This window comes from Scyliorhinus torazame, chromosome 11, assembly GCF_047496885.1.
Source record: "Scyliorhinus torazame isolate Kashiwa2021f chromosome 11, sScyTor2.1, whole genome shotgun sequence".
Taxonomy (NCBI): Eukaryota; Metazoa; Chordata; class Chondrichthyes; order Carcharhiniformes; family Scyliorhinidae; genus Scyliorhinus; species Scyliorhinus torazame.
This window is the reverse complement of record NC_092717.1, coordinates 100,729,912-100,790,859: the sequence shown is the minus strand read 5'-3', so window position 1 is coordinate 100,790,859 and position 60,948 is coordinate 100,729,912. Positions and strand designations below refer to the sequence as shown.

At 45.1% G+C, this 60,948-nt stretch overlaps 1 protein-coding gene across 2 annotated transcripts; it reads left to right on the top strand.

Moving 5' to 3' along the window:
- The first annotated feature begins 367 nt into the window (after positions 1-367).
- On the top strand, positions 368-27,964 carry gdap1 (ganglioside induced differentiation associated protein 1). Of its 2 annotated transcripts, none has more exons than XM_072467534.1 (6): positions 368-558; positions 17,360-17,552; positions 20,616-20,789; positions 23,629-23,723; positions 24,408-24,522; positions 26,520-27,964. In XM_072467534.1, the coding sequence occupies exons 1-6, from the start codon at positions 403-405 to the stop codon at positions 26,861-26,863; spliced, it is 1,077 nt and encodes a 358-aa protein (XP_072323635.1). In that variant the 5' UTR covers positions 368-402; the 3' UTR covers positions 26,864-27,964. The 2 variants fall into 2 exon arrangements, with proteins under 2 accessions (XP_072323635.1, XP_072323636.1); XM_072467535.1 differs by lacking the exon at positions 368-558 and adding an exon at positions 20,204-20,297 and having other exon boundaries at positions 17,525-17,552.
- Positions 27,965-60,948: the final 32,984 nt, after the last annotated feature.

Below are 60,948 nucleotides of genomic sequence, written 5' to 3'. Positions count from 1 at the left end.
CATATCTGCATGGGTTTCCTCCAGGTGCTTTGGTTTCCTCCCACAGTCCAAAGATGTGTAGCTTAGATTGGCCATGATAAACTTGTCCGTTAGTGTCCAGGGGTGTGTAGGTTAGGTAGGATTATGGAGATAAGACCCTCGGTCTTATTCAGAGGGTGGGTGCAGACTCGATGGGCAGAATGACCTCCTTCTGAACTATCGGGATCCATAGTTCTAATATAATCTGACTGCTCCCACCAGTTTGAGCTCGCCGCCTGGCCAGCGCTTTGGGGTGTGGGAGTTGTAGTTTTCGTCGGGGGCTGTACAACCTAGCGTGGCTGAGCCGAGCGACTCCATGGACTACATTACCCAGAATGCCCCGGGTGCACGGCGCACCCAGGTGTTGAGTCGGCGGCAGGCGCGATGGCGGCTGATGGGACTGGGGATGGAAAATGTCGAGAGATGGAGGTGCGAAGGCCGGATCAAGGTGACGGGTCACTACAAGTCACCCCAAAACCCGGGAAGTCTCTCATCAAACTGGTTCTGTACCATTGGTCGCAATCTTTCTGTTCGCAGAAGGTGAGATTATTTTGGATAACGGAGAGTGATTCGGGCTGGGCTTTTAATGTTGGGCATGTTTTTCCTCTTTTGTACCTTCAACTCTACTGTTATGGTGCCTGATGTTTTTCTGGCATGTAATGAGAGGTGACTGACCTATTTCCGAAACTGCATCTTAAGGTGGGTTTAACCTGGGTCAAATGTATTATCACAGGAGGCTCCGGATGATATTGTTCTCTGCACACATTCATGCCGGTGATGACTGGTGATATTTGTACATGTAATGGACGTGAATGGAGACTGGACCACTCTCACTGATAGTGTGCAGAATCAAACCTTTTGGGCTTTACACTATCTTGGATCAGGTCGGGTTGAGGGAGATCATCTAATTAACGTCCTGAATGAGTCTAGAATGGAGATTTACAATCTATTAGTTTGGTCACATTTCAATTTTTACTCACTCAAGGGGCAGATTTTGGTAAGATTAATGAATTTCAATGATAAAGTTTTAAAATATATATTTTTATTCCTTTTCTACACATTATACATAAAACAAAACCCAAAACAAAACGAATAACAAGAAACCTTCCCCTCGACCTACCAACCCAAAGTTAATTTGAAAAATAAACCCCCCTGTCCAATCCCCTCGTCCACCCCTTCCCCCCCTTCTTCCTCTTCCCCCCCCCTTCTTCCTCTTCCCCCCCCCTTCTTCCTCTTCCCCCCCCCTTCTTCCTCTTCCCCCCCCCCTTCTTCCTCTTCCCCCCCCCTTCTTCCTCTTCCCCCCCCCTTCTTCCTCTTCCCCCCCCCCCTTCTTCCTCTTCCCCCCCCCCCCTTCTTCCTCTTCCCCCCCCCCTTCTTCCTCTTCCCCCCCCCCCCTTCTTCCTCTTCCCCCCCCCCCCTTCTTCCTCTTCCCCCCCCCTTCTTCCTCTTCCCCCCCCCCTTCTTCCTCTTCCCCCCCCCCTTCTTCCTCTTCCCCCCCCCCTTCTTCCTCTTCCCCCCCCCCTTCTTCCTCTTCCCCCCCCCCTTCTTCCTCTTCCCCCCCCCCCTTCTTCCTCTTCCCCCCCCCCCTTCTTCCTCTTCCCCCCCCCCTTCTTCCTCTTCCCCCCCCCCTTCTTCCTCTTCCCCCCCCCCCTTCTTCCTCTTCCCCCCCCCCTTCTTCCTCTTCTCCCCCCCCCCCTTCTTCCTCTTCCCCCCCCCCCCTTCTTCCTCTTCCCCCCCCCCCCTTCTTCCTCTTCCCCCCCCCCCCTTCTTCCTCTTCCCCCCCCCCCCTTCTTCCTCTTTCCCCCCCCCCCTTCTTCCTCTTTCCCCCCCCCTTCTTCCTCTTCCCCCCCCCTTCTTCCTCTTCCCCCCCCCCTTCTTCCTCTTCCCCCCCCCTTCTTCCTCTTCCCCCCCCCTTCTTCCTCTTCCCCCCCCCCTTCTTCCTCTTCCCCCCCCCCTTCTTCCTCTTCCCCCCCCCCCTTCTTCCTCTTCCCCCCCCCCCCTTCTTCCTCTTCCCCCCCCCCTTCTTCCTCTTCCCCCCCCCCTTCTTCCTCTTCCCCCCCCCCCTTCTTCCTCTTCCCCCCCCCCCTTCTTCCTCTTCCCCCCCCCCCTTCTTCCTCTTCCCCCCCCCCCTTCTTCCTCTTCCCCCCCCCCCTTCTTCCTCTTCCCCCCCCCTTCTTCCTCTTCCCCCCCCCTTCTTCCTCTTCCCCCCCCCCTTCTTCCTCTTCCCCCCCCCCTTCTTCCTCTTCCCCCCCCCCCTTCTTCCTCTTCCCCCCCCCCTTCTTCCTCTTCCCCCCCCCCCTTCTTCCTCTTCCCCCCCCCCTTCTTCCTCTTCCCCCCCCCCCTTCTTCCTCTTCCCCCCCCCCCTTCTTCCTCTTCCCCCCCCCCTTCTTCCTCTTCCCCCCCCCCTTCTTCCTCTTCCCCCCCCTTCTTCCTCTTCCCCCCCTTCTTCCTCTTCCCCCCCCTTCTTCCTCTTCCCCCCCCTTCTTCCTCTTCCCCCCCCTTCTTCCTCTTCCCCCCCCCTTCTTCCTCTTCCCCCCCCTTCTTCCTCTCCCCCTCCCCCGCCTCTCCTCCCCCCCCTCTCTCCCCCCCCTCTCCCCCCCCACCCTCTCTCCCCCCCCTCTCCTCCCCCCCCTCTCCTCCCCCACCCTCTCTCCTCCCCCACCCTCTCTCCTCCCCCTCTCCTCCCCCCCCTCTCCTCCCCCCCCTCTCCTCCCCCCCCCTCTCCTCCCCCCTCTCTCCTCCCCCCTCTCTCCTCCCCCCCCTCTCCTCCCCCCTCTCTCCTCCCCCCTCTCTCCTCCCCCTCTCTCCTCCCCCCTCTCTCCTCCCCCCCCTCTCTCCTCCCCCCCCTCTCTCCTCCCCCCCCTCTCTCCTCCCCCCCCTCTCTCCTCCCCCCCCTCTCTCCTCCCCCCCCTCTCTCCTCCCCCCCTCTCTCCTCCCCCCCTCTCTCCTCCCCCCTCTCTCCTCCCCCCTCTCTCCTCCCCCCCTCTCTCCTCCCCCCCTCTCTCCTCCCCCCCTCTCTCCTCCCCCCCTCTCTCCTCCCCCCTCTCTCCTCCCCCCCTCTCTCCTCCCCCCCTCTCTCCTCCCCCCCCTCTCTCCTCTCCCCCCCTCTCCTCCCCCCCTCTCCTCCCCCCCTCTCCTCCCCCCTCTCCCCCTTCTCCCCCTCTCTCCCTTCTCCCCCCTCTCCGAAATGCAAAATAAACCAACCCCAATTTTGTGGAACCCCTTATTTGCCTCCTTAGGGCAAATTGCACCATCTCAAAGATGTAAGAACTCCATTAGATCCCCCAGCCATGCCAAGGCACAGGGTGGAAAAGCTGACCTCTACCCCAACAGAATCCGCCTGCGAGTGATCAATGAAGCAAAGGCTCAAACATCTGCCCCAGCTCCTGTCTGCAACTCCAGCAGGTCTGACACCTCGAATATGGCCCCCAGGGGACCTGGCTCCAAATCCACATGCAGGATCCCCGACATGGTGCTGAAAAACGACCCTCAAAATTTCTCCAACTTCGGGCAGGATCAGAACATGTGCCCATGACTATCCAGGCCTCTCCCGACCTTTTGCAAGTACCCTCTACGCCCTCAAACAGATGACTCATCCTTGACTTCGTCAAATGCGCCCTGTGTACCATCCTCAACTGTACCAACCCCAGCCTTGCGCACAAGGTTGAGACATTCACCCTCCGCAGCACCTCACACCACAGTCCCTCTCCAGTGCCATTCCCAACTCCTCCTTCCACTTGGCCGTAACCCCCTCCATAGACAGCTTATCCTCCAAAAATCCTCCCATAAATCGCCGAGGCGACCCCACCCTTCAACCCCATTACCGACAGGACCTCCTCCTACCACGAGGAGACATGCGCTGTCCTTATCCTTTTTTAACAACAGTGAAATAGATGCCTGTCCTATCGTCTCTGGAAGCGTCCCCATAGCTACCACGTCCTCAAACATATCCACCAACAGTGGCACCAACCTATCCAAAAACCTCTTATGATACTCCACTGGGAACCCATCTGGCCCTGGCGTTTTACCCACTTGCATCTTTCCTATCGCTACCTGAACTTCCTCAATCCCTACTTGGCTCTTTCAACCCTGCCCTATCTTCCTGTCCCACTCAAGTCCCTCCAAAAACTCCCTCCTATCTGACTCATTCCCCGGGGCTCCGACCTATGTAACGCAACCCCTTATAAAACTCCTCAAATGCCCTACTCGTCTCTGACGCAGCTACCAGCTCCCTCATCCCATCCCGAACCTGAACAATCTCCCGGGAGGCCGCCTGCCGGTGGAGCTGTCCCGCCAATAAGTAACTGCCCTTCTCCCTGTACTCGTATACCACACCCTTCGCCCGCCCCACCTGGAGTACCACTTTCCCTGTAGATGAAAGGTCAAACTGCATCTGCAGTTCCGTTTTAATGCTCCAGAGTCGGATCTTCCGCATATTTCTCATCCGTTTCCAAAATTTCATCTTACCAACCTCTGAAGCTCCTCTCTTGCCTCCCCACCCACCTGCATCTTAAACGCGATGACCTCGCCCCTTATGATCGCCTGCAGTGTCTCCCATACCACCGACGTTGAGATCTCCCCATTTTTATTGAACTCCACATAATCGGCAAACATCTTTGTCATTCTCACACAAGAACTTGGATCTGCCAGCAACCCCACATCCAAGCTCCACGCCGGCCCCTTCTCCAAGACCACATTCACCAAGTGCAGAGCATGATGTGAAATATCGATCGCCGAGTATTCCGCTTTCCTCACCCCTGACAATAATGGCCTCCCCATAATAAAGAAATAGATCCGCTACTCCATCTCCTTCATAAATGCTGCCAACATTCCCCCCCACAAGCCCGGATCAACGAGCGCGGCTCAGATCGATCCATCTTCGGATGCAACACTGTGTTTAAATCCCACTAAAATTAACTACTCCATGTCCAGGCTCGCGAGGGCCACCAAAATCACACATCATCTCAATTCAAGCATACACGCGAACCAACACCGCCAACCTCCCCTACAAAGCACCTGTTACTATAACGTATCTGCCACCATCTTTTCCATGTGAAACCTAACTATCTTACCAGCAACCCCCGGGCCCTGCTACCAAAGCCCAAGTGAAACACCCGAGTCAGCCAACCCTTCTGAAGCCTAACCTGGTCCTTCACCTTCAAATGGGTCCCCTGCAGCAGCGCCATGTCGGCTCTCAAGCTCTTTAAATACGAAAAGACTCTCGCCTCTTCACTGGCCCACCCAAACCCAGCATGTTCCACATTACCATTCAGACTGAGGGTCTCTCAACCCCCCTCCCATCCGCCGTAACCACCCCGCATGCCATAATTGCCCCCCCCAACTTATTTCAAAGATAAAGTTGAGTACGAAGAAAATAACTAACTTGCTGAGCAAAGATAAACCAATGTCAAACTAACAAATTGATAGTTATAAAAACTAAGTAATAAAAATGACTGTGTGCGTGTGTGCGTGTGTGCGTGTGTGCGTGTGTGCGTGTGTGCGTGTGTGCGTGTGTGCGTGCGTGTGTGCGTGCGTGCGTGCGTGCGTGCGTGCGTGCGTGCGTGCGTGCGCGCGTGCGTGCGTGCGCGCGTGCGTGTCCAAGTTTCGGGGTGCTCAGACACTCTCACCTACTTCGAGAATGGGTGAGGGTATGTACTGGTGTATGGATATGAAGGTGCTCTTGTTGTTTCTCTCTTGCCCCCTCACTCTTCACACATACACTCACCCTCTTTCCCCCTCTTCATTATTCTCTTTCTCAGCCCTGGTGGCGAGTCTCTTCACCCCCCCCAATCTGACCCAAGGGCTTTTTCAACTCCACTTCCCAAGCCTGGCAGCGCACTCCCTGCCGGGCACCAATGCCACGTTTTTCTTTTGAGTCAACATTGCTACCCTTCTGCCACTCCTTATCCATTCTTAGCCATCTCTAGACTCAATTATCCTAATGCCCTCCTCCATTCTCTACGGGCATCACTTGTCCAAAACACATCGACCTATATTCTGTCCTGCACAAAGATCCATTCATCGATTATTGACCTAAACTAGCCCTTATCGCACAACAGATTAAATTTAAACTCATTCTTACCAAATATATTCATAGACTTGTTTCATTCTACCCTCAAAACATGCGCCTGCTCCAAGTCTTATCGTATCATCTTGGGAATTCTTCAGTCTCATTCTGATTTTAAAAAAATATTAAATTCCCTCTCTTAATCTCACCAGTGGTGAATCCTTTGGTGGCACTCTCCTCAAGACTTCTATCTAAGTCCATCAGTCCCTGTTATTCTACTAATCTGTCTCCATGTTTCATATCCTTTTTCCTACCATCTTCCATTTGTGAAGTCGCTTAGGTGTTTCTATTTATGTTAAATGTGAATGCAAAATACTCAGCAGGTCTGGCAGCATCTGTGGTGAGAAACTGAGTTAATGTTTCAAGTCAAGTATGAGTTCTTTAGACCTGAAGAATTTGGCACACTTTTGTGTGAAATGTATGATACATTTTTTACTGAGGCTTGTAGATTTTCTGATTGTGATATCAAGAGTTGGATTTGTCTTTATAAAAGAGTAGGAAAACTTGATGTTTTACCTAGATCGGTGAGATTTGCAGCAGAAACCGTTAACCCCGATTACCCCTGATGGTTCCTGGGACTGTCCAACATCAATTACTCCATTTATTTCCTTTGTATTGAAGATAAGTGGTGGAATCCAAAAAGAGCCAGACTTCCCTTGAGGTCCAGAGATTACCCAGAGGTTGGAGGATGCCTTCTTTAGATGGACAAGCTGACTGAAGTCCATATCCAACTGGGATACTTGTCCTTTTTGGAAACTGCCAGAGGGCAAAAGGTTGTCCCGCTTCTCCAGACTTGAGGCTGTTTAAGTGCAGGTGCTGGGATCCTCCACCCAGAGAGGTGTGTTGCTCCAGGTGGCCCTCCTGTTTCTACATAGTTTGGAAAAGGACAATTTGGAAAGTACAGCCTGAAAGGCTAATTACTGTAAGCATATTCAATCATTTTCAAAAGGGAATTGTATGTTTTCTTGAAAAGGATCATTGCATTTAGATGCAGGCAGTTCTTGTTGGCTGCACAGTTATCAACGATCGGGCTGCTTTTCTCTAATGTGAAGCCTTGCTTTTAGCAGAGAGATGCAGCTACTCCACCTCTTAAGAACATCAGTCATCCATGCATTGTTTTTAGGTTGCCAGTAGACTAACCAAACCATTAGGGATAATTTTGCAATTTCTGTTTTCTTATCGATTATGTTAGCAAAAACGTGGTTATTCATGATTTAACCTTTTTGCTGTTTGGGTACATTTGCTGTTTGGATACAGCTTTTTTCAGGGCAAAAAGTCCTATTTTATTAGCATTAAAGATGTTGTTAAGGTTATAATGAGGCAAAACTTCAGGAATTTGGTCACGTATGCTGTTGCAACATTCCTGCAGAAAATGTGAACTGCCTTATGTAGGCCTGCCCTTGTTTATGTGTCCATTTTTGAAGTGGTTGATTGATGGTGCAGAAATCGAATTGGTTCCAAATGTTTGTGAATTTATTTGTCTTTAAAAACAAGCTGAGGTTAGGGACCAATAACGTTTTGTTTAAAGTAGGCAATGCTTGAGATTTAAGATACTTGTTCAGCAAAGGAAACCACAAGTTTCCAAGGGCTTTAAATAAACAAAAATAAACTTTAGTATACAAGGTTGGGAAAATAAAACCATTTAGAATATCTATTTGGTACTCTTAACATTCAGGATAAATATGAGGTACATCTGAATTAACAAGGTGACTGTGGTCAAACTACACTAAACAATAAATGGCAGATGCAACCTGGATTACCCCTCGATTGCTTAACAAGCTACCCAGACATCCTTAACTGTGAGTCAACCAATCTCTCTGAAATTCCCGCTCTCACTCAGGATTCTATCTTCGAAGATCTCGCATTGAAATTTTTTACAACAGTCACTCCAAATTGGATGGCTTCAACAGTGGTCTACCAGGGTTTCAATATTGCCTCTTGAGATTCTGTTCTCCTGGATTCCTGAATGCTCACTCAAGCACCAACTCACAAGCACAGTTTCAGCTCTTTGGCGGTGCCAAGCAGAACACTCCTGCTTCTAAAGGATGCCTTTGCCCCAATGGCCCGCAGCACAGTTAACAATCTTCAGCTGTCTTCTTGGATCTGCAGGGCATTTCTCGAATCCTGCTCGATTACCAGTCTCAGATGGCATCAACTACGGCCCACCTCGCAGTGTTTCAGTCTCGTCTTCCCAAGATTCTGTTCCCCTGGATTCCCGAGTATACACCTATGCATCAACTGACGAGCACAATTTCAGATCTTCAGTCGGGCTGAGAAGAACACTACTGTTCCAAGGGGTACCTTTGCCCCAGTGGCCCGCAGCATTGAGTCACCAACCTTTGGCTACCTTCTTCACTTAAAATCTGCTCTCTACAGTCTTATGATCCCAGACGATGGTATTACTGGCAAGTCAGATCCAAGACTGGAACCTGGCTTGATAGTACATATTTTTTGTTTTAAATCCTGGAGGGTATTTACTGAACTGATCCACAGGAGTCTGCTGTTGACGTTTTATTACAAAGATAAAACATTTATTGAACAAGAATCATGAACTGTATTACACAAAACAACAAAAAGGTTGGAAAGATTTCAGCAGACAATAAGAAAAAAAAAGATTCAAACTCAAGCTACTCGTTTTAACCCAGCAAATACATTTACAGACCCAATATTCCAGTGAAGAGATACCACTATTTCCACACCAAGGGTAGAGGTTCAATTGCAAAGATGTCTCTTTTTCCAGTAGACTTGTGAACAGTCACTAGACGTCCTTCTACAATTAGTATTTCCCTCGAGAGCCAGTAAACTCTAAATTTGCTGTAACTTTAGAGCAATGCATATGAGTTCATTTAAACTAATTTCTTCAGTCTGGCATTATTTTCAGACCTCTGTCTTCAATCTATGGTACACCCATACCAGCTGAAAGTAAAACTGCTTTTTTTGTGTCTCCCTGTCTCCGTATGAGTCTTCACTGATCCTCTGCTGCCAGGTAACGGTATGAGTTTTTCTACCTTTGTGTTTGTTTTAACTTGCCTAAATTACCAGCCCCTTGGTAACCCATCTCTTTACCTTCAGAGTTGTAAAGCCTCATTAAAATTGCAAGTATACAACTAGGGCCTGGAAACCCGGCTCCACTTAAAAAAAAACCTTTAAAATGAAACAAACCTAGGATTTATCTTTTTTTAACCGAAAAAAACGATATCTTGTTCCTAACATCCACAAATACAAATATACCGTACATAAATCTATATCTAGTTCTGAACAGCAGCTTTTCCTATTTAGAAGGAGCCTATTTCTCTGCTTTCTTTTTCCTTAACTGGGATCTGTTTCTGTCTCAGTCCCTTAACCTGGGAACTTCCTTTTGGGACCCCTGCCTTTCCCCTCTGCCTTGTTTGGGAACTTTCTCTACCCTGATTGGGACACTTGCTGGCTAGGTGCTTCGCACCCATTCACCTGACCAGATTATTTGCTCCCCTCCACTCTTTATGAAAAACTATGTGGGCATTGTCCTGGGCCCAAAGAACATAAAGACACAGAACCAGTCAACTCCTGGCTTGCGCATGCAGGGAAAGTCTGAAGTGTGTTGCGAGTTCTGAGCTTGACATTAAATTACTTTGGGTTTCAGAACACTGGTTTCCCTACAACGATCACTGCTGGAATATGTTTGAGGTGATGTAGGTTGTCCTCCACAGTCCAATAATTCAGCTGGCATTGACCATTGAGTTTCAAGTATGAATAATAACCTCTTGACCAGCTGCCACTGTTGGAATTACCAGTGTCTTCAGAAAAAACAAAGGAGCATGGGAAGATAGGAAATAGGAACAGGGCTAGGACATGAAATGAAAATCGCTTATTGTAACAAGTAGGCTTCAAATGAAGTTACTGTGAAAAGCCCCTAGTCGCCACATTCCGGCACCTGTTCGGGGAGGCTGTTACGGGAATTGAACCGTGCTGCTGGCCTGCCTTGGTCTGCTTTCAAAGCCAGCGATTTAGCCCTGTGCGAACTCGAGCATGCTCTGCCATACAACTAGATCCTGGCTGATGATCTACCTCAAAGCCATTTTCTCCACTATCCCATATTCTTTTGATATCTTTATATTGTGGCCATTTCACAGCTATTCAACTATAGTGTACCTTTCTCTCCCAACTGACCAGACGACTCTTGGAGTTCCAGTTCAAGATCTTAATTTCCCCAATTAACGCAAACACGGAGAGAATGTGCAAACTCCACATGGACAGTGCCCCGGGCCCAACCCCGGGTCCTCAGCACTGTGAGGCAGCAGTGCAAACCACTGCGCCACCATGTGCCCGAGTTCAAGATCTTTATTTAAGCTATAGAAGGGGAGCTAAACTTCCACCACGTGGCTTGCCAGCTCCCAGAGCAAAGAAATATTGTGGCAATTATACCTTCAGCTCATCTTCCAAGTAATTAGCATGTACCAATCAAAAGTGTACATTTATTTAGAAATTCTGTATCCATTCACAATTATTGAGATTACAGCCAATTCTAATTTCTGCACATCTACTTTAATTATAATATCATGAAGCATGCATTTTCTCTCCATATCTACGAACTTCCAGACATGAATAAGATAGAAATATGTTTGATGAATGGTGTATCAAACTCCCTTTCCATTGTTCCTCGTTTTAGCAGACACACAAGTTGCAGCTGCATAATGATCAATTTAATTTTTGTGTGCAAGCTGTGTAACTGAAGCCTTCCTTTAGAAGGCAGCTAGTGCCTATTAAAAAAAAAATTCTGTCTCTGCAGTCTGTGAGAATTCAGCAGTTAGCAGCTTGGGGATTCTGCTTTTTTAACCCTTTCACTTTAATATCTAGAAATCGATCAATCTCTGTCTTGAACGTAATGACTTGAATTTCCACACCCCTCCTGGGGTAGAGAATTCCAAAGATTCACCACACTGAGTGAAGAATTTAAACCTCATCTCATTCCTAAATGGCCTGCCTCCTATTCTCCGACTGTGAACCTTGGCCATGGCCAGAATTGTGAACAATGACCGCAAATGTGTCTACTACCTCGACAGTCACCTTTTTTTAAACACACTGGGATGTAAGGTTCTGGAGATTTAGCAATTTTCAGTCCCATTAATTTTTCCAATATTACTTTTTTTTAACTAATTTCTTTCAGTTCCTCTTTCTCACTGGTCCCTTGGTTCTCTGGTATTCCTGGGAGATCTTTTGTATCTTCCTTCGTGAAGACAGACACAAAGTAATTGTTTAGTTTCTCTGCCATTTCCTTTCCTTTTTCCTCATTATAAATTCTCCTGTCTCCGGGCCCACATTTGTCTTTGTTAATCTTTTCCTTTTTACGGTCCATTTTTATAGTTCTCACTAGTTTACTCTCATATACTACATTCTCTTTCTTTATCTATACCGTGCCTTACATTGCTATTACTGTTTGGTGATCCATAAACAATTCCTACCAATGCTGGGTGTCCTCGTTGTTTCTTTGCCCCACCCAAACTTATTCTACATCTTGATATTCTAATTTAAGATACTCTGTCACTGATGCACTTAATTGAAGTGCCGCCCCACTCCTTTTTGCCTCTCTTTCCTAATTTTCAATATCCTTGACCCTTCCGTTCCCAGCCTTGACCACCCTGCAGCCACGTCTCCGTAATGGCAATGAGGACATGGGTTTACTTCTATTTGTGCTGCCAATTCATCCATCTTATTACAAATGCTGTGTTAATTCAGACAGTGTCTTGAATTCTGTTTTTTAAAATTATTTTTGCAACCCCTAGCCTTATCTGCTGGTTCACTTACGTTTGTATGGTCTGTCCCTTCCTGCCACACTCATTACCAATTCTCTTATTTCTGCCTTGCTCTCTTGCCTTTACTGCTCTCTTTAATTTATTACATCTCGTCTCATCAGATCCTTTGCCCCACTGTTTTATTCAAAGCCCTCTCTACAGATGATACAAGTTGGGTGGGAGTGTGAACTATGAGGAGGATGCACAGTTTCTTCCGCGGGATTTGGACAGGTTTAGCGAGGGCATATGCATGGCAGATGCAGTGTAATGTGAATAAATGTGAGATTATCCACTTTTGTAGCAAAAATAGGAAGGCAGATTATTATTTGCATGGGTGTAAATTGATACTCAGCAAGACCTTGGTGTCCTTGTGCATCAGTCGCTGAAAGTAACCGCTCAGGTACAGCAGGCAGTAAAGAAGGCAAATGGCATGTTGCCCTTCATAGCAAGAGGATTTGAGATAGGAATAGGAATGTTCTACTACAATTGTATAGGGTATTGGTGAGGCCACACCTGGAGTATTGTGTGCAGTTTTGTTGTCCTTATCTGAGGAAGGATGTTCATTCTATGGAGGGAGTGCAGCGAAGGTTTACCAGGCTGATTCCTCGGATGGCGGGAGTTTAGAAGAGTGAGAGGGGATCTCGTACAAACCTATCAAATTCTACCAGGATTCGACAGGGTAGATTCAGAAAGAATGTTCCCAATGGTGCGGGAGTCCAGAACTAGGGTCATGGTTTGAGGATTGAGGCGAGGAGAAATTTCTTCACCCTGAGTGGTGAGTCTGGAATTTACTACCACAAAAAGTAGTTGAGGCGAAAATGTTGTGTAATTTCAAGAAGGAATTAGATATAGCTCTTGGGGTTAAAGGGATATGGAGGGAAGACGGGATCAGGGTTTTGAACTCGATCAGCCATGATCATAATGAATGGCAGAGCAGGCTCAAAGGGATTAATGGCCTCCTGCTTCTATTTTCCATGAGTGTTTCTATGTATATAAAACTCGCCAGAACACTGGTCCCAGCATGATTCTGGTGAAGACTATCCGAATGATACAGCTCCCACTTTCCCTAATACTGTTGCTGGTACTGCATGAATTTAGAATTTACAGTGCAGAAGGAAACCATTCAGCCCATCGAGAAGAGGGTGCTAAGAGATTAACCAGGATGTTGCCTGGTATGGAGGGCATTAGCTATGAGGAGAGGTTGAATAAACTCGGTTTGTTCTCACTGGAAAGACGGAGGTTGAGGGGCGACCTGATAGAGTTCTACAAGATTATGAGGGGCATAGACAGAGTGGATAGTCAGAGGCTTTTTCCCAGGGTAGAGGGTTCAATTACTAGGGGGCATAGGTTTAAGGTGCGAGCGGCAAGGTTTAGAGGAGATGTACGAGGCAGGTTTTTTACACCGAGGGTAGTGGGTGCCTGGAACTCGCTGCCGGAGGAGGAGGTGGAAGCAGGGACGATAGTGACGTTTAAGGGGTATCTTGACAAATACATGAATAGGTTGGGAATAGAGGGATACGGACCCCGGAAGTGCAGAAGATTTTAGTTTAAACGGGCAACATGGTCGGCACAGGCTTGGAGGGCCGAAGGGTCTATTCCTGTGCTGAAATTTTCTTTGTTCTTTGCACCGGCCCTTGGAAAGAGCACCCGAGTTAAGCCCACGCCTCCACCTTATCCTCGTAACCCAGTAACGCTATCTAACCTTTTGGACACTAAGGGGCAGTTTAGTATGACCAATCCACCTAACCTGCACATCTTTGAACTATGGGAGGAAATCCGAGCGGAGCAAGTCCACGCAGACGGGGTGAAAGTGCAAATTCTACACAGTCACCCAAGGCCAGAATTGAACCGGGACCCTGGAGCTCTGAGGCAACAGTGCTAACCACTGTGTCACCGTGCCGCCCATTGAAACCAGTTTCTCTCACTCTGTTCTTGAATCATGCATTTAATGCGACCATGCTCAAATTTGCTCATGGCTCAGGTACCAATTATGATATTGTTACCTGTGAAGTTCTGTTTTTCAATTTAGCCCCAAACTGCTCATACTCTCTCAGCGGAACCTCTTTTCGAGTCCTACCTATGTCATTGGTACCCACGTGTACGACAACAACTGGATCTGCCCCCTCCCACTGCACGTTCTTCTCCATCCCACAACAGATGTCCTGATACTTCATTTGGCATGCAATACAGCCTTCTGGACTCATTCATTTGGCTCCAGAGAACTGTACATCCTCTTAACAATAGATGTCCCTATTGCCACTACATAAATTTGAATTCTACCCCCCCCCCCCCCCATCACACATGAATGGCTTCTGAACCACAGGTAACCACTAACTCCAACATACTGCAGCTGCCACAAATCAGCTGTCCTGCCATCATTGCAGCATTTAATTTTACTGATTAAATTTTAATTAATGCCTCTACTCTTTCCTGTGTTTATATTCTTATTTCAATCAATGTTCTACTTTGCCTGGTTTAAATTCCCTGTTCAGATAAATAGGAAATACCAGCCAATTTAATAAGCTTTACTACTATTAGTAAACCATGCTACTACTACTATTAAATCTTTAGAATTGCTAAAGCTACAATTTGAGTACCCAGTTTGTTTTCCAATTAAGGGGCAATTTAGCATGGAGGAGTCGGGCCCGGAGGGCGACTGTCCGAAGTGCTGTCAGCCGCCCAGTGTCGGGAGCGCAGGGTGCACGAGACGTTCTGTAGCAGGGTGTGGGTCTCACTCGTGCCTAACACTATGTCGCCCCTCACCCCCTCTGGGGAACTCCCAGAATCTGGCACATCATAATTGAAGGTTCTTTTGTTTTTCTACCTCTGTAGATAGTTCAGGCAGTGCCCTATTGAGCCTCCTCTTCACCAACACTCCGACTCCCTCCCTCCCCACCCCCCCCCCCCCCCTTTCCCCTCTCTTCCCCCCCCCCCCCCCCCTTTCCCATCTGTTGGTACAGAGGCGAGGGTATCTGGTCTCTCCAGCGCAAAGTTTAGTGCTTGTACCATTTGTTTCTTGTAGAAACGTGTTGTGAACTGTTTTAATAATCAGAGTATCCACCCCCCCCCCCCTCCCCGTACATTAGTACTAAGGGGAGGAGATCCTGTTCCTCCAACACAAAATGAGTGTTTGTACCGTTTGGCCTTGTATATCTTTTTTACTGTTTTAATAAAAAAATATGGCCAATTTGCCTACCCTGCACATCTTTGGGTTGTGGGGTTGACACCCACACAGGCACAGGGAGAATGTGCAAACTCCACGTGGACAGGGACCCAGAGCCGGATTGAACCCGGGTCCTCGGTGCCGTGAAGCAGCAGTGCTAACCACAACACCACTGTGCTGCCCTGAGAATTGCTAAAGTTCCATGAATTTTGAAAGACAAATGAGAAAAATACTCAAAATCAATGACCTCTTTCTGGTGATGGCACAAGGTTTTTCTCAGAAGTAGTCAGTCCGTTCTGGAGCCATGGATTGGACTGTATAGCTCTTTTAGGTGCGGCTCTCTGTCTCCGGATCCTCCCCCTCCTGGAAATTCACGTGGAAAATAAAAGAATCTAGATTAGACAAGTAAGTCTTGATATTGATATATCAGATTTCATCACTTATTCTAAAATTAAATCTAAATAAATATCATTGCAGAAACAAATTCCGAGACAAAATAGACTTTCAAAATGTGAACCATGTGACAAAATTGAGACTTTTTTTGTAAGTGTCAGCAATATGGTGGAATACTTTGAAACTGCAAATTGTAATTGAAATAAGCATTTAGACTGCCATTATAGGATGAGCTCTACCCAGGGAGTTATATTAATTCCTTAGATCTTTATATCGAAGTGCCTGACACACAGTTTAGTGAAACAAGCTGGTTATGCAACAAATCATTATGGCCCATATCTTCCCAGCGTCACATTTAGGGGGTACCCGTCCTCTAGGAAGTTCCTACAAGTGTTTATTCGTCAATTGTCCAGAAGTGCTAACTTCCTCTGGACAATTGGGCTTGGGAGCCATCCGACTGAAACAATTTAAATCTCTAACTTCGAATGGTTCTGCCAGTTTACCCTGATAGTTATTTTGAAAGAGTTAGAGGGGATAAAAAAAAATCACTTCTAAACCCAGAATAACTATTAAAAACAACTGTCCCAGCTGCACACTACATGCTCCACCCCTGCCACCCCCCAGGATTCCCACCTCTCCCATTCAGGTGTGACCTGGTCAGACCCCCCCCCCCCCCCTTACAATGTAGCCCAGTCCCTATCAAACTGATGCAAAGAAGTGTGCTAAGCATACGACTAAACGGACAACTTAGTTGCGACCTAGATGACAAAGTCACACTCAGCCCTTGTTATCCCTGCAAACACTTCACTAATATTAGGGGATATGCACCAAAATTAAGAGAGCTGTGCAAGAAGACTAGTTGAGCAATAGCTTGAAATAATCTTACTCTCAGAATCAAACCCATTAGTGAGTACCCTAGATTCTTCCATCAAACCACCAGGCATGGCAGCACATACACAAATGCACCATAATCTGTAACTTGCAGCATACTTTTCTCTGTACCATTACCTTCAAGACAGGGTAAATGTTGACCACAGAAGAGTATGCTAGGAATGCAGGACAGTGGAAGCAGCATCGAGCAAAGCAATTCCACCAACAATGGCTCAGAACAAAGCTGGATTTCTGCCACATTTGTTTGTGACTTGTGGTGGACAGATAAACTGCTGAAGGGAGGAGGAGGCTCCATAAACATCCCCGTCCATGATGCTGGAGCCCAGCCAGTGAGTGTAAAAGACAAGGCTGAAGAATCTACAACTATTGACCATCACATTGGATGATTCATTTCAGCCTCCTCCTAAGATCCCTCCATTGTAGATGCTAGTCAACAGCCAATTTGCTTCACTCCACAACTAATTTTGCTTGGATACTGGGAGGCTGTGGAACTTGGTAGGATGGGATACTTGCAATTTTGGACTTTGTGCAAATGAAGCCACGAGCAGTGAAGTTTTGAATGAGTGCAGGTTGGCAGGTAGAAACAGGAATACTGACTGGAAGAGCATGAGAGAGGTAAGCTGACAGCTGGTAAAGGTATGGATCAAGGTTTGGGCCACAGTAGGGAGGTGGGTAGTTTATGGAGGTCTAAGAATGTGGTCTTGCAATAGAATAGAATAGCTTTGAGAAAGAAATCTCAGATTAAACTCAGTTATGATTCTTTTGGACTTAACCTGAGGTGGCAGCTGGAGAGCCTGATGGTCTCTAGGATAATGATTTAGATGGCTGCAGGTTAGGATGACCATTGTTCTTAAATGATTTTCATGCAAGCTTTTGAATACACTTGCTCACATGCATGCTTTAAGACAGACACCTTGTGCACACTTATCGTTTTGGTATGAAAACTAATTAAGAAAGCAAAAATCACGCACATCTATGCAATAAACGATTCAGGTACTTGATATGTGAAAGGATTAACATGTATGGTGTTGATGATATCACTTTTCTGCATTTCAGGTTCGTTTGGTTATTGCAGAAAAGGGTCTAAAATGTGAAGAGTATGATGTTAACCTACCATTGAGTGAGCACAATGAACCTTGGTTTATGCGTTTGAACCCAGCAGGAGAGGTACCTGTGTTAATTCATGGCGACAACATTATCTGTGAATCCACTCAGATCATTGACTACCTGGAGAACACCTTTGAAGATGGTAACATTTAAGGAAATACTTTGTTTCAGTGAAACTATGTGTATATCTTTCTGTGAAGATGTGATTTGGAAGCCTGATATGAATTAAGGTCTAGATTAGGTGATTCATTCAACAAAAATGCCTTCACCTTCATTGTCTAGCAGAATTCCTTTCTCTTTCATCCTCTCACCGTGGTTTGGTCCGAAGTGCGCAGTGACCTTCCATAAGTCGCCATTGTCCATGTTTCAGCTTGAACAGTGAATATCAACAGGTTGTTTAATTGTGGGGTCATCAAAACCAAAACCTAGTCTGCTCACCTGAGGTCCACACAAGCAAATGATAAAAAGATGATGGTGAGCATGAATTGTGCTTGAATTGGTTTGTAGTGGGGGCAAGTTGTGCGTCATCAGTCTCACCCTCGCGTCCATTTCTGTCAGTGGCAAGATGAGTCTATGTGGCTGGAAATAGATCCAGATGCAGTGGGTGACCAGGATGTCTTGTGCTCTACACATCCACATGCACATTCTGGCAGAGGCTTCCCCATCTTAATTGTGTGCAATGAGGATACTTCTGGCAATCTGGCACAATCTTTGTCTTTGAAGGAGCCGTTGAAGACAGAGTCGTGATTGATTTAAGGAAATAAAGTCTTGACCAGCTGAGGCTTTCCAGGTATCTTGTAAATAGGAGTTTTTAAGTGAGGGTGATCAAAGTCTGAAATTTTCTGTCAAGACAACAAATTTTGCTTCTCAATACATTCACAAATATAAATTACAGAATCCATTTTGTGTAAGTAGTTGAGAGAGTCTGAAATGTAAATGTACAGATGTCTTTGTGGATGAGCTGTCTGTTAATGGCTTGACTTAGTTTGCCTCTGAGAATCAGCAGTCACTGTTTCATTTAAATGTAGAGTACAGCACCCCCTGCTGTAATAATTATGAATGGCTATTTTTTTTCCATATGGTTTTTCTCAGTGAGATTGGTATATTGCTGAGTTGAAGGTAGTTTTATGGAATGCATGCCTGCTTGTTGACCCATCCGTAAATAATCAGAGAATTTAGAACTGCATCTTTATTAGGTATCATTTCCTATTACAAAACTAAATCTATGGCCCATAACTTCCTAGATCTCCAGCTTTGCATTTGGGGGGGTACCCAAATGATGTGCTGGGGAATCCCTCTAGGAAGTTCCCACATAAGGGTTTACCTGGCAATTGCTGACTTCCTCTGAACAATCGCGTTGGGCTGGGAACCATCCGACAGAGGCGATTTAAATCTCTAACTTCAGATGGTTCTGCCAGTTTTACCCTAATAGTTTTAAAAATAAATTTAAAGTGCCCAATTTTTTTTTCCAATTCAGGGCCAATTTAGCGTGGCCAATCACCTATCCAGCACATTTTTTTGGGTTGTAGGGGTGAGTCCCACGCAGACACGGGGAGAATGTGCATGGACGGAATCCACATGGACGGTGACTTGGGTCTGGGATCGAACCCGGGTCCTCAGTGCCATGAGGCAGCAGTGCTAACCACTGTGCCACCGTGCCGCCCCTTTTTACCCTAATAGTTGCTCTGAAAGAGTTAGAGGAAACAAATCACTTCTAACTCCAGAGTAACTGGGACAACACCCCACATCCCCCTGACCTTGCTGCAAAAAGGGGGGGCGACTTCCCTCTCTGCACCCCAGTTACTCCATGACGCTGCTGCCGGGGGTGCACTTCACTGTTCCTGTCTCGCCCAGCCTGAGTGAGGAAGATTGGGCGAGACAGGGGCCTCGGAATCCCAGCGAAGGTAATTCTGCCGAGAGTGGCCATCTGACGGAGGTTTCCACTCTGAGGAAGTTACAGGTCTGTATTTGTTGCGTACAGGAATCCGTGACCAATTGCAGTGCTTTTTATGATATGATATAGAAGGTGTGGGTTTTATTTTGAGACTTTTGAAATAGTATTTGTGTACAATTTGTTTTCAAGAAAAGTTGTACATTTTCCAAAAGAAGTAACGTAATACAGAACTGGAAGAAATACTCCCCAAAAAACATTTTAATTCTTGTGTTCTTAGTATTTGCAAAAATAATATTTTGACATGGAATTGAGTGGCTTAGAGTGGGAATTCTTACTTTTGTCCCCCCTTTTTCTCTGGAGCCTGTGGATGCTAAGGCCAATTGTAATGCACCAGTGGCTGCCATCAACTAATTTAAGATGGACTTTACATTGGTTGTGGGACTTTTGAGTGACAGTGCACTTGAACTCTTGAGCTTACTGTGGTATCAGTGCAACTCTGGGCTCTTTACCATCTTACACAGTGTATTTAACCATTGAATTGTCAAGAAAATGTATCTAATAATCTCTTGAACAAAAAATTATATCCATGTAACACGTTTAAATTGGACCATATTTTTCTTGTAAATCTGATGCCTCAATTGAACAGCTTTAGCCTAGTCTTTAGCAGCATTGCTAACTCGCCCTTGTTGCTTTGAAAGAAAGCCTTGCATGTGTATGTGATTTTGTTTCTAATTAAACGTGCTTCAGTATATGCATATTACATGAGAGTTTTCCATACTTGATTTCACATTTGACATTTTAATATTTATTTTCACATTATTTTCATATTAAGTTGAGGATTTATAAATCAGCTTGATTTCCTGAATACGTTTACATATTTTTTGTCTTTTTCTTTACAGTTATTCCTTTGTTACATCAAATCATAATGATTTTGAACTAATGTACAGTATGTAGACCTAGCAGGCTCAACAGCTGGAATGTGTCAGTTTTGAGGTAACATGTTCTGCAATATGCTTGTAATGTGCTGTTTCAATGTTTAAACAATTACTTGATGGAAATTAGAATATATTTGGTATAATACGGAATTTCCTAGACTTAGTTCAAAGAAATTTAGGATTGAAATCAGATTGGGATATTAGATATTTAAAATAAATCGGTTAATGCCTCTTTTAAGTAGTAGACAAAATAATTTTTTTTGTTTGTTTATTTATTGCTTTTATTGAATGTACTGTGTGTTTTATGCCCCATTTTTGCTTTGCTTCGCAACTTGACTGCTTTACTGAGAGTGTCCTTTGTGTATTGTACTTTCAGCAAATATCCCCAAATTGATGCCAAAAGAAGGAAGCCTGTATTATCCACGAGTACAACATTATCGAGAACTACTGGACTCTCTCCCCATGGACGCCTATACTCATGGTTGCATTCTTCACCCAGAGTTAACTTTGGACTCCATGATTCCTGCATATGCAACCACTAGAATTCGCAGTAAGTAGAACCAAGCAACACAATTGAAGGGTGAAAATGTATTTCTCTCTGTTCGTTGTGATACTAATTGGCTGAAAATTCAGTAAACTTTACAGTTTATTGAGCATTTCTATCTATAGTTTGAATCTTGATGGAAACCACCACCTTCCTTGCAATGATTTATTTTGTTGGGTTTTAAACCCAAATGGAGCTCTCTAAAATTATTATGCTTGCATACACCTAAGCTAATCTTCTGTCAGCAAAGAGACCGTCTTGCACATTTTCACCAAACTAAATTTGATACATTATCTTAACATTACAGATGAAGTGTGACTTAGAAAATTTGTGTGTTTTAAAACATGTAGATTAATTTACGTTTTAACATAGGGCCACATGTTTTGCATCCCATACAAAATTGTGAGGGCGTGTTAGTGATGGTATCTTAGCCTCCTATATTGGAGAGAACTGATGTTTGCATTGCTTAGTTGAGGAGGGTAATGCTAATGATAACACTAGAGGCACAACTGTGATAATTATAATTTAACATCACATCGCCCCTGTGGTGCTTATCGTGCCTTTTGGTTATAGGTATGTACCTGAATATATTTTGAGAAGGAAATAAATGATGGCTTTTGAGTGTTCCAGCTCACTTTATTTCCATAGTCCTGCAAATCTATTTGCCCCTCAAATTCCCATCCAATTTCCTTTTGAAATTGTTAATTGAACCTATTTTTGCCATCCTTGTGGGAAGTAAGTTCCAGATCATTACCGCTTGACTCATAAAATAATTTCTCACACCCCTCCTGAGTCTCTTGCTCAAAACCTTCTTCATCTGCCTTATCTAAATCAGTCATAATCTTCTGCATCTCTATCAAATCTCCCATATTCTCCCTATCTCACAGGACTACAATCCCAGTTCTCCAACCTAACTTTGTATCGAAAATCCCTCATCCCTGAAACTATTCTGGTAAATCTCCTCTGCACCCTCAAAGACCTTTGTATCCTTCCTAAAGTCTGGTGACCATAACTAGATGCAATACTATAGTTGTGACCCAAACCAGAACTCAATAAGGGTTCAGCATAAATCTCCTGCCACTAAGAAGCCCAGCATCCCATACGCTTTGCTAATTACTCTGTCAACCTTCAACAATCTTTGCAGGTGAACCCAGGTCCCTATGTACAAGTTATGAGTATTCAGGGTAGAACAGGCTGAAGTCTGGCTGCAAATCATCTCATTCAAATAGTTTGTGAGCACTTTATATCTGCTCAGGTGAAGAAAAGTTATGTGGGTGATATGGTGACCTATGAAGTAGTGTTGCATTATGATCTAATGGAGGTGGGGATATTATTCAATAAATGTTTAGAAAGGTTTTGGTTTCAACAGATTGTAGTAGTTTAGCGCATGTTTTAGTGCCATAATAAGGTCTGGGAAGAAACAGCTTATTTAATAATGCTGTGTACATCATGAATTCTGTCCCCTGCCTTGAGCTCAGTTATTATTTTCTTGGATTTTAATGGTAAATATAATTGTAGCAATTATGTGTAGAATTATTTAATGCAGCGGTATTAAAACTGATTCACTTTTTAAAAATGGTTCAACATGTCTAGATTTAAAAAACTTTGGCTTCGTACTGCAATTTAGGATTAATACGTTGTTGTGAATTACTATCTGAAATGTTGTGACTTACTATCTGAAATTTATGTTATATTGTGAAATGACAAGTAATTTTCCAGCTTTCCAGTTTATTCAGAACATCTAATTTTGCGCTATGGCTTGGATTTTGTGTTGGAAATAACATTGAGCGCTGATAGCCTCAATGTTATTGTGCTGTAAATTGGGCAGCAATCCTTGGAGTACTTCCATATAGTTAAACGCCAATCCAGAAGTTGCTGTCAACTGTTCAGATTTTGGTTGTGAGTGCTACAAAAGCCTTGCACTTTTTATGTTAATATTTTCATTAAAAATGTGCTCAATTTTCATTGTTGGGTAGAAATAGTTTTTTATTCCCTTTTATTAAATTATTGCATTCCAACCATTGTGATTAATGCTGCAGAATAAATCTATTTTTTACCAAAGGGAAACACAAAATGCTATTGTGTGATCTATTCAGTGGGTAGCAATGTTCTTGAAGTTATATTGCTATGCAGAGAATTCTTTTGATAGATTTAACAAGTTAAAGAACCTTAACTGCGCTTTTCCAAAGAAACATCACTATATTTATTACTTCTACCAAAAATTAAAAATAATTTACGGATCTCCACGATCTGCATCATTCTACCATTACAACCAGTTCCAGCCATGTATTCCACACAAACCCTTGATCCTTCAATTCTGACATCTTGAGAATTCTTCCCTCTGGACTTCTTTTGGTAACAGAGTTGTCAGCTGTTTTACCTGTATTTTGGAACTCTGTTCCTGAACACCCTCTGTTTCAGTGAATTGCCTTGGGACATTTTCCATGCTAAAGGTGCTATATAAATGCAAGCTATTAGAACAAAAAGGCTGGTAAATCATAGCAGAATCATTACATCTAATTATGTGATAGCGATTTAAGGTAGGCACAGAAGCAAATTACTTCATGATGGTTACAGTTTTTGGTGTAGTTAAAATACGATGGGCAATTAATCAATAGATTAGCAACAATTACAGGTCTAGCCAACTTTTCTCACATCCCAAGGGAAAAAAAGTGCAGTGTCAGGTTTTCTTGATAGTGTACTATGATGAAAAAATCTGGAAAAATATGAGTATGATTTTGCAAATCCAGATCCTCAACTGTTGAATTTGAATCCCTTTTCCTTTCCCTGCACTCCAACCCCATTTGCCTTTTCAAAATAATGTTCATTTCATTTTTTTTCTCAGGCCAAATTGGAAACACTGAATCTGAATTGAAAAAACTTGCTGAAGAACACCCAGAATTGCGTGAAGCATATTTAACAAAACAGAAACAAATTAAGGTAAGAGCTTATATAATTAACAAAAAATGTTTTATTTGATGTTGGCATTATGCGCTTTCTCTTTAAAATGTACTTTTAAATTATTAGCTTGCTAACAAAGACATTGGCAAAAAGCCAAACTAATTTTGACTGAAAATACAGACCAGCAAATGTACTGTGGAAAATTGTTACCAAAGGGCGCAATACTCTGTCATGAGTAAAACCATAGGTTAAATATCCAAGTAATGAGACCACAAGTAATCCCTTTGTTTGGCCTGTCCCTACAGTTTAGTCTTGTCAAAATCTAGCTTGTAACATTTCCAGTGATCATCTATTTGTGTGAATTGTGTTGCAATTTTACTCCCAGACGATATCCAGAATATGGAACCCCATCCCTATTGGGTCTGCAAATCTTTTGAATTTAATATATATCTATATATTATAACTTTTGCACTACTATTGTACATCAATGGGCTAATATTTGTCTGCAGGCAATGGAAAATGTCCAGAGTACAGGAAACTTGCTGATATGGCACAAATATTCAATTGCTGAAAACACCACATTATCCCCTAGCACACTGAGCACTACCAATGGAGTTTCACTGCTCTCTTAATTTATAAAATCTTCAGAAGCAGAGTATTATTCACCCTAATCTTCTCCTGTATAAACCCAGTTCCCCTTTTCATATTTTTTTAAATCTTTAGTCCAAGATACGGGACCATGATAATGTAAACTACCTGAAAAAAATATTCCGTGAGCTGGAAAATGTTCTGGATCAGGTGGAGACTGAGTTACAGCGAAGGATTGAGGAAACTCCAGGTTTGTAACAAATAGATTACGTTATATTTGGACACCTGCTTTTCATTGGCTTTTTGTTTTCCCCTCATTCCATTCTTTAGCTTGTTTATGGGGCAGGTAATCTCCTATCTTGGAACTTTCATTGTGTTACTTTGGAAAATTTTGCAAGTGTGATTCAGCCTGAGGTATCTTGTCTTCAGATTTTCTCCACCTCCTATTGGGAAACATCACTCCACAATGGCTTGGTTGAGATCAGAAATATGCCATATTTGGCAGGTGCCAATTTCTTAATTGGAGACTTAGTGCCTTACTCAGTTAATCTGTTCAGCAGTATACACTCTTGCGAAACTGTAATATTTTGGCAGCAGAGATTTCGGCCTCCTTGACCCTGTACTGTGGAATTTTATTTTTTCTAAATATTTCTGTTTAACATCTCTCCTCACCTTCAGACACTATATAACTTTACTCGCAGTTCCTGCTTGGTGCCCTCTGGTCTCTTATGAAGTGATTTGGGGTGTTTCCTTATTTGCAAGGCACTTTAAGTTCACGGTGCTCATGAAAATTAGGCATTGGTCCTAATTTGAAATTGATCTTTTAAAAAAAATACTTGGTAAAGTTATACCGTGTAAAAACTACATCTGTTTTCCTCCCCGTATTTCATTGTGCATTGTTTTATTGTGTGGTTCCAGGAAAAACTTGCAGTTTCAAAATAACTTAATTGGAAAATGCAAGCGCTATTTTAGTATATATATATCAAAAAATCTTTGCGAATTTTGTTTGCTGTGGGGCTCAGTTACATGGAGGTTAGGTACATTATCCTTCTCGCATGCGAGTGAACATTTGCAGGTTATTCAACCATGAGAGAAATTACTGTGAAATATCATCCTTGCCTAATATCCAAACTTGCGTACATAGAGGTTGCTGGGTAGTAATCAGGAGTAGCTGAATCTTTCCTTTACTAACACGAGTGCCTGAGGCCAATTACAGTTCATTTAATGCATCCCAATTTAGCTAATTTAACACACATTGTTAAATTGGGAGATCTAAATCACAACAATACATAAGATAAATATACTAAGCCATTGCAGAACGCCATTGTCCACAAATAGGAGTCAGATGCTAGAGTTAATACCCCGGTGGAAGCTTCTGCTTCAAATCAGTAAGGTGAAGATCTCAGAGCCCTGAAGATTTAACGTTTTTGTTAAAGTGCAATTATCATTTTCTATTTTGTCTGATTAAATCTTAAACAAGTGGTTGTAGTAGTTGAGCATTGGATTCTTAACAATGGACTCTCAGTTCTGATTTCAGCCTCAGCTTGTGTTTGAAATTGCCTGGATTAATGCTGGGGTTATTGGGACCTCATGGGAAGGGAATCAGTTTTGTCACTTGGTTAATTAAACTTCAGAATTCATAACAAACATTGTGCAAATTGGTTCCACTGCCAGCACTGAGAAGTTGAATATTTGTTTAATTTGATGTTTTTGTTAGGCATTTGCCAATATTTAGGACAGGCTTGCAGGCTCATTAAACTACTTTGGAATATACCAATCTTACAAGTGAATTTGGACTATGTGTATGCTCTGTCACATTAGAATGTTCCATTTTGAAGGCAGAGAAGAAGAATTTACATTAGTACATCTGCCCAAACACCTGTTGAGTTAACAGTCAACATTACCATTCAGGAAGTGATCCACACTATCCCTCCCAGTTTTTATATATATATATATATATAGGAAGGTAGCATATTTGGCCAGAAATGAGGAAAAAGTGGACAATGAAATAGAATCTAAAGTGGATTATTATTTCCATGTGCTGCAAATCACATTTTGAAAATTTAAGTCTGAAAATTAACTGCAATATTTGCTTTATCTATTTGTACCTTTATCAAAAGGCTATGTTTGAATGATAAAACAATGCTTTTTGTCTTGTGTTAATTTGTAAAACCTTTCAAGTAATACAACTTACAATATACAGTTATTAATGGAAATATTAATCAAGTTTATCTTTTTTTTAAACAGAAGAAGGATTTCAGCCGTGGCTCTGTGGTGAGTTCTTTAGCCTTGCAGATGTAGCTCTCAGTGTAACACTGCACCGGCTGAAGTTTCTTGGACTTGCCAGAAAATATTGGGGGAATGGAAAACGGCCAAATTTAGAGTCTTATTATGATCGTGTGTTACAGCAAAGGACTTTCCGAAAGGTCTTGGGAAATGTGAACAACATTTTACTGTCAGCAGTACTGCCTACTGCTTTTCGAGTTGCTAAAAAGCGTGCTCCATCATTTTTGGGCGCAAGTTTTATTGTAAGCTTGCTGGGAGGAATAGGGTATTTAGCCTTCCTGTTCCTTAAAAAGAGACTATCATAGAACCCGTTGGCATGAACTTAATCAAATTCTTGGTAAAAATAACTTTGAGGAAGAGCTGTGGTAGCTACAATTTCATTGCTATTATCATGGTAAAACATTGATCAATAAAGACATTGTGGTAACTTGCATCCTGTAGTAAAGATAATTACTGTCACTTTTTTATTTTCAGAGAACAAGGTTTAAAAAATGGGAAGTTTAAAGAAATTTGTGCACCATGCAACCCATTTATTATAGAACTACAAAAACTTATCTGTTCACTTTTGTATTTGAAGCCAATGTTAGGTAGTAGACTGCTGTCTCATCCTAATGTTTTTGGGTTACAGCACATTAACAATGCTTTCATGCATTTGAATAAGTCTAGATATGAATCACTTTGGTTCAAAGACCTGTACATACTTAAACTAAAACAGAAAATGCTGGATAAACTCTGCAGGTCTGGCAACATCTGTGGAGAGAAACGGAGTTAACGATTTGGGTCCAAATGACTTTCTACAAAACTATAGAAGTACAGAACTACAGTTCTGTAGAAGAGTCATTTACATCTGAAACATTAACTTTGTTTTTCTGGGGCAGCACGGTGGCACAGTGGGTTAACCCTGTTGCTTCATGGCGCCGAGGTCCCAGGTTCGATCCCGGCTCTGGGTCACTGTCTGTGTGGAGTTTGCACATTCTCCCCGTGTTTGCGTGGGTTTCGCCCCCACAACCCAAAGATGTGAAGGCTAGGTGGATTGGCCACGGTAAATTGCCCCTTAATTGGAAAAAATGAATTGAGTACTCTAAATATTAAAAAAAAGGAAAGCAACTTTGTTTTTCTGCATGTATGCTTCCAGACCCTCTGAGTTTATCCAGCATTTTCTCTTTTCATTTCAAAATTCCAACATCTGCAGTATTTTGCTTTAACTGTAAGTACCCAACTTCAATTAATTTCATTCTTTTCTGCTGAGCCTCTTGTTATATCTCTGAATATGCAAGTTTGATGTCTACATTACACAATCCAGCTAGAGGTGATGTACACTGATCTTTACAGCCTGTGTTAACTTAGAAATACCATTTCTATATCAAATGCTAATGTAGTTAAATAAAAACATTCAGAAAATAAAATGTATAATGTACTTTTTCAAAAAGATATGGTTTTAAAAGCTTTGAATGGCAAATGTTTATCATTTGCCTTCAACGGATAACAGATTTCAATATTTATTTCTTGGATGTATGGAAATATCCTGGTGGAAGAAGATATCAAAGGAAAATTCAGGCAAACTTTTTTTAAAATTTGAAGTACCCAATTCATTTCTTTTCCAATTAAGGGGAAATTTAGTGTGGCCAATCCACCTACCCTGCACATCTTTTGAGTTGTGGGGGTGAGTCCCACGCAGACATGGGGAGACTGTGCAAACTCCACACAGACAGTGTCCTGGGGCTGCGATCAAAGCCGGGCTCTCGGTGCAGGGAGGCAGCAGTGCTAACCACTGTGCCACGCCAAGGCAAGCTCTTTCTATAAATAATTTATATAAATAAGAGCAAAAAAACTGTTGGGAAGCTGTCTTTATTTGTTCATCATCCGTCTATCTTAAGGATAACTCCCATTCATCAAGAAGCAATGTCATACAGAAAGTGTTTCCGTAGCGATTGTTCTGTTCCTAGACGTTATGGGCTGCTCTGCTAACTGATGCTTACCCGTCGGAAGGAAAGCAAATTTATTTTTAAAAAGCTACTTTATTTTTTCATTCAATAAGAGACACTGCTGGGAAATGGCATACTTTTCCATTTTGAGATCCAGTATTAATATCCTGCAGATCCTGGTCAGCTGTGCAGCCAGATGCTCACTGCATTCTCCTCCCTAAACTTGAGAAGAGTGACAACTGTTCCAGTTTGAATTTATCCACTGCTAAAATTTCAGTCACACTTGTTGCCTCAGAATGAAATTTCTAATTTTGTGCCAATTTATGCTGGAATTAGATGCAATCATGCTCATTAACCTGTTCTCATTCAAATGGATCATTACTACAGTCTGCTTTTCCATTAACTTGTCTCTTCTAACAGTGAGATTTAAATATCCTTGATTAACTTTTAAATGATTTGCCAGAAGGTGAGCTAGATGATAGGCCAGTCATGTCAGAAAAAGATTGAACAGAAGCTAGATGCATCTAGATGGAGAGAAATGGAACATCATTATCTGAATCAATGTGTATTAAGCTCCCTCACCACTTATGTATTCGAGTGACATTGGAATATTGGATGGATGCATTCCAGCTCCTGTATTAAGGATATTTTGTGTCTGTTACGTTTTTGTATTTTGAGCTCTGGTTCACTGTGTCTGACTCCCCTCAAAGTATCCAGAACATCTTTATCTGGTTGACATCTCGGCAAATCAACCATGGATAAAGGATTAATTACCATATGTTTACAAGTATATTTCTATTGCTGCAGCATGATTCCCTTGACAAATTTATTGAACATTTAAATAGGAAGAAACAATTTGTACACAAACTTTAATGTCCTTGATGTCAAAATAGGAAAGATACTTTTTCTACCGTAGCTCTCAAAGTAGTAATGACTCTTGAAGCACAGTTGCTATTTGTATGGCGACTTGGTATTATGGAGTTCTCTGATTAGCTTTGTGGTGCTTCCAGCCTCTCACAGGCAGTTGTCTGATAACACAGCCAAGATACAGCTCTGAATTTCTGTGGAAGTATTCCAAAACAAAAATAAAAATGGGTATTTCCTAATTCCATTTAAATGACTGGAGGGTAACGGGGTTCGAAACCACGCTTGTACACAAATGCAACTTTCCACGAATTGGGAATGTCTTGATCTATGCTAAACACTAAGATGTGCCCCATCCAAGAAGAGTTTATAGTTTATAATAATAATCACTTGTCTTCAGTAGGCTTCAATGAAGTTACTGTGAAAAGCCCCTAGTTGATGTTTACTATCTCACAGCAAACTGATAAACATGCCCAGTGCCTTTTGAAATGTAGTACTCTTGATTATGATGCACATTCTCCTCAACTGGCATTGACAACTTGCACAGCAGCATTCAGAAGAACAAAACATTGAAGTCCTTTCATCAATCGTGACAAGTGATGTTAGGGGAAGGATTTCTCTTTTCGAGACTTGGAAGACAAGGTAATAATAATCGCTTATTGTCACAAGTAGGTTTCAATGAAGTTACTGAAAAGCCCCAAGTTGCCACATTCCGGCGCCTGTTTGGGGAGGCCGGAAAGGGAATTGAACCCACTCTGCAGGCCTTGATATACATTACAAACCAGCTGTTTAACCCACTGTGCTAAACCATTATTTGCCCTTCATGTGGGCAGCACGGTAGCAGTGGGCAGCATGGTAGCACAGTGGTTCGCACAGTTGCTTCACAGCTCCAGGGTCCCAGGTTCGATTCTCGGCTTGGGTTACTGTCTGTGCGGAATCTGCACGTTCTCCCCGTGTCTGCGTGGGTTTCCTACCACAGTCCAAAGATGTGCAGGTTAGGTGGATTGGCCATGATAAATTGTCTTCGTGCCAAGAAAAAAGGTTAGGTGGGGTTACAGTGATAGGGCGGAGGTGTGGGCTTAAGTAGGGCGCTCTTTCCAGGGGCTGGTGCAGACTCGATGGGACGAATGTCCTCCTTCTGCAGTGTAAATCTATGTTGGAGTTCAGTACGAAGTCTTACAACACCAGGTTAAAGTCCAACAGGTTTGTTTCGATGTCACTAGCTTTCGGAGCGCTGCTCCTTCCTCAGGTGAATGAAGAGGTCTGTTCCAGAAACACATATATAGACAGATTCAAAGATGCCAAACAATGCTAGGAATGCGAGCATTAGCAGGTGATTAAATCTTTACAGATCCAGAGATGGGGTAACCCCAGGTTAAAGAGGTGTGAATTGTATCAAGCCAGGACAGTTGGTAGGATTTCGCAGGCCAGATGGTGGGGGATGAATGTAATGTGACATGAATCCCAGGTCCCGGTTGAGGCCGCACTCATGTGTGCGGAACTTGGCTATAAGTTTCTGCTCGGCGATTCTGCGTTGTCGCGGGTCCTGAAGGCCGCCTTGGAGAACGCTTACCCGGAGATCAGAGGCTGAATGCCCTTGACTGCTGAAGTGTTCCCCGACTGGAAGGGAACATTCCTGCCTGGTGATTGTCGCGCGATGTCCGTTCATTCGTTGTCGCAGCGTCTGCATGGTCTCACCAATGTACCACGCTTCGGGACATCCTTTCCTGCAGCGTATGAGGTAGACAACGTGGGCCGAGTCGCACGAGTATGTACCGCGTACCTGGTGGGTGGTGTTCTCACGTGTAATAGTGGTATCCATGTCGATGATCTGGCACGTCTTGCAGAGATTGCCATGACGGGGTTGTGTGGTGTCGTGGTCACTGTTCTGAAGACTGGGTAGTTTGCTGCAAACAATGGTTCATTTGAGGTTGCGCAGTTGCTTGAAGGCAAGTAGTGGGGGTGTGGGGATGACCTTGGCAAGATGTTCATCGTCATCAATGACGTGTTGAAGGCTGTGAAGAAGATGACGTAGTTTCTCCGCTCCGGGGAAGTTAAGCCACGGATAACCTCATGATGCTCCACTTCTCCAGCTTCCACCCTAAACACATTAAAGAAGCCATCCCCTATGGACAAGCGCTCCGTATACACAGGATCTGCTCAGACGAGGAGGAGCGTAACAGACATCTACAGACGTTGAAAGATGCCCTTGTACGAACGGGATATGGCACTCGACTCATCGATCGACAGTTTCAACGCGCCACAGCGAAAAACCGGACCGACCTCCTCCGAAGACAAACATGGGACACAACCGACAGAATACCCTTCGTCGTCCAGTACTTCCCAGGAGCGGAGAAACTACGTCATCTTCTTCACAGCCTTCAACACGTCATTGATGACGATGAATATCTTGCCAAGGTCATCCCCACACCCCCACTACTTGCCTTCAAACAACCGCGCAACCTCAAACGAACCATTGTTTGCAGCAAACTACCCCGTCTTCAAAACAGTGACCACGACACCACACAACCCTGTCATGGCAATCTCTGCAAGACGTGCCAGATCATCGACCTGGATACCACTATTACACGTGAGAACACCACCCACCAGGTACGCGGTACATACTCGTGCGACTCGGCCAACGCGGTCTACCTCATACGCTGCAGGAAAGGATGTCCCGAAGCGTGGTACATTGGTGAGACCATGCAGACGCTGTGACAACGAATGAACGGACATCGCGCGACAATCACCAGGCAGGAATGTTCCCTTCCAGTCGGAGAACACTTCAGCAGCCAAGGGCATTCAGCCTCTGATCTCCGGGTAAGCGTTCTCCAAGGCGGCCTTCAGGACCCGCGACAACGCAGAATCGCCGAGCAGAAACTTATAGCCAAGTTCCGCACACATGAGTGCGGCCTCAACCGGGACCTGGGATTCATGTCACATTACATTCATCCCCCACCATCTGGCCTGCGAAATCCTACCAACTGTCCTGGCTTGATACAATTCACACCTCTTTAACCTGGGGTTACCCCATCTCTGGATCTGTAAAGATTTAATCACCTGCTAATGCTCGCATTCCTAGCATTGTTTGGCATCTTTGAATCTGTCTATATATGTGTTTCTGGAACAGACCTCTTCATTCACTTGAGGAAGGAGCAGCGCTCCGAAAGCTAGTGACATCGAAACAAACCTGTTGGACTTTAACCTGGTGTTGTAAGACTTCGTACTGTGCTCACCCCAGTCCAACGCCGGCATCTCCATATGTTGGAGTTGACATTGGAAGAAAGAGTTGGAAAATGATTACAAAGACAATTTCACATTGGAGATGTCTGGTAGCACTTTGTTGCCTTTAGCAACAAAACCCTGCAAATTATGTTCATTGGGTAAGAGGAGAGACATCCTCCTGAACAATATATGAGGGTTACGTGGAAAAAGGAGATGGAGCAGGTCAATGTTGTTTTTGATGTAGATTCAAAACAGTTCAGGTGGGAAAGAAATTCAGCATTCTGAGAAAGTTTTCCCTATTAATGGAGTCTTCTGTATCTGTGTTAATTTTAATCAGCTCCAATGAGGAAAAGGAGTAAGCTATTGAGGCCATCAGTTTTGTTCTGCTTTTCAATGAGATCATGGTTGATCATCTTAACTCCATTCATCTGCCTTGTCATCCTTTTATATTCTTGACTATCAAAATCTCATTGATCTCTGATTTACAGCAAGTGACCACCATTTGTGAAGAAGTATTTTCTAATTCCTGAATGTCCCCATGTCCTACACCTCCCATCATAAGCAGAAAACATTTCTCCACATCTACCCTATCAATTCCTTTCAGAATCTTAGAAACATTAATCAAATTGCCGTTGACCTAGAGTCATATCATTTCTCCTCGTATCTAACTGTTGGAGTTCTTGTAAATCTTTGCTGTACTTCTTTCAAGACAAGTAGATCCTTTAGAAGCTGTGGTGCTCAGAGTATAAAACATTATCCACCTGAGACACCCCTTGCATGAAGTGGGTAGGCTGATTATAAAGGCCACTTCATTGTCTTTTTGCATGCTGTCAGAAACACAGCAACATTTCCACAATATTTTGTGCACTGTTGGAAGGGCATGGTGGTACAGTTGTTGGTACTGCTGCCTCAGTGCCAGGAGTCTGGGTTCAATTACGGCCTTTGGTAACTGTCTAGGTTCCCTCTGGGTGCTCTGGTTTCCTCCCACAGTCCAAAAATGTGCAGGTCAGGTGGAGTGCTCTTTCAGAGGGTCGGTGCAGACTAGATGGCTGAAAAGCCTCCTGCTCAGTAGGGATTCTATGATTCTAGACAGTGAACTTTGCGCACGAGCAGAGGGCCACTTCCAGAGTGAGGCACAGATTGAGTTTTAAACTTGGGAATTTGAAGTAGAGGGGGTATTGAATTGAGAGTGGTCTTGCCCTGCTGAAGCTGAGGCTACAAGGACGAGAGCTGATTTGTAAGTAGTGGGTAAGGTCGGTAAGTCCTTACAACTTTCAGCATTTATAGTTTGAAAATACGTTTTGTGATTTATAATCTGTAAGGGCTCCAATTGGTAGTAACGAGAACAAGGAAACAAGGGCCATAGAGTTTGGGTATAATCTAATATCAAGAATCTTCCAAAGCTTTAATTTAAAAATCATAGCAGGAGAGCTGAAAGCCTTAGTTTGCTCCTCATGCTTCATAGGGGAAGACATCAACATTTCTAGTGTCTGAGACCAGCATGTATTCAGGAAGTGCCTCCAGCTACAGTGCCTAGAAGCCCGAGTTTCAGATCTGGAGCCCGCCGATGGGGCACTTGAGCATCCGCAAGGTGGAGTGTGTCATGGATCGCATGTACAGAGAAGTGTCACACCGCAGGTTCAGACTCCACAGGCAGGAAGAAAATGGGTGACCACCAGGCAGACCAAGAGAGCGAGGCAGGCAGTGCAGGAATCTGTGGCCATTTCCCTGTAAAACCGATATATCGTTTTGGATACTGTTGAGGGGATTGACCTCTTGGGAAAGCAGCACAGCCAAACTTGTTGCACCACAGCTGGTTCTGCTGCAAAGGGGAGGAGTAATACGTGTGGGTACGCAATAGTTATAATGGGTTTGAATGTCACGGGAATAGCCATTTCTGTGGCCACAAACGAGACTTCAGGATGGTATGTTGCCTACCTGGTGCTAAGATCAACGATGTCTGAGTGGTTACAGGATATTCTGGAGGGGGAGAGTGAATCATAGAATTTACAGTACAAAGTCTTACAACACCAGGTTAAAGTTCAACAGGTTTGTTTCGATGTCACTAGCTTTCGGAGCGCTGCTCCTTCCTCAGGTGAATGAGGAAGGAGCAGCGCTCCGAAAGCTAGTGACATCGAAACAAACCTGTTGGACTTTAACCTGGTGTTGTAAGACTTCATACTGTGCTCACCCCAGTCCAACGCCGGCATCTCCACATCATAGAATTTACAGTGCAGAAGGAGGCCATTCAGCCCATTAAGTCTGCACTGGCCCTTGGAAAGAGCACCTGACTTAAACCCACGCCTCCACCCTATTCCCGTAACCCAGTAAACCACCTAACCTTTTTTTGGACACTTAAGGGCAATTTATCACGGCCAACCCATCTAACCTGCACATCTTTGGACTGTGGGAGGAAACCGGAGCACTCAGAGGAAACACTGGGAAGACGTGCAGACCCCACACAGTAAAGTAAAATGGGAAAAATGTAATTTGAAATATGATGGTCTGATGATCAACCCGAAGGAATATGAGAAAATGCAATGCATAAAAATGATAAAGAGAAGTTAAAGCAGAAGTCCGTCAAACGGTTAACAGCAGCAAAAAGTTTTAGACTGCAGACAGTTGTTATCACACAGGCTTTGAGATAACCCCTCGAAACAGCTCATGCTGTAACCCGTAACCTTTCTTTCAAGTCCGAGAAAGTCTAGCTAAGTTAAGTTTTAAATTACATAAAGGGGACAAGTTCTCCACCCTTAATTATTTTAGCAGGCAATTGATTGGAATTGCCAGAATCTTAAGTTTGAATTACTTGAAATAATGTTTATTTGTGAATGATAGAAACTTAATGACACCAGTTAAAAGTGGAAATCTGGAGATGACAGTTGACTTTGATGCGGTAAAATTCACCGCAGCGAACTGCTTCTTCCTGTTATGGGTCAGGGCTTTGAGAATCCCAAAGTCTATCATGGAATTCACCTGACCCACAACTTTTAATAGATTGTGGTATGGGGAGCACACGGCTCACTCTACAGGTATGGTACAGCAGAAATGGACGAGTATTTTTTAGAACAAAACCATGTTTATTCTATGAACTCAAGTTAACCTTTCTAAAACAAACAGTGAACATCGTAGCAACCAGTAAATCAAATACACCCCCCAAAGAATACAACACTAAGTAACCTGCATGCCGCCCTTTTACACACAAAAGACTTAACAAACTTTAAACAGAAGCATATCCGGGTTTACATTCAATACTGAAAACATTTAAATTTCTGAATTCACCAAATGATCAAGAGATAGTCCTTCATGGCAGAGAGCTCAACAATACAGTTGCTTTGGCTGACTTCAGCTGCAACACACTGAAAAGCGAAACCAAAAATACAGAGACACACCCAAGCTTTTCTCAAAGTGAAACGAAAAAGCAGAACCAGAGCTCAGCTCCACCCACACTCTGACATCACTGCAGTAACACGAGCAGCTAACCATTTCTTAAAGCGACATTCTCATGACATCTTTCCCCCCCCCCACCCCCCCCACAAGAAAGAAAATAAACCATCAACTTCAAGATGGTTTATTTTTTCACCTTTTCACCATCCTTTAAGAAATGCACACAGTAAATATACTTTTTCGTTTCAAAAAACAGCACACTCAAACACGTATAACAATATAGTCCATTTTTTTCCTGTTCTTCCTCCAACTAAATTTGCTTCCGTTCATCACATTCGTGACAAAGCATCAGCTATCACATTTTCTTGTCCTGCCACATGTACTATTTTTAAATGACATGGCTGTAACAGTAAATTCCAGCAAAACAGCCTCGCATTGTTATTCCGGAATCGCTCAAAAAACGTCAACAGGTTATGATCAGTATATATAACCGTGACAGATGGATTGCTGGTCACACAAATGTGGAAATGTTGCAAAGCCAGCACCAAACTCAAAGTCTCCTTCTCAATCGTTGAATACTTCTTCTGGTGAGAATTCAATTTCTTTGAAAAATAACCAATAGGCCGCTCTAGCCCTTCGTCGGCGTCTTGTAGACATACCGCACCTACGCCCACATCACTAGCATCGACAGCCACTTTGAATGGTTTGGTATAATTTGGGATGGCTAACACAGGAGCAGTGGTTAACACAGCCTTCAGGCCGTCAAATGCCTGTTGACACTCCGCTGTCCACTGGAATTTGTTACGCTTCTTGAGCAAGTCCGTCAGTGGAGCGACCACACTGCTAAAATTGGGTACAAATGTCCAGTAAAATCCACTCGTACCAAGAAATCGCATCATTTCCCGTCGTGTCGAGGGTAGCGGAAACTCCCCAATAACTTTTGTTTTCACATCCCATGGGACCATTCGACCCTGTCTGATTGTATGGCCAAGGAAAGTGACTTGGGCCTTTATCACCAAACTCGCCTCCTGAAGTCGATCGAATAACTCCATCAGATGTTTTAAATGTTCTTTCCATGTCTGGCTGAAAATTACCAGATCGTCGATGTATACCGCACAATTGGGTAATCCTGAAACGACTGTTAGTTAACCGCTGAAATGTGGCTGGGGCGTTTTTCGTGCCAACTGGCATAACTTTGAATTGGTATAAACCATCTGGAGTCACAAAAGCTGAAAACTCCTTCACCCTTTCGGATAAAGGTACCTGACAGTAACCTTTAAGTAAATCCAGTTTGGAAATAAAAACTGATTGTCCCACTTTCTCAAAGCAATCCTCCAAACGTGGGATAGGATAAGTGTCCGTTCTTGTAACTGCATTAACCTTTCTATAGTCCACACACAACCGTTGGGTACCGTCTGGTTTAGGTACCATCACTATGGGTGAGCTCCATTGGCTGCAACGCACTTCAATTATGCCATTTTTAAGCATACTCTCAATCTCTGTTAACCTGTGCCAATTTTAAAGGATTAAGTCTATGTGGATGTTGTTTGATTGGAACAGCATTTCCCACATCTACATCATGTATAGCCATTTTAGTACATCCCAATTTATCTCTACAAACTTGCCCATGTGATATCAATAACTCTTTCAGGTCAGTTCATTTTTCCCCTGGAAAGTAACGCAACAATTTATCCCAATTTTTAAGAACATCCTCATTTTCCAATTTAATTTGAGGTATGTCAAATTCTCAGTCATCTGGATTTGGTTCGTCACTTCGAATTAGAATCATTAAAACCTCCTTTTTCTGTCCTTCCCTTTCAAAGTACCTTTTAAGCATATTCACATGACACTCTCGGTGAGTCTTCCTTCTACCTGGTGTTTTTACTACATAATTCACCTCACTTAATTTCCTTTCAATCTGATAAGGTCCACAAAACCTAGCTTTTAAAGGCTCACCACTGGTAACAATACTAAAACTTTATCTCCACTGGCAAAAATATGAGCTTTGGATTTATTGTCCGTGACCCATTTCATCACATTTTGTGCAGCTTTTAAACGTTCTTTAGCCAATCCACCCACTCTATCCAATCGTTCCCTAAACTTTGACACGTAATTCAATAATGTAATTTCCGATTTCTCACTCACCAATTTTTCCTTAATCAATTTAAGTGGTCCTCTTACCTCATGACCAAAAGTTAGTTCAAAAGGACTAAATTTGGTTTACTCATTAGGTGCATCCCTAATTGCAAACAGTATGAATGGAATTCCTTTATTCCAATCCTCTGGATAATCTTGACAATAAGCCCTCAACATTGTCTTTAATGTCTGCTGCCACCTTTCTAACGCTCCCTGCGATTCTGGATGGTACGCAGTTGATTTAAATTGTTTTATTCCTAAGCTAGCCATAACGTCTTTGAATAACTTTGAGGTAAAATTTGATCCTTGATCTGATTGTATTTCTGTGGGTAGTCCATATCTAGTAAAGAATTTAAGTAACTCCTCCACAATCTTTTTAGCTGTAATATTACGTACTGGAATGGCCTCTGGAAACCGAGTAGACACATCCATTATAGTCAAAAGACATTGATTCCCACTTTTTGTTTTAGGAAGCGGTCCTACGCAATCAATTAGGACCCTTGTAAAAGGTTTCTCAAATGCAGGAATGGGTATTAAGGGTGCTGGTTTTATCACTGCTTGAGGTTTCCCTATCACTTGATATGTGTGACATGATTGACAAAATTTAACTACATCTTTATGTAGTCCAGGCCAATAAAAATGTTTCTGGATTTTAGCTTGGGTTTTCCTTATTCCCAAATGACCTCCCACTGGTATCTCATGTGCAACTCGCAACACCTCCTTTCCATACCCTCCCGGCAATACTACTTGATGAACTTCTGCCCACTTTTCATCCGCCTGCATATGTAAAGGTCTCCATTTTCTCATCAAGACATCACTTTTACGGTAATAACACTCTGGTATACACTCAGATTCCTCTTCCGTGTATGCATTCTGATACATCCATTTTATTTCTATATCTTTTTGTTGTAACTCCGCCAATTTTCCTGAACTAAAAATATCCGCCTCATCCTCCACCTGTTCTTTTTCAACCATCTGATCAAAAATTGTTTCTGATAATTGCACTTCAACTTCATCTTCACTCTTTGATTTCTCTTGTCTTAACCTGTGACTTTGCGACCTTGTTACTACACAATCCGGAAATATCCCAGGATACTCGTCCTTCAACACTTCAATTGTCTGATTTTCCACTGGCTTATCAACCACAGTAGGCATCACTCCCACTTGCGATCCAGCTATATCATTACCCAAGATAAACTGTATTCCTGGACAAGATAGTTTCTCTATTACTCCTACTACCACTTTACCACTCTTCACTGTACTTTCCAACCTTACCTTATATAATGGAACGCTACTCATCTCACCCTGGATTCCACATATTACCACTTTTTCTGGCAACATTCTTCCCAAACTACATAACTCCTCATCTCTTACCATTAAAGATTGACTAGCTCCCGTATCTCTTAAAATTGTGACTTCTTTACCTGCTCCTCTTAAATACACATGAGTAAACTTTACCCACACAAGTAAATTCTTTAAAGACATCTGGCACTTTCTTATCAATCACCTCTTGAACAGTCTGTGCAATCTTTTGCACCTCCATCGCTTCACTTGGGCTTTCCTTTGCCACTTTAACAAACCCCTCTGTCTTATCCTGTTTTACCACATCAGCCTTCCCAGTGCTTTTCTTCAACCACCAACACTGACTTTACATGGCCTAGTTTATTCCAGTGAAAACATTTGAAATTTTAATTTCTTTTCCACCCTCCTGGATTTCTTTTTTAATCTGAGGTACACTCTCCTTATTATCACCCATCAGATCACCTTTACCTTGACCACTTGAGTATTTCTCATGTCCCCAGTTTCTATCCCCCACAGGCTGAAACTGGTGTTGGAAACCAAGCTTTGATTTATGAACTAATTCATAATCATCTGCCATTTATGCTAATCTTGCAGTTTTAACCCTCTGCTCTTCCACATGAGTTCTCACTACATCAGGAATTGAATTTTTAAATTCCTACAAAAGTATAATTTCTCTGAGAGCTTCATACGTTTGGTCTATTTTCAAAGCCCTTATCCACCTATCAAAATTACTCTGTTTGAGCCTTTCAAACTCCATGTATGTTTGCCCAAATTCTTTCCTTAAATTTCTAAACCTTTGTCTGTAAGCTTCAGACACTCGTTCATATGCACCTAAGATGGATTTTTTCACCTCCTCATACGTCCCAGATACCTCCTCAAGTAGTGATGCAAACACTTCACTAGCCTGTCTACCAGTTTTGTTTGAATCAGTAATACCCACATGTCCTGTGGTCATTTCATTTGTTTAGCTACCTTCTCAAATGAAATGAAAAAGGCTTCTACCTCCTTCTCGTCAAACCTTGACAATGTTTGGACATATTTAAATAGATCCCCACCACGCCTTTGACTATGACTCTCTTTCTCACTATCCTCATCACTATCATCCAACTGTACGTTTCCCTTTACGTCTGCCATTTTTAACTGACTGTCATGTTTCATAGCCATTTTCTGAACTTCAAACTCTCTCTCTTCATCTTTTTCCCTGATCTGTATCTCCCTTTCTTTTTCTTTTTGTTCTGCTAGGACTATTCTTTCTTTTCTCCTTTCTTCTCTCTCCTTTTCTTTGTCCTCTCTATCTCTCTTTCTTTTTCTTTTTCCTCTCTTTCGTATTCAAGCTGCTTTAATTCTTTCTCATGTTCCATTTGTTTAATTTGCAACTGAATTTTTGCCATTTCCAATGAGTCAAACTGTATCTCAGGCAACATTAAATGCTTAACCACCACCATAATTACCTCACCTTTTCGCATTTTGTCAGGTAATGTTAACTGCAATGTTTTTGCCAACTCTAACAGTCTGCTTTTTGTCTCTGTAAGGTACTGCGTGTGACCGTCTCCACCCCCAACTACTTCTGAGTCTCTGAAAGAGCCATTGTCCACAACACACTCCCCACTTAAACTAAAATACCACACCTGAAAAGCGACCACAATATGCTCACCCCTCACTGTCTTTAAGTTCACTAAGCCAATCCAAGGTAGACTTTTATCCCCCTCGAGCCCCCAATTGTTATGGGTCAGGGTTTAGAGAATCCCAAAGTGTATCATGGAGTTCACCTGACCCACAGCTTTTAATAGATTGTGGTATGGGGAGCACATGGCCCACTCTACAGGTGTGGTACAGCAGAAATGGAAAGTATTTTTGAAAGCAAAACAATGTTTATTCTATGAACTCAAGTTAACCTTTCTCAAACAACCAGTGAACATCTTAGCAACCAGTAAATCAAATACACCCCCCAAAGAATACAACACTAAGTAACCTGCATGCTGTCCTTTTACACCCAAAAGACTTAACAAACTTTAAACAGAAGCACATCAGGCTTTACATTTAATACTGAAAACATTTAAATTTCTGAATTCATCAAATGATCCAGAGATAGTCCTTCGTGGCAGAGAGATCAACAATACAGTTGCTTTGGCTGACTTCAGCTGCAACCCACCGAAAAACGAAACCAAAAATACAGAGACACACCCAAGCTTTTCTCAAAGTGAAACTAAAAAGCAGAACCAGAGCTCAGCTCCACCCACACTCTGACATCACTGCAGTAATATGAGCAGCCAAACATTTCTGAAAGCGACATTCTCATGACATTCCCAAAAAGCAGCCAACACCTTTTGTAAAATGGGAAGAATGTCATTTGAAACATTTGAAAGGAATATGAGAAAATGCAATGCTTAAAAATGATCAGGGATTTAAAGGCGTAAATACAACAAAATAATTAGCAGGAAGCTTCCCTGCCAGTGTTCTCTTTAAGTTAAAGTCTGACAGGCTAAGGTCATGTTAACATTAAAGCATTATCATATTAGACACTACAGCAGCCAGATGTATTAAAGTCTGACAAACCAAGGTTATGTTTTACAGCAAAGCATCCTCATGTTAACACCACAGTGGCCCCATGTTAACAGTACAGCGTCCTCATGTTAACAGTACAGCGTCCTCATGTTAACACCACAGCAACCAGATGTAATCAGTCGGCTTCTAGAAGGGCAATAAATACCCTGAATTGCAAGTTGCCAGCATTAGCTTTTGCAGCTACATTGGTGCATGGGGACAGCTGTACTGAGGAGCTGAACAGCAAACCGTTACTGCTGATAAACACCAAGAGGAAGAGAGAATGTCAAGGGGGCCAAGAAGGCCTGATCAACCCGAACAGTACTCCAGGTACTGCTGTCCTTTGAAGGGTACTTGCTAGAGCGTTGGGGAGGGTTAAAACTAATATGGTGGGGGATGGGAACCTATGTAAAGATTCAGAGCAGGGGGGCTCACGAACAAGTGAAAAAGACAGCAAGGAGAATCAGGTGATAGGCAGAGAAATCAAGGACCTGTAATAATAATTTTTATTGTCCTTCTGCACTGTAAATTCTATGAAAAAAAATGCTATGATTGTCACAATTAGGCTTACATTAACACTGAAATGAAGTTACTGTGAAAAGCCCCTAGTCGCCTCATTCCGGCACCTGTTTGGGTACACAGAGGAAGAATTCAGAATGTCCAATTCATCTAACAGCACGTCTTTTGGGACAGCACGTCTTTTGGGACATGTGGGAGGAAACCGGAGCACCCAAAGAAAATCCACACACATACAGGGAGAATGTGCAGATTTGCAGATTCAACACACAGTGACCCAAGCTGGGACTCGAAACTGGGACCTGGTGTTGTGAAGCAACAGTGCTAACCACTGTCCTACCACGCTGCCCTTATCAGATAATTACACTAAAAATAGTAGGGACGGGACAAAGAACGTTAAAATAACTAGCCTTAAGGGTTTGTACCTGAACTCACGGAGCATACAAAATAAAATAGATGAATTAGTTGTGCAGATAGATGTAAAGGGATATGATATAGTTGGAATTACGAAGAAATGGCTCCAAGGTGTCTAACAATGGAGCTAAATATTGAGGGTTTTTCAGTTTTTAGGAAGGACAGACAGAAAGGAAAAGGTGGTGGTGTTACATTGTTGATTAAAGAAACTATTGATACAATTTTGAGGAAAGATATTAGTACAAATGATGTGGAACATGTAGATCGAGATAAGAAGCATCAAGGGGCAAAAACATTCGTAGGGGTGGTGTACAGACCATTAAACTGCAGTAGTAATGTTGGGAATAGCATTAAACAGGAAATCGGAGATGCATGTGAGAAAGGAACATTTGTGATTATGGGTGACTTTCATCTGCATATAGATTGGGTGAGTCAATTAGTCACAGTACAATAGAGGAGGAATTTCTGGAGTGTATACGGAATGGTTTTCTGGACCAATATGTTGAGGAATCAACAAAGGAACAGACCAGCTTGGCCTGGGTATTGTGCAATGGGAAAGGATTAGTGGGAACCTAGTTGAGAGAGAATCCTTGGGGATGAGTGACCATAATATTGTAGAATTCTTCATCAAGGTGAATAGTGAGGTATTTGATTCTGAGACCAGGGTCCTGACCTCAATAAAGGTAACTATGATGGTATGAGGCACAAACTGGCTATGACGGACTGGGGCTGGGAAACATTACTGAAAGGAAGGACAGGGGATATCCAATGGCAGGCATTCAAGGACCAAATAAATGAACTCCAAAAGTTGTTTATTGCTATTTGGCGCAAGAGTAGAAACCAGAGTAGTGGCTAAACCATGACTTACAAGGGAAATTAGAGATAGTGTTAGATTAAAAGAAGAGGCATACAAGTTACCAAGAAAAAGCAATAGCCCTGAGGATTGGGAACAGTTTAAAGTTCAGCAAAGGTGGACCAAGGGATTGATTAAGAGGGGGAAAATACAATTTGAAAGTAAGCTAGTGGGGAACATAAAAACTGACTTACAAAGTTTATATAGGTATGTGAAGAGAAAAGTATAGATAAAAAGGCTCTTTCACAGAATCATAGAATCCCTACAGTGTAGAAGGAGGTCATTCGGCCCATTGAGTCTGCACCGACTCTCTGAAAGACCACCCTACACAGGCCCACTCCCCCGCAATCCCACCAAGGGGCAATTTAGCATAGTCAATCCACCTAATCTGCACATAGGTAAACTGTGGGAGGAAACCGGAGCACTCAGAGGATACCCACGCAGACACAGGAAGAATGTGCAAACTCCACAGTCACCCGAGGTCGGAATCGGTATAATCAAACAAAGTCAGCATGGATTTACAAAAGGAAAATCATGCTTGACAAATCTACTAGAATTCTTTGAAGATATAGCGAGTAGAGTTAACCAGGGAGAACTAGTGGATATGGTTTATTTAGACTTTCAGAAGTCTTCCGACAAGATCTCACATTGCAGATTACTATGTAAAATCAAAGCGCATGGGATTACGGGTAGTGTCTTGAGGTGGATAGAAAGCTGGTTAGAAAACAGGGAGCAAAAAGTTGGAATAAGTGGGTCTTTTTCTGATTGGCAGGCAGTGACTCGCGGGGTACTGCAAGGATCTGTGGTAGGACCTCAACTGTTCAAAAACATTGATATGTAGAAGATAGGAGCAGGAGGAGGCCTTTTGGCCCTTCGAGCCTGCTCCGCCATTTATCACAATCATGGCTGATCATCCAACTCAATAGCCTAATTCTGGTTTCTCCCCATAACCTTTGATCCCATTTGCCCCAAGTGCTCAATCTAACTGCTTCTTGAAAGCATACAATATTTTGGACTCAACTACTTCCTGTGGTAATGAATTCCACAGGCTCAACACACTCTTCAGGTGAAGAAATGCCTCCTCATCTCTGTCCGAAATGGTTTACCCTGAATCCTCAGACTGTGACCCCTGATTCTGGACACACTCACCATCGGGAACATCTTCCCTGCATCTACCCTGTCTAGTCCTGTTAGAATTTTATAAGTCTTTATGAGATCCCCTCATTCTGCTGAACTCCAGTGAGAACAATCCTAACCTAGTCAATCTCTCCTCATATGACAGTCCCGCCATCCCTGGAATCAGTCTGGTAAACCTTTGCTGCACTCCCTCGTGAGCAAGAACATCCTTCCTCAGAAAAGGAGACCAAAACTGCACACAATATTCTAGGTGTGGCCTCACCAAGGCCCTGTATAATTGCAACAACACATCCCTGCTCCTGTACTCAAAACCTTTCGTAATGAAGGCCAACATACCTTTAATCTTCTTTACCACCTGCTGCACCTGCATGCTTACCTTCAGTGACTGGTGCACAAGGACACCCAGGTCCCGCTGCACACTCCCCTCTCCCAAGTTACAACCATTCGGGTAATAATCTGCCTTCTTGTTTTGGCTTCCAAAGTGAATAACCTCACACTTATCCAAATTATACTGCATCTGCCATTGATTTGCCCACTCACCCAACCTGTCCAGATCATGCTGTAGGATCTCTGCATCCTCATCACAGTTCACCCTCCCACCCAACTTGGTATCATCTGCAAACTTTGAGATGTTACATTTTGTTCCCTCATTCAAATCGTTAATATATAATGTGAATAGCTGGGGTCCCAGCACCGATCCCTGTGGCACCCCACTAGTTACTGTATGCCAATTTAAAAAGGACTCATTAATTAATTCCTACTCTTTGTTTCCTCTCTGCCAACCAGTTTTCTATCCACCTCAATACACTTCCCCCAATTCCATGCGCTTTAATTTTGCACAATAATCTCTTATGCGGGACTTTGTCAAATGCCTTCTGAAAGTCCAAATATACTATATCAACTGGCTTCCCCTTGTCAATTGTACCAGTTACATCTTCAAAGAATTCCAACAGATTTGTCAAGCATGAGTTCCCCTTCATAAATCCATGCTGACTCTGACTTATTGTGCTCCTGCTTTCTAAATGTTCCGCTCTAACGTCCTTTATAATGGATTCAAGAATATTCCCCACTACAGATGTTAGGCTTACTGGTCTATAATTCCCTGTTTTCTCTCTACCTCCTTTTTTGAATATTGGAGTGACATTAGCTACCCTCCAATCTGCAGGGACTGTTCCAGAGTCTATAGAATCCCGGAAGATGACCACCAATGCATCCACTATTTCCAGTGCCACCGCCGTAAGCACTCTGGGATGCAGATTCTCAGGTCCTAAGAGTTATCCGCCTTCAGTCCATCAATTTTTCCAGCACCATTTCTCTACTAATATTGATCTCCCTTAGTGCTTCCCTCTCACTATATATTTTGTAGCCATCTGGGATGGCCACGTCCCGATTACAAAATGGACACCCGCAAAGAATGCAGGGAATATTGGACAATGCTAAGAAACAAGCAGGTGCAAGCTCTGTCTGTTGATTAGAACCTTAAACTCTCAGACAGGACAGAAACTACCAAACAATCTACATACTAATGCGCCATCTCCGGGGACACAAGGGAAACATTTAGATGCACAATGTTAATGCAGACTCCCCGGCACCAGAAGAAGCTAAGACAAAGCAGACTGACAGTCACCAGGACAGGCCCAGCGATCAGGGACCCACCCCTCTATTGGAGGAAAATTAATACAGATGATTGGGAAAGACCCAATTAGTTGAGGCCAAGTTCAAGGCCCGCCCAAAAGCGCGCAAAGCCCTTTTCCGTATAAAAGATATCCCCCAAGGGAGAAACGCCGTCCTCTGGCTTTGGCTCTCACTGAAGAGAGAGACCTGCCTAACAGCTGCATCAGACCAAGTAAGTCCCAAGTCAATGTACGCTACGAGATAGACGCTCCTAGTTGCTACCCTGTAAACAGCGCAACCCAGCAGCCTCAGTACCGAACAACAGCCATTGTTCCTCTGACTGAGTGGGTGCCCGAAGCTAAGTATAGGCTTTAGTAATAGTGGTAGTTTAGTTTGTAGAGTTTATGCATGAGTAGATTTGACTGTGTGTAAATAAATGAGCATTGCTTTTGAACTTACTAACTGGTGTATCGAGTCATTGATCAGTATTCGGTTCTGAACCATGTGGCGGTGTCGAAAGATACCTGGTGACTCTTGAGCAAACGTGATTAAACAGAACCAAATTAAGAGCCAACCAAAAGTTAGCAACATTTACTGGTGACATCTGACGGGACTCAACTTAGAAGTGGCCTAACCACTCCGAGAGAACCCAAAATTTGAATTGAGAATTCAATTGGAAACAGAAAAACCACAAGTGTCAAAACAGTACTGATCAAGCCTCTGAGATTCGGAAGTGTGTTAATGCATGTGTACTAACAGGGGCATAAAGTAAACCTGAGAGATTTTGTTGCGTAAAGCTGTCGGGAGTTTTGTAGGCCGGAAATTAGCGTAAGCCGTACCCGTGTTTACATCACCACTTTATCACCCCCTATTCCAAATTCAGTAGAGATCCTAGTAGAGAAAATGGCAATGAAGGCAATGGGAACGCCTTATGAACCCCCAGGAATTCGAGGTCGCAGTGACCAGTAGAGTAGGACAGTGTCCCGTTTAGGAAGATGAGATCAGAAAATATCTCAAAGGGAAAGGATGGCCCCTTTGGAGTGAATTCTGTGATAATGAGGAAACAGGACCCGGGAGTATAGGACATACTTGGTGGGAGAACCTGTCAGAGATTCACAAGAAGAGCTTGGGAAAAGCTCGCAAGCCGATGGCAATCGTGTCCTGTTTGGCACAATTGCGAGGCACAGAGGAGGTCGTTCGGATGCTCCGTAGAGAGATAGAGGAGAGAGACAGAAGTAGTGAGGTAGACATGAGTGAGGTAGAGAAAGAGAATTGAGATCTGAAAGAGCAGTTAGCAGCAAGGGACAGAGAGGTGGATGATGCCAAGCGGGCACATCAGTCTTGTCTTCAGACACAATACGATAAGGCCTACCAGGACATGCAACGTGCGGTCTTGGTAAGCCAAGAAACAGAACAGCAAATTGAGAAATTGCAGAAACAGTGCAATGATTTAAAAGCAGCCCTATGAGCATTCCATACTTCCACAATGGAACAAAGGCAGAGCTCAGTAGACCATGCAAAGTTCTGGAAGTAAATTGCAGAATTGCAATCTCTGCTGGTCCATGCAAAATGGATTTCAAAGTACATTCGGACTCCAATTAGATCAAGAAAATGGCCCCGACTGGCAGAAATTGAATGAGACTGCCCATAGATACGTACATGGGACATGTACGCAGGAAAACCCCCAGAAAAAGAAAGCGCCCCAACCCCCAACCGAACAGGCAGAACACACCCCCATGAATCCTGTGACCACACACTGCAGGGCCGCAGGAGAAGGAGAAGCAGATTTCCTTTACACAACCTCGTTAACCGTGACCCAATTATGGGACGCGTGTGGAAAACTTACACCGTTCCTTCCCACTTCAGACCCCCACCAATTTTTTGCGTAAGTCAAACAACAGGCTACCATGTACGGCCTGGACGAAAAGGAGCAAGTGAAGCTCACAGTTTTAAGCCTAAACCCTTCAGTCGTAGCAGCCCTTCCAGACACACAGAATGTAGGCGGAGGCACACTCCAAGAGATGCACACAGCGATCCTTGATGCGATCGGCTTTAACAGAGGAGACCCCGTAGAAGGCCTAAATAAGTGTAGGCAAAAGAAGACAGAGCACCCCACAGCGTTTGCTGGACGTTTGTGGATTCACTTCACCGCAGTTTTTGGAGAGTTAGCCCGTGCCCATTTGCCCCCAGATAATATGGCCAAATGGACCCGAATTCCAGTCTCCCAAGCCACAGAAGCAGGACAAAAAGCAAATTATGACCCCTCAGATGAGGCCCACAATGACAAATGGGTTTTGAAGAGATTGTCCTGCGCTTCGGAGCAATCGGGAGCAATCAATTGCAGGCAAAACCGCATTTATAACACCCGATGAAGAGCAGGCAGAAATGAACCCAGTTAAAGCACACCAGAACCCCGCACGGGTAAATGAGGGCAGGAACAGCCAACCCCAACCAAAACCTCAAGAATGTTATAATTGTGAACAGATAGGACACTTTGCACGAGAGTGCATTGCGCCCCAGAAGCAGCAGAGGAACCAACAGATAGGCACCCTAAACAGGAATAGGGCAAAGCCGATCTATAGAGTTCGCGCCCATTCAGAGAGTACAGACATGAACGGCACCAACTGACGGTGTTCGGGCTCCCCAACTTGGGTCTGCGACACCCTTTGGGACAAGACTGGTAGACCAGTAGTAGCAGGCAAAGTCCGGGGACAACGTGTAGAATTTCTTTTGGACACAGGAGGACACTTTTGCACCACACTCAATTCCTCCACGATGTTTCAGAGAGACACGTGGCCCACAACAGACACCATTACACTCAACGGTTTTACGGGCCATTTACAACAGGGACACATCACGGTTCCTATAGCAATACAGATAGGGAATATCACGACTAAGCACCCCGTAGTTTTAGTTGATCTGCCCAGACAGCAGAACATATCCTTGGGATCGATTTCATAAGCTCTCATAACCTTTCTTTCGACCCAGTGAACAATTGTGTTTGGAAAATGGCAAAGGCAGCACGAGCCCCCGCCACGCTCACAGTAGGAGAATACGTAAATAGGATTAGCTCAGTAGGAAATTTCTGGTTCGACCCTCGAGCCATTAGTGCAGACAAACAGGTTAGGGCAGTCCTGCAGGAACATAAAGCAGCATTTGCACAGCACAAGCACGACTGTGGCAGTTTGGCTGGCTTTGTGAACATTACAGGTCCCGACCCTAAACCCCAGAAGCAGTACGGATTTCCCCAGGCAGCAGAGGGAGAAATCTCCAAAGTAAGAGAGAGTTTGTTGGATCAAGGCGTACTCAGATCAGTAGCCTCCACAAACAACGCACCAATTTGGCCCGTCAGGAAACCGGATGGATCAAGCCGACCGACCATTGATTACCGGGAACTGAACAAAGTAACCCCCGCAGCAGCCCCCACCATAGCCACGAGTCCCGAGACCATGCTCAAACAGGGACTCCAGTCAAATTTTTTTCGGTTTTGGACATTAATAGCTTCTGGTCCATTCCATTGGCTAAAGCGTGCCAGTACAAATTCGCCTTTACATTCCAAGGGCAACAATACACGTGGACGTGCCTTCCACAAGGCTTCCACAACTCCCCCTTCATTTTCCATCGACAGCTGGCAAATGGATCAGCAAGATTTTCCCACCCCGATTGTCTGGTCCAGTATGTAGATGACTTGCTACTATAGACAGACACAAAGGTAGAGCACATTTTGCTTCTCGCCGAACTCCTAGCACTCCTAAACGAAATTGGTTGTAAAGTCAACCCCAAGAACGCCCAGATTCTGAAAGAAGAAGTGATTTACTTGGGAACAGTGATCACTCATGGGAAACACGAGATCGAGCACAAGAGGATTGACTCGATCGTCAAATTGCCCCTTCCCCACAATGTCTCAGCCCTCCGGTCATTTTTAGGACTGGTTGGCTACTGCCGAAACCATATTGACGGTTTCGCCACTAAAGCAGCACCCCTTTCCGAACTTCTCAAGAAGCAGGCACCTTGGGAATGGCTTCCACAGCATACAGATGCCATGGATGCTTTAAAAAGAGCACTCAGCACAGCCCCTGCACTACAGGTCCCAGATCCACATTTCCCGTACGCTATCGAGGTACCAAGCACCGACCGAAACCTTTCGGCCGTGCTCCTCCAGGAACTCCACGACCAGTTACGCCTCGCGCGTGTTAGACCCCGTAGAGCAAGGAATTTCTGCCTGTGAAAGGCACCTGCTCGCAGTTTTGTGGGCGGTACAATACTTCGCCTACATTACAGGACTCAACCCCATCACCATCCTCACAGAACACACACCGACACAGCTATTATTAGATGGCCGACTTAAAGGTGGCACAGTCAGCCAAATTCGCGCAGCCCGTTAGACCCTTCTTTTACAGGGACGGGACATCACGGTAAAGAGAACCAAAACCCACACCTTCCTTGCCGATAATTTGCAATATGCAGGCACCCCTCATGAATGTGAAATCACCACCACAAAACAGAACACAGGGCCATTTATTCCCAAGACACCTCCCAGGAAAACAGGTCGTACACCCCACAGACCCCAGCCCACAAACATGTGCGCACCCCTGAAGATATATGTGGATGGCTCATCCACAGTGTTAAACGGAAAGAGAATCACCGGTTGCGGTATATATGTAGAGGACGCGCAGGGACGCGCCCTCGATGAAATTTCCTTTAAGTTGCCAGGACACTTAGGCTCGCAGGCAGCAGAGCTGGCAGCAATTGCATATATTGTAGACCACCCAGACTCATTTCCGACCCCAGCAGACATCTATTCGGACAGCTTGTATGTCTGCAATATTTTGACAGAATTCACTCTGGGAAACAAGAGGATTTGTTTCCGCGGACGGTAAACCCCTACCCTCAGCCCCATTATTCCGCCATATCTTAGAGACCACGAAGGATAGGAAATACGGAATAATTAAGGTTCACAGTCATCACCGTTCATCCCCCCCTGGTAACGTTAAAGCAGACGCCCGAGCGAAGGCAGGCTCCAGGCAGGTTATTTTTGGAACCCCCCCAAAAGCACCCCAGTACACGCAGTTCAGGTCTCACAGACCAACATTCAGGATTTAGCGAAGGCCCAGAAAGAGGATGAGAAACACAGGGAAATTTTAAAGGGAACCTTCCCAGCCCCGTACGACAAGTTTAAAAACGCAATCACCACACACGGCGGTGTGATTTTAAAGGATGGCCTTTATATAGTTCCCAGCCAGGACAGGAACCAGATCATTTGTCAGTTCCATGACAATCATGGACACCAAGGAATTGAACCCACCCTAGCCCACCTCAGACCGCTTTGCTGGTGGCCTGATTTAAAAATCGATGTCACACACTACGTAGAGAATTGTTTAATCTGTGCCCAGAACAATCCAGACAGATATGCTAAAAAGGCTCAACTTAGCCATACCCGCCCCGTTAATGGATCCTGGACAAATCTCCAGATAGATTACATAGGACCCCTACCCCCGTGCAGAAATGGTTACACGATGTTAGATTAAACTAAAGACCTATGCCTGTCCGAACCAGTCTATGCACTCGGCACATGGTGAGGACTTGTGTTGTAAGCTGCAAGCTCTGTCCTTGTAGGAGGCTGCATCCCGAATGAACGGGAACGCTGATGCCCCCTGTATTTATAGCGAGTGTGCTCTAACTGGTGATTGGCTGCGGTGTTGTGTGTGTTGATTGATCTTGCTGTGTGTCCATCAGTGTGTGTGTCTGCACCATGATATGCTGGTGTATATCATGACATCCCCCCTTTGATAAAAGAATGTATGTGTGTGGCAATAAATAATGTATGGTGAGAATGTTCCTAACTATGTGTGGGGTGCGAAGACATATTTACAGGACTACGTACATGAGAACTAAGCTATTTACATGGGAAGGTGCCTGGTGCAGAGAAGCAGTATGCAACAAGAATAACGAGATCAACACTATATACAAACCAGGGAAACGATCAAACAAAGCAACAAAACAAGTCAGAGAGTCTATAACTCCACAATGTTCATAAATTAAGTCTCTGAGGTGGGCGACGAATTCTGGTTGACCGCTTCAAGGGTGAGTCGAGAGCCACCCGTTCAGGAGCGGGCTGGACTGCGTCAGAGTCAGGGAGAGGCAGAGTGACAGGGAGCTCTGCACAGTCCGTGGCAGGGTCAGCAGGAGGGCGAGGCGAAAGTGGAGGATCACGCGGCAAGCGTGGAACGAGACGAAGGGCGCGTCGATTGTGGCGCAGAATAGAGCCATCCGGTAGACGAACCAGGAACGAGCGGGGGGCCACCTGCCGAAGGACAACAGCGGTCGCAGACCAGCCCCCATCCGGAAGATGGACGCGGACGTTGTCATCTGGAGCCAGAGTAGGGAGATCAGCTGCACGGGAGTCATGAGCCGCCTTGTGCTGTGCACGAGACAGCTGCATCCGGCAAAGGACCGGAACGTGGTCGAGGTCTGGGACATGGATGGACGGCACCGTCGTCCTCAGGGTACGACCCCTGAGTAACTGGGCTGGCGACAGGCCAGTGGACAGTGGGGCGGAGCGATAGGCCAGCAACGCAAAGTGGAAATCGGACCCAGCATCGGCAGCCTTGCAAGGGAGCCGTTTGACTATATGTACTCCCTTCTCCGCTTTGCCGTTGGATTAGGGGTACAGGGGACTGGATGTCACATGGACAAAATTGTACCACCTGGCAAAGTTGGACCATTCCTGGCTGGCGAAGCAGGGGCCATTGTCCGACATAACCGTGTCGAGCAAATGTTTCTTTACATGTGCGAATGACGGCAGACGAGGTGATGTCGTGCAACCGTATCACCTCCAGGTAATTCAAAAGGTAGTCCACGATCAGGACATAGTCTCTACCCAGCGCGTGGAACAGGTCGATGCCCACCTTGGTCCATGGTGACGTGATCAACTCATGGGGCTGCAGGGTCTCACGTGGTTGGGCCGGCTGGAAGCGCTGACAAGTGGGGCAGTTGAGCACTGTATTGGCGATGTCCACATTAATGCCGGGCCAGTACACTGCCTCTCGGGCCTGTCGGCGACACTTTTCCAAGCCAAGGTGGCCCTCGTGTAGTTGTTCCAGGACGAGCTGGCGCATGCTATGCGGGATGACAATGCAGTCCAGTTTTAGAAGAACCCCGTCTACTACCGCCAGATCATCTCTGACATTATAGAACTGAGGGCATTGGCCCTGGAGCCACCCGTCTGTTAGTTGGCACATGACACGCTGTAGCAAAGGGTCAGCCACCGCCTCGCGGCGAATTTGGACGAGGCGTTCATCCGTGGCAGGTAGATTGGAGGCCATGAATGCCACATGGGCGTCAACCTGACAGACAAATCCCGCTGGGTCACATGGAGTGTTGACTGCCCTGGAGAGAGCGTCAGCAATGATGAGGTCTTTGCCTGGGGTGTATACCAGCTGAAAGTCATATCGCCGGAGCTTGAGAAGAATACGCTGGAGGCGAGGCGTCATGTCGTTCAAGTCTTTCTGTATTATATTGACCAGCGGGCGATGGTCGGTCTCGACGGTGAATTGAGGAAGTCCGTAGACCTCGGTGCGGTCCCCGATAAGAAATAACCATAGGTTTGTTCCGGGGAGAATGGATGGGGGATTTGGAGCATGGCAAAGAGCAGGGGTAGTACAATTAAGAGATCTGTTCGTAGATGGGACGTTTGCGAGTCTGGGAGCGCTGACGGAAAACTATGGGTTGCCCCAAGGGAATGCATTTCGGTATATGCAACTGAGGGCTTTTGCGAGGCAACAGGTGAGGGAATTCCCGCAGCTCCCGACGCAGGAGGTGCAGGATAGAGTGATCTCAGAGACATGGGTGGGGGATGGTAAGGTGTCGGACATATATAGGGAAATGAGGGACGAGGGGGAGATCATGGTAGATGAACTGAAAGGGAAATGGGAAGAAGAGCTGGGGGAGGAGATTGAGGAGGGGCTGTGGGCTGATGCCCTACGTAGGGTAAACTCATCGTCCTCGTGTGCCAGGCTAAGCCTGATACAATTTAAGGTGTTACACAGGGCGCATATGACTGGGGCACGGCTCAGTAAATTTTTTAGGGTAGAGGATAGGTTTGCGAGATGCTCGAGAAGCCCAGCGAATCATACCCACATGTTCTGGTCATGCCCGGCACTACAGGGGTTTTGGGTGGGGGTGGCAAGGGTGCTTTCGAAGGTGGTGGGGGTCCGGGTCGAACCAACCTGGGGGTTGGCTATATTTGGGGTTGCAGAAGAGCCGGGAGTGCAGGAGGCGAGAGAGGCTGATATTTTGGCCTTTGCGTCCCTAGTAGCCCGGCGCAGGATATTGTTAATGTGGAAGGAAGCCAAGCCCCCGGGTGTGGAGACCTGGATAAACGACATGGCAGGGTTTATAAAGTTAGAACGGATTAAGTTCGTACTAAGGGGTTCGGCTCAAGGGTTCACCAGGCGGTGGCAACCGTTCGTCGACTACCTCACAGAAAGAAAGAGGGAATGGAAAAGAAGAAGACAACAGCAGCAACCCAGGGGGGAGGGAGGGGGGGGGGGGCTGGGGGGGAGGAATCGGACGGACTCTCAGGGATGTTATTATATATGTATAGGCACTTGTTTTAGGTAATGTATATTGGACTGTTGGATTGTATCTTTGGAGAGTATTTATTTTTGACCACGCAGTTGCCATTTAGTTCGATTTTTGTTTCAGTTCATACATTATTTATTTATTTGTTTAAAACTGGCCACTGTTATTTATATTGCTTTATTGTTGTGTAAAGGAAACACTACGTACTGTTATGTGTGGCCAAAAATCTTGAATAAAGTATATTTAAAAAAAAAGAGGAAGTCCGTAGACATAATCGTGAAACTTAACCACACCTGTCAAAAGGCCCAGGCACTCCTTTTCTATCTGCGTGTAGTGCTGCTCCATGGGGGGTCATCGCACGTGACGCATATGCAACGGGGGCCCATGATGAGGCCTCATCACGTTGAAGGAGCACTGCCCCAATGCCGGATTGACTGGCATTGGTCAAAATTTTGGTCTCCTTTGCTGGATCAAAGAAAGCTAAGACCGGGGCCATGGTCAGTTTTGCCTTGAGTTCTCTCCATTTGCGCTCGTGGGCAGGGAGCCATTGGAAGTCTGTCATCTTCCTGACCAGGTTCTTGAGAGCTGTGGTATGAGAGGCGAGGTTAGGGATAAATTTCCCTAAAAAATTGACCATGCCCAGAAATCGGAGGACCGCCTTCTTGTTCTCTGGTGTTTTCATAGCTGTGATGGCAGCTACCTTGTCCGCGTCTGGCTGCACACCCAATTGGGAGATGTGGTCCCCGACGAACTTGAGTTCCGTCTGACCAAAAGAGCATTTGGCCCTGTTGAGGCGGAGGCCATGCTCATGTATACGTCTGAATACGCGCTGGAGGCGACTAACATGCTCCTGCGGGGTGGTGGACCAAATGATTATGTCATCGACATAGACAATGTGCAAAGTTTCCTGCTGGATTTATCGAGCTGGATTTGCCAGAATCCTTTTGAGGCGTCGAGTTTGGTGAAGAGCTTGGCGCGAGCCATCTCACATGTGAGCTCTTTGCGCTTGGGAATTGGATTGTGCCCCCTCATGATATTGCGATTTAGATCCTTGGGATCAATGCAAATTCTCAATTCGCCGGAAGGCTTTTTTACACATACCATGGAACTGACCCAGTCGGTTGGTTCCGTGACTTTGGAAATCACTCCTTGGTTCTGGAAGTCCTGCAGCTGCTGCTTGAGGCGGTCCTTAAGGGGTGCTGGGACCCTGCGAGGTGCGGCGCCACAGGCGTGGCATTCGGTTTCAATAAGATCTTGTAGGTGTACGGGAGCATGCCCATGCCCTCGAAGACGTTGTGGTACTGGTTGATAATGATGTCGAGCTGCGTCCTGAAGTCGATGTCCTGAAAGGCAGACGCGTCAGCAGGAGAGAGAGAGTGAACTCTCTGAACTAGGTTCAACAGCTTGCATGCCTGCGCGCCAAGCAGGGAGGCTTTCGAGGAGCCCACGATTTCAAAGGGAAAGATGGCTTTGCGTGACTTGTGCGTCACTTCGAGCTGACACGAGCCGCTGGCAGCAATGGCATTGCCATTATAATCTAGTAGCTGGCAGGCTGATGGAAGGATGGCTGGTTTGACACACAGGCTTTGGAGGTCAGCCGCGCAATGAGATTGGTGGAGGCACTCCAGGCGGAATCGTATTTGGGACCGGTTGACAGTAAGGGTGGCACACCACTCATCGTCTGGATCGATGCTGTATACCGATAGAGGCTGGATTCTTTGCTTCGGGGACAGCCTGTTTTTTGTAACGATACCGATTCGAAAAGGTGTCCTCGGTGTCAATATCGGGTAGTAGGACGGCATCGGACTCGGTGACCGTGGGTTGAATGGCCCGGACATTCCTGCGAGTCTGGCCAGATACGAATTGGCAGGCCGAGCTGATCCGCATAAAGCAGCATAGTGTCCAAGTTTGCCACATCTCAGGCATTGTCGGGATTTGGTAGGGCATTACCGGTTTAAGTGGGTGGAGCCACAGTTGGCGCATGTTGTAGCATCAGTACGTTCGCTGCGCCACCGCGCATGCGCGGAGCGGCCGTACGTGGTGCGCGCCTGCGCAGTACGCTTGTCGACGTCGCCGTTCTCTCGTTCGGTGCGCACAAGCACGGGAGTCCGTGAAAAGTGCACAAATGGCCGCCCTCATCCAGGCTGAGGCCCTGGAGTTGCTCGATTGCTTGGATCCATTCTGCCTCGTGGGGTCTATTTTTAGCAGGTATAGCACTTGCCGCTGGGGGTGTGGTGTTCCTCCATGAGCCACGGTGGCCGATCAGGAGGCAGCTCCCCTTCCCAGTGGAGCCTGAAAGGATGCTCCCAGGGTTTTCTAGGTAGTCTCCCTATTTGCCTGTGCCGATCTGTCACTGGTAAAATGCAGTCGCAATGGAAAAATGTCCTTAATTGCCACTTAAGAATTGTCCTAATGGTGGGCAGACCAGCCGCCACCTATTCCACTGCTAGTAAAAAGCCAGCAGGGGTGCGAAGGCAATCCCTAGCCATTTGACCCAAGTTTCTCTGCTTGCTTCCCAGCACATTCCCTGAGGCCTGGTAAAGTCTTTGAAGATTTGAAGGTCAGAGGAAACGTCATCCACTTGGCACTTCCTGCCACGGTGGATTAATCCCTCCGCCTACTGTACCATCAGTTCAAGAATATCTACAGCAGGCAATAAAGTAGAGTTTTGAGTGAGGAGCATCAAGTGAAGTATACAACACACGTGTAGCTTGCAGCAGAGGAGCAGCCTTAAGAAGATTGCAGTACATGCTCTAGGTCACTGCATGATCTGTGTTCCAGGATCTGCTTGCAGAGCACCATTCAGTTCTTTTTTAAAGAGTATATTCCATGAGGCTAGTATGGGAGCTTTCATTTTAGTGCAGTCACCTTTGTCTGACTGACAGAAATGTAATACACATTGAAGTGCATGACACCTCCAGGGCCACCTTGTTGACCAAGGTAATAGCACAGTTATGGGATCTCTCAAGACAGCCATAACTGAAGTCATGGAAATCAGGTTTCTGAATGCTGAACGTCTTTTCGGGGAAATATTTTATCCTATGGGAACATTTTACATGATCTAGACTCGCACATTCCCTCTCCTATATTTCCTCTGAGGTTGTGGACAATGGAAGCAAGGCATTATTTTTTGCCAAGATTGTCATGTTGATGTTAGCATTGTAACAGGCTTGTTCTGAACCACAGATCTTCGACACTGCAGTTAGAATATTGTCAGGGCCCATAACCATCACCATCTCCATTGCATTCAGCCATTTCTTGTCATCACATGGAATTAATCAAATTAGTTGAAACCAGAATCATTTCAACATAAAGCTGAGAAGGATTGTGGTAAACACCACTAGTGGTATATTGTATGTATTACGGCACTGCCCGTATATTACTGGTACAACGGTAAATCCCTGCCTGCTGGCTCCGCCCAGCAGGCGGCGTATAAAAGTGTGTGCTCTCCTGCACTGCAGCCATTCTGGTTCCAGCTGCAGGAGGCGCAACATCTTGTGCAATAAAGCCTCGATTGTTTCACCATTCTCATCTCGTGGTAATTGACAGTACATCAAAACAAGATTTTAAAAGATGGATCTCCTAATCAAACCTGATCGCCTGCAGCTGAGCCCTCACACAGCCAACGCCATGTCTACCTTCGACCACTGGCTAGCCTGCTTCGAAGGCTACGTCAGAGCAGCCACTGAAGAACCCTCGGACTCACAGAAGCTCCAAGTCCTCTACTCGCGGGTGAGCCCTGAAATTTTCCCCCTCATCCGGGATGCGCCCACCTACTCAGAAGCGATGACGCTCCAAAAGGTACATTACGTTAAACCGGCGAACCAAGTGTACACCAGCACCTCCTGGTCACGAGACGACAACTCCCCGGGGAGACTCTTGCAGGTCCTACAGATCCTCGGTAGGAACTGTGACTGCCAGGCAGTTTCGGCAGTCCAACACACCGAACGTTTAATCAGAGACGCTTATGTCACGGGCACGCAGTCAACATACGTTCGCCAGCGACTACTGGAAGGGGGTAAGCTTGACCTTGCGGAGACTAGGCAGCTTGCTAATTCACTAGAAATGGCCTCCCGTAACCTGGAGTCCTACACCCCAGACCGCGCGGCACCCTTGTGGGCATCGTGGGCCCCACCAGCTGCCGACTCCAGCTCACCGCAAGCCTGCGCCACGAGGCAGCCAGCCAACTCTGGGGGGCCCAAGTGTTATTTTTGTGGGCAAAGCAAACACCCAAGGCAGCGCTGCCTGGCGTGGAACGCGACCTGCAACGGGTGTGGGAAGAAAGGATGGTCGGTCGCTGCTGTCTCCAGGCCCGGCATTTCAACACCCCCCACGTGCGACCCAAGGGCGCTGCCATCTTCTCCTCCGCAAGCCACGTGCAGCCCGTGGGCACCACCATCTTCCCCACCGCAAGCCACGTGCAGCCCGTGGGTTCCGCCATCTTTGATGCCGCCCGCCATGTGCGCCTCGTGGGCGCCGCCATCTTCGGCGCCATTTTGGACCGCGCCTCAAGACCCCGGCTCGTCTGGCCGTTCGCCACCTACTGCTACCTCTGTCACCGCTGTACAGCCCGGGACCTCCCAACATCTTCCGCAGCTCGCCTCCATCACCCTGGATCAGTCTCGGCCCCGCAACCTCGCGACCGCTACGACGACGGTGAAGATCAACGGGCACGAGACGATCTGCCTCTTTGACTCCGGGAGCACAGTGAGCTTCATCCACCCCACTACGGTAAGGCGCTGCTCCCTCCCGGTACACCCCGTCACCCAGAAAATCTCCCTGGCCTCCGGATCCCATTCCGTTGAAATCCGGGGGTACTGTATCGCGACCCTCACCGTCCAGGGCGTAGAATTCAGCAACTTCAGGCTCTACGTCCTCCCCCACCTCTGCGCTGCCCTGTTGCTCAGGCCTGGATTTTCAGTGCTATCTCTAAAGCCTTCCTTTGAAATTCAGCGGGCTGCTGCCCCCCCCTTCACCGTCTGCGGGCTCACGACCCTTAAGGTCGATCCACCTTCACTGTTTGCGAACCTCACCCCGGACTGCAAACCCATCGCCATTAGGAGCAGACGGTAAAATGCCCAGGACAGGACGTTCATCAGGTCGGAGGTCCAACGGCTTCTGCGGGAGGGGATCATTGATGCCAGCAACAGCCCCTGGAGAGCTCAAGTAGTGGTGGTGAAGACTGGGGAGAAGCACAGGGTGGTCATTGACTACAGTCAGACCAGACTGGTACATGCAGCTCGATGCGTAACCCCTCCCACGCATATCTGACATGGTCAATCAGATTGCGCAGTATCGAGTCTTCTCCACAGTTGATTTGAAGTCCGCCTACCACCAGCTCCCCATCCGCTCGGAGGACCGCCAATATACTGCATTTGAAGCAGATGGCCGCCTCTGTCACTTCCTCAGAGTTCCCTTCAGCGTCACCAATGGGGTCTCGGTCTTCCAGCGCAAGATGGACCGAATGGCTGACCAGTACGGACTGCGGGCCACCTTCCTGTACCTAGATAACATCACCATCTGCGGCCAAGATCAGCAGTGGACCACGACGTAAACCTCCAAGAATTCCTCCATACCGCCAAACTCCTTAACCTCACATACAATAAGGAGAAATGCGTGTTCCGCACCAACCGCTTAGCCGTCCTTGGCTATGTACTGGAAAATGGAGTCCTAGGGCCCGACCCCATGCGCCTCCTCCTGGAACTCCCTCTCCGCCACTGCCCCAAGGCTCTGAAACGATGCCTGGGGGTTTTCTCGTATTACGCCCAGTGGGTCCCTAATTATGCGGGGAAGGCCCGCCCACTCATCAAGTCCACAGTTTTTCCCTGACGGCTGAGGCCCGCCAGGCCTTCAACCACATCAAGGCGGACATCGCCAAGGCCACGATGCA

Excerpts from the sequence above, each read along its gene's own strand:
- gdap1 (XM_072467534.1), top strand. The coding sequence starts at position 403 with ATGGCGGCTGATGGGACTGGGGATGGAAAATGTCGAGAGATGGAGGTG. Across the intron at positions 559-17,359 it reads AATCTTTCTGTTCGCAGAAG|GTTCGTTTGGTTATTGCAGA; the intron begins GTGAGATTATTT and ends TCTGCATTTCAG. Across the intron at positions 24,523-26,519 it reads AAGGATTGAGGAAACTCCAG|AAGAAGGATTTCAGCCGTGG; the intron begins GTTTGTAACAAA and ends TTTTTTAAACAG.